The sequence below is a fragment of the Saccostrea cucullata genome, unplaced genomic scaffold, assembly GCF_032062105.1.
Source record: "Saccostrea cucullata isolate Sc308-1 unplaced genomic scaffold, CSIRO_AGI_Scuc_v1 ctg2186, whole genome shotgun sequence".
NCBI lineage: Eukaryota > Metazoa > Mollusca > Bivalvia > Ostreida > Ostreidae > Saccostrea > Saccostrea cuccullata.
The window spans coordinates 1,179-73,267 of NW_026933950.1; the positions used below are offsets into that span (position 1 = coordinate 1,179).

Genomic DNA, 72,089 nt, shown 5'->3' on the forward strand with positions numbered 1-72,089 from the left:
AATCTAACTTAATTGTATTTTAGATCAGTGAAATAATGAGAAAATAGAGATCAGTGAGAGTATAACTGTGTATAAAATATGCTGTAAAAATGAAAACAAAAAGAAAAATATTATAGTAAAAATGAATTTTAAAAAAGAATACGCGAAAACCAAAGAAAATGAATTCTTTGACACATTAAAAGAAAAAGAATTTCAAACCGAGTATTACGATGTTTATTTTACGTCATCAGTATCAGAAATTAGAATCAAAGTTTATAATTTATTTCAAGGATATAAACATTATTTTGTATTTTCATAAACGGCTTTTGTATCCCATAAACTCCTCCTCGACATTTTAAGTAAAGATCCAAAAGAGAAACCATTATCATTTGATGACAATTACCGGTCACTTTAGCCTAGTGGTAGAGCGTTCGCTTCGTGATCAGGAGGCCCGGGTTCGATTCTCGTTTGCGGCGCCGCGTCATACCTAAGATGTAAACATCGGTCGTGACTGTTCCTTTGCCAAGCGCTCGGCACTAGAAGTGAAAGTCACGGGTCTTTCGGATATGACCTTAAAAACGTAGGTCCCGTGTCACGGTAGGCGTTGGCACGATAAAGAACCCTCACTACTCAATTGTCCTGAGTGCCGAGTATAGGTCTAAATTTGAAGCCCTTCACCGGCAATCGGTGACGTCTCCATATGAGTGAAAAATTCTCGAGTGGGACGTTAAACAATAGACAATCAATCAATCAATCAAAAGAACAATTTGGTTAACGCATTTTTTTAGCTAAAAAAACCGACATTTTTCCGACATCCCCCCCATTTTATCAGAAGTGTAAAAATGAAAATTCTGAAACCTATCTGCACATCTACAGGAAACAAACAATATTTTTCCAAGAGATGACTATGCTACTGAGTAAAATGTAAGGGAGTCAAGGATATTTTTGTACAAAAACATCATGTTTTGACCCCATTTAACCCCAAGAATGATAATCAAAAATCCCAAAACGTGTTTGCCCATTTATAGGTACAGGGCACCAAACATCATCTACAAAAAGATGAGTAGGCTATTGTGCATAATGAAAGGGGTTCTGGGAACCAGAAATTTATTCTTTTGGTGACGAATATAATTTTTTCATCTTTATTCGATACGAATGATGTAAATGAAAATTCTAAAACCTTATTGTACATCTACAGGACACCATAAAATATAGTAGTACTCGTATCTTTCAAAACATGATTAGGCTTATTGGTAAATGAAAGAGGAGTTCTTTTAAACGGTTACCATATAGAAAACATCTTAATTACCCTCGTTTTGCAACCAGGTTAAAATTGAAAACTCCAAAATCTTATAAAGTCTGTGCATCTATAGGATATCATTTTTACATATTAAAAGATAAATTGGATTCCCCTGTAAGTAAAAGAAGGTTTTGAGGAATTAGAAAGTGTGACAGACGGTTAGACGGACAGATAAGGGAAAAATATATTCCCTTACTTTTTTCGCAAGGTTCTAGTATTATCAAATTATAGTTTTTAGGAACAATTAATGCTTAAAGAAAATCAGAAATTTATTTTTATATCTTACTTTGCACATTTTGCAGAATAGACCGATCCAATAAGAAAAACACATATAAAGTTAATGATTCTCATGTTCATAATGTCAATAAATTCGGCAAACTGAATTAATGATGTATTATGCGAAATATATATTGAAATAAAAATAAGGAAGGATATTTTTGGTCATTAAGGATATTGATTTCCGGTTATTTATATTTCTAAACAAATTAAAACAATATGGGGTGTTAAGAGCTTTGCGGACATAAAGTTGATTACATGCTCAATTCAAGTGGTGGGAAAACCTGCAATATAGTGTGATAATAGAAAAATCACATAATGCGGGACTACAGAGAACTGAGTGATACCAAAAGGTTGATTTTGATAGTTTTTTCATCTTTTTAAAGTTAAAAAAAATTAATCAGAGTTTACACCAGAAAACATTTAATCCCCTTGAGCCATTGTCCTTGATCTGTGCAATGATTTTATATACCGGTACATTAAATATTGCTGTTATTTATCATCACGTTCTACGTCACACACAGATTGGGGTTCTTTTGTGCCAGTTCACTCAGAAGTAGTTGCAAAGTAATAGCATATAATATCCGAATAATATATATGTATCAATATATGAAGTATGATGACTTACAAAAATCAAGCTTCATAATCTGCTTGGAATAAACAGATCTAGAACAAAACCGGACGTCTAAATTCATCAGCTGTGGAATCAGGTGCAATAAAGAATTTCTCGCTCTTCTTTGAACAGTCAAATCCGCCAAGACCTAGCTGGAAATTACTACAACTCCTGAATTCCTTTATAGTACTAAAGCGGGAGTAATTGAAAAGCAAGGCACAACAAATAGTATGTCTGATTGCTTGATTGATTACTTGTGTTTTAGGCCGAAATCGGCAGTATTTCAGCCATACTTCAGATGAAAATAATGTGATAGACGTCACGACTATTAAAAAGCAGCGTTTTTTGAGTATTTAAAAATATATTTCCGAATTCTTAGCAGAAATAAATTTTCATCTTGGTAATATTATTTCTTACAAGTATTCCAAAGCGATTTCAAATATTGTGCTCATTTGTTACCCATATGCTTAATGTTTAGACGTGAAAGAGCTCATAGAACATAATTCATCAAATTGAATGCTGGACAACTTGACCCCAAGACAGGTCGCCCCCAAGACAACTCGCCCTTATTCAGGACAAATCGCCCGAAAATAAGGACAACTCACCCCGACTCAAGACAAATCGCCCCCTGTTTAAGAAACCAGAAACATTAAATATTCTATACAGAGATTTGAATTCAAATTGTTTCTAGAAAATGAAAATAGACATCTGAAAATAAATTTTCTCATTCTATTGTAAACGAAACAGAAATACAATGTATTAATAATTTAAACACTATCACTAGTATTGTTGCTAATGGCACTTTTTATTTATATCTTCGCTAAATTCTTACATTTATTTACACTTTCATCACAAAACCTAAATAAATGTAATTTTCAGAGCTTGCATGCTAAAATTTTCCAACACATTGAAACTGCTTTGGAGCTTGGGTACGATACGCCAATTTTAAAAAACTTGATACATGTATTCGTAATTTCGGGCATGTACTTATTAAATTAGTTATCACTTTGAAGAATTTACATTTCAGTGTATCAAATATCTACATGTAACATGCCAGTCAACCAAAATAAGTTTGAGCCATACTTCGGATGAAAATAATGTGATAGACGTCACGACAATTAAAAAGCAGCGTTTTTGATTATTTTACTATATATTTCCGAATTCTTATTTTTCTTTGATTACCGGTATTCTTTATCAAGTATAGTTACTCCATTTTGAAAGAATGAAACAATGTACGATTTACTAAATGTCATAATTAGATAGCGTAATTAATTCGTTCAATTATGTAAATCGCACTTCACCTGAGTATACCCGATAAACCAGACCTATTCATAGCGGTCCGGATTTCTATCTTTATTAGTGTTTATATAAATTTCCAACTCAATATTGAACTTTGTAAATATATGGTGTTTAGTAGTTTCGTGGTAGTGCTAGTTATTTTTTGTTTCTCTTTTGTTCTCATGACTTTTCAACTTTTTTTTTCTTTGTCCTGAGGAAGGGACAGGGCGTCCCGAAAATTTTACAATTTTTATTGTTCGTGTCGTTGGTCATTTTTAGTGCTTTATATAAATTTCCATCCGTGACCTTGTATCTACTTAGTAGATCCGACAATTAGGATATACAGTGTTGTTGGTTTTGTTATTGCTTTATATATATATATATATATATATATATATATATATATATATATATATATATATATATATATATATATATATATATATATATATATATATATATATATATATATATATATATATATATATATATATATATATATATATATATATATATATATATATATTCCTTAAACTTGTTTTTTTAAACCAGTATAAAAACTTGTGGTTCATTATAAGTACATAAATGAAATCGAGAAAAAAAGTGTTTTTGCCTGGTTGATAATTTTTAAACGGGCATCCATTGATAAAATCACATAGGTCCTCGGTACAATTGCATTTTTGGCGACAATCTTCCCCAAAGTCAGGATAAATACAACTGTACAGGCACCCAGCTCCGGTATATCCATTAGGACATTCTTTAAAATATTGAATATTTAAACAATAATTGCTGAATGACTAATCAAGACATTAATTCTTTTTTTTATATTTTGCCAATTCACTTTACCTTACTTCGAATTCTCTATAGAATGATTCTCCTTTAATAGCACTGTGCATTGTGAATACTTGTCATTAGAAAATACATGTATGTTGTTTAAGTAACATGTGACAATCAAAAGATAACACAGTGACATTGTATGCGGAGAAATATTTTTCTTTTAAATTGGATAATAATAATAAATAGAAATACAGTGTACTTACTCTCACACTTGTTTGATTTTACATTTAACATATAACCAGAACAGCAATATTTTTCACCTTCTCTGCTACAAAAGAGTGCGTTTACTTATAAACAATGAATGTATTGCACGCTGAAAAAAACTATTATCTCATTAGAAAGAAAAATCTACTAACTTACATGTTATTGTATATCAGATCAGTGATATAATGATAAAATAGAGATTTTTTCGAGAATATAACCGTGTATAAATGCTTTTAAAAAGTTATGCCTTAAATATGAAAACAAAATGAAAAATACTTTAATTAAAAAAGAATTTAAAAAAATACATGAAAACCAAGGAAAAGGAATTTTTTTGACACGGGAAAAGGTCCAAAGAAAAGAACCCCAAACCGAGCAATACGATGTTATTTTACGTCATCATTATCAGAAATCAGAATCAAAGATTATAATTATCGTTTAGTAAAATGATATAAAAATTGCATGAATTTTATACACTGCGTATGTATCCCATTAACTCCACCTTGACAATTTTAAGTAAAGATCCAAAGAAATGAACCATTAACACTTATATAAATGGACATTTTACCAATAGTAGTAATTTTCAGCCAGAATTTTTAGCGAAAAAACATTTTTTTCGACACCCTATCCCTCCATTTTACCCCAAGTGATAAAAATAAAAATTCTATAAATGATTATATTTTACCCAATAGCATAGAGATCTCCAAATAATGAGTAGGTTATTGTGAAACATGAAATGGGTTCTCAGAACCAAGATACGTATTTATATTTTTTGGTGAAGAAAATTATTTTTATCACCTTCATTCAACCGCAAGGATGTAATTGTAGTAACTAGTGTAAATAATGTAAACAAATACTCGTATCTTCCAAAAGAAGCTCGGGCTTATGGTTAAAATGAACGAGGAGTTTTTTGAAAAAGGTTTCCAAATAGAAAACGTCTTCATTTTCCCCGCTTTGCAAACAGGTTAAAATTATAAAATCCAAATCTTATTGTTCACCTATAGCATACCAGTTTTTATATTCTAAAAGATAAATCGGATATTCCTTTAAGTTAAAGAGGATTTTGAGGATGAAGAAAGTGTGACAATCGGTCTGATGGACAGACGAGGTAAATTAATATATATCCACAGTTTCTTCATAAAGTTCTATGAAAATCAAAGAATAGTTTTTAGCAACAATTAATGCTTAAAGATAATTTGAAACGTATTTTTATGACTTACTTTGTACATTTAGTAGAATAGACTGATCCAATAAGAAATGTTAATATAAACTTAAGATTCTTATGTTCATACATTAAGTGTAAAAAAAGCGGCAAACTAAATCAATGATGTATTACTGGAAATAAAACTTGAAAACAAGGAAGGATAAACATTGTTGATTAAGGAAACGGATTTCCGAATATTTGTTTTTTTAAACAAATTAAAAAAATATGGAGTGTAAAGAGCTTTGCGACCATAAATTTAATGATTAATTCACGTGGTGGAAAAAACTCCATATAGTTTGATGAAAAAAAAAATCACATAATGCAGTATTACAAAGAACTGAGTAGCATTAACAGATAGATTTGGATAGTTGTTGTCATTTTTAGCTCACCTGAGCCGAAGGCTCAAGTGAGCTTTTCTGATCAAAATTTGTCCGTTGTCTGTCGTCGTCGTCGTTGTCGTCGTTGTTGTCGTCGTTGTTGTCGTTAACTTTTCACATTTTCATCTTCTTCTCAAGAACCACTGGGCCAATTTCAACCAAACTTGGCACAAAGTATCCTTGGATGAAGGGGATTCAAGTTTGTTCAAATGAAGGGCCACGCCCTTTTCCAAGGGGAGATAATCATGAATTTGTTAAAAATTAATGGCATTTTTAAAAAATCTTCTTCTCCAGAACCGCTGGGTCAGGAAAGATGAAACTCATGTGGAAGCATCCTCAGGGTAGAGTAGATTCAAGTTTGTTCAAATCATGACCCCGGGGCAAGGGTGGGGCCAANATNGCCNACCCAANTTTTACATANGAATATATAGGAAAAAACTTTAAAAATCTTCTTCTCCAGAACCACTGGGCTAGGAAAGATGAAACTCATGTGGATTCATCCTCAGGTAGTGTAGATTCAAGTTTGTTCAAATCATGACCCCCGGAGGTAGGGTGGGGCCACAATGGCTGATCAAAGTTTTACATAGAAATAAATAGGAAAAATCTTTAAAAATCTTCTTCTCCAGAACCATTGGGCTAGGAAAGATGAAACTCATGTGGAATCATCCTCAGGTAGTGTAGATTCAAATTTGTTCAAATCATGACCCCCGGGGCAAGGATGGGGCCAAAATGGCCGACCCAAGTTTTACACAGGAATATATAGAAAAAATCTTTAAAAATCTTCTCCTCCAGAACCACTCGGGCAGGAAAGATGAAACTCATGTGGAAGCATCCTCAGGAAGTGTAGATTCAAGTTTGTTCAAATCATGACTCCAGGGGCAAGGGTGGGGCCAAAATGGCCGACCCTAGTTTTACATAGGAATATATAGGAAAAATCTTTAAAAATCTTCTTCTCCAGAACCACTGGGCCAGGAAAGATGAAACTCATGTGGAATCATCCTTAGGTAGTGTAGATTCAAATTTATTCAAATCATGACCCCCGGGGCAAGGGTTGGGCCAAAATGGCCGACCCAAGTTTTACATAGGAATATATAGGAAATATCTTTAAAAATCCTTCTCAATTACCACTGGGCCAGGAAAGATGAAACTGATAGGGAAGCCATCCTCAGGTAGTGTAGACTCAAGTTTTTTTCAAATCAAGACCCCCGGCCCTGGGGATAGGGTGGGGCCAAAATGGCCGACCCAAGTTTTACATAGGGATATATAGGGAAACCTTTTAAAATCTTCTTTTCAAGTACTTCAAAGCTATGATTAGTGATACCCGGGGTATTTATATGGAATCATCCTCAGGTAGTGTAGATTCTAGTTTGTTCAAATGATGAACGCCTGGAAGGGGGGGGGGAGTAAATTCAAGCCCGATGTGCTCAGGTGAGCGCTGTGGCCCCTGGGCCTTTTGTTTAAAGTTTACAATAAGGAAAATTAGTGTCTTCACCAGTAAATTGAATTACCTTTAGAGACCCATCTGCTTAATGAAAACTTTTGAATGAACATAATATTACAAGTTTGGCTTTCCAGAAAGCCTGAAATGTCATCTCTTTGTCTTCATTAATGTCACAGTAAACAGTAAAGTGTAATTTTTTCTCAACTATTACAGATTTTTCTATTCTTCTGGGGAAGGGGAGTGACAGCTTACCTGAACAATTTTAGATTAGGAAAAAGGACAGTGATCAAAATCTTATGCTGTGGATGAGAAGGGAATATTTTGATTTTTTTTTTCGAAAAACAAATTCATTTTGTTAAGTACATGACTATACTCGAACAAAAAGTGTGGATAAGGGAGGGGCTGGCATTGAACAATTACAGCAATAAAAAGTTAAAAGAGCTGGTACACAGATTTGTAGATCTGATTTTCTAAAATTGTTTAAATAATATCATGATTTATACCCCGGTATGTTGCTATAACATTTTACACTGCATGAAATATACTAAAATAATGTTTCAAAGTCTCTTTTATCTGTAAATTATCAAAACTACAAACTTTGAGGCAAGTTTCATTGACATATATCCTAGCACTTTCACAAAGTAAGCTAAATCCATGATAGAGATAACTCTTTATGACAAAAGTGCCCATTATCCCTTTATAAATTTGTCAAATGGAAGAGTTTTTGTGCAATTTTGCCCAGTAACGCAGTATTTGTAAAATTTGTAAAAAAAAAAATCACAAGAATTACTCGGGTAAAATCTTAGCCTTCCTTTTGACATTACATATTGCATGTATTTCGCAGCTTCTTACTCTATGTACTCTGACAGCGGACAGAAGTGCTAACTTAATCAACTCCAAACCTTTCCAAAGATTTCACGTTAACTAAATTCCCATTCCTTAAAGTGATATGGTCGTCAAACCCCTTTGGTTTTAAAGGGGGAGATGAACTAAACTTACATCAAAAAGTTAACTATTCAAAATCGACTTTTAACAGCACTGGTGGATTTAGAGGGTGCCCAGACTCACAGTTTTTTTTGTCCAAAATATACATAATATTTAATTAAATAATTTTTTGTGTGGCTTTGGGCCCCTACCAAACGTTCACATGTAAGTAATAACATTTAAATGCTATCAGCTAAAATCAAGCATTTACAAATTATCAGAGAAATGTTCTCATTTGCCAACCCTGAACTTACGGCTGTCTTCGGAATATACAGTATTGTGCCATTAGTGGCCGTGCAGTGCGTTTATTTTTTGTGTTTTAGTAAACTTTATCTGCATACTAAACATATAACCTAGCTATTATGTATTATAATTTGGTCTTCATTTCAATAATATAGGAGGAGTGAATTAAAGATGTTTTTGACATTTATGCAATTAAAACTGCATAAAGAAAATGATTGCAAGTTCTTTAATCATGATAAATCCTTAAAAAGAATAGATAATACATGCAAGAAAATACTCATAATAATTCTTTGTGATCTTTCATTCAATGTCTGTAGTTTTTTTATAGACATTATTTAATGTATCCGCTTATAAGTTGTACTTTTGATTTCTCAATGCATTTGATTCTATAATCAGACTTGTATTACTTTTTTAAAAAATGACACCGCGTTATAGAATGACTAATGTACCAAAAAAGTGAAGTTTTCACCATCAATTCCTATTAGTCAGTAATGCGATTACTTATGTGAATGTTTTTATTTGATGTTGTTTTCTGTGAATTCTTGGATCCACGCCTCGGCTGCAGAGGATCTTTACACACGCGCTGACCTAGTTAGAAGATTCTATCGAGTTCTGGTCATCATTTAGGTAATAGCCAAGAAGACTTTACATATAAGAACATACAGTGTATATTTTGAAAAACCCCATTATTCAGGCGATTGTGTGTGTTGGTCTCTGTATGATTTCTTTGCAGCTTGTTTTCTTTATCAATAATAAGGCAGATCGCTCGTTGTTTACATCCCTATATTTAGAAAATCGCATCATCGCGTCAAACTGAGCAGTCGGTGATTTTCGGGTGGCCTCGCACTTTTTGAATGTAGCGTAGTGGAGTCAGCCGAGGATTGCAGACTGAAAAATAGCTGCTTACACTGGGACTTCACATCAGGAAATCAAACATAATGTGTCATCTCTCATGAGAGATGACAATAAGCATCGTACTGCCTTTCTAAATTTTCCTTATGTCTATTTTATGTACATGTTTGTATAGGTTCATGTATGTCTAAATGTTTTGTTTTGTTTTTCCTTTTTCTGTCAACTATATATTAGGCCTTTCTCTCGTAAGTTTGTACTCTTTATGCTCATTTGGGCACTGAATTAGTAATAAAACATATCTTATCTTATCTTATCTACTTTCGGTTTAGGCCTATTTGAAAGCCATGACTCTTCAATGTATATATACATATGTATCATATTGTGGTATGGGGCATCAGTATTTAGGCCTAATGGCAATTAATTAATGTACATGCATTTTTGAACTTATAATGTTTATAAGACAGATAGAGAAAAAAAATGCAAAGTGCATTAGTAGTAGTAGATATCACACTTCTAAGCTAGTTCTTCTAAAAGAAAACCAGTTTACAGGCTACTTGGAACTCATTGTGTAGATTCTCACTTGAGATATTGTAAAACATCGAGGATTCCCGAAGAATTAATGAAGGCTTACACTAGGACTTCACTTCCGGCATACAATCTTAATGTGTCATCTCCCGAGGGAGATGACAACAAGTCTAGCTTGTATCTCTATTCCAATTCAACAATTGCAAGTAATTTGGAGCGATATAAGCTCATCTGGCCTCCAGTTATAAGTAACTGTGGTTCTGCCAGTGAATTCACAACTTCAGGAAGCTTGAGTTTCGGAGAAACAAAGAAGAAAAAATTAATGATAGACGTTAAGGTTTGTAATTCTTCATTATGTGGAGTTAAAATAATGTATTTAATCCCCCTGAGCCATCGTCCTCGAACTGTGCAATGATTTTTATATGCATTATTATCACTTTTACTGTAAACCAACTTTTATTCGCGTGCGAGAAATATCCGCGAGTTCCGCGACCTTCTTTAACTCGCGAATATTAATAGCCGCGAACCATTCATTTTGCTAAGAATTTGTAGCGAATGTTTCCTCGGTCGTGGAAATTAATCGTCGCGGATTCATTTTAAACTGACGAATCGCGAATAAAAGATGACGCGAATAATAGTTGGTTTACAGTATATATCTACACCTTTTACATTGTGGAGGTTCTTATTTGCCAGTTCACTTGCATGTAGATGAAGTTGCAAAGTAATTTCAAATAATTCTCGAATAAAATATATGTAGCAATACCTGAAGTATGATGACTTACAAAAATCAAGCTTCATAATTCTCAGGAATAAAGAAATCCGGTGTAACGACGAAAAGTGACCCAGTAGAATATTGACCGGGGGTCATTTTTCTACGTAGAAATTTGACCCCCTGGTCAATATTCTACGTAGAAAAATGACCCACTTTTCTGTAGAAATAATGGCCTTGGGGTCGTTTTTCTCCGTGTGCATTGTAGAAAAATGACCCCGTAGAATAATGACCCCTTGTCATTTTTTTGATGCAAAAACATTCGTTTTGGTAGGAATATTTTTGTTAGGCGAATGTATACGGGTAATATCAAGCAGCCTTATGCTTTGAAGTGTTAATTTCTGAAAGCTTCTAAGCTTAAATAACGAAATCAAAGCTATACAATACCTTATATTAATAATACAAACCGTTTTATCCCCATTAAAGGAAAACAATATCTTTTAAAATGTTCTATTAGTCTATTACATGTAAAGCAAAGATACGTCGTGCATTCATAGAATCGTTTATTACATTTTCTACAGTAAGTTTCCATAGTTGTAAATTTTTAAAAAGGTCATTTTCTCGCTGGTGTTAGAAATTTTTCCATGATTAATTAATTATAAATCTCTTTGATTTTACCCTGAATAAATGATTTGCAAAACTCAAAATAAAGTTTTATTTTTGAAAAGTTTCAGGTTTTTGATCCGTACTTTTAAAACGGGTGCGAAAAAGGGCGCTAGCGTAGAAAATTAAATCTTATAATAATATTTGGTTTTCTATTAATGAAGTTTCAAACTTCTCATAAAAAATAGGGATGATTTAATTTGTCAAAATAAATATGAAATAAAATTGCTTCTGACCTATGATACAAAGGAAACTTAAATCTTATGATAATACTAGTATTTGGTTTTCTATTAATGAAGTTTCAAACTTCTCATAAAAATAGGGATGATTTAATTTGTAAAAATAAGTACGAAATTAAATTGACTCTGACCTATGACACACAGGAAAGAAAAAGTGGTTAGCTCAAGACCTGTAAAATGTTTTGTCGTTTGCGAGTGTCAACAAAACCTAAACAAAACGGGGGTTATAGCATAAAACATGGTTAACAAAAAAAAAAAGAAGTGCTCGTCTTCCCCGTTTACCCCCCAAAAAACAAATGTTGGATTATGGAAAAGTTGTTATTTACATATTATATATTACATATTATACTTATGCCCCCGTTTAAACGAAGTTTAAGGGGTATTTGGTTTTTCAACCTTCCGTCCGTCTGTCTGTTTGTCTATTTGTCTGCAAAAACTTGAACCTTGCCCATAACTTTAGATCGGGACTATGGCTTTCATATTTTATGTGTTTTTTGTGACAAGCCTTTTTTGTGTACAACCAATTTTGACCTTTTCACCTTGGAGTTTTACACACTTTTACACAAAAATTTAAAACTTTTACTTTGCATTAACTTTTGGACGGTATAGGCTAGGACTTTAGATATTGAAGTAATGGCATGATAGACTAAGAGTTCATTCGTATTTAGAAAGTTAGCGTCTTAAATCTCAGATTTTTGCCAGTTTTAGAGCTTTTTTTAAATATCATAAGAACGTTCTTTATGTGTATGGTATTCCACGCATATACAGGAAAAAGTATAGTGCCTTATAGTACCTTATATAAGGTAGTTAAAGAATGCATACAAATGTATATGAAAGTTTAAAGGTAAAAGCTAAGGGAATGGAATTCATATACATGTAGTTCAATAATTAATTACGTTGCTTTTTTTGCTTCTAGCCTATGTTTTTGGATTTGTAAATTTTTTTTCAAAGTTTATGGTTATCAGAAACTTATCATACCATTTTCGGAACAAAACCTTTGAATGATAACCCCCCCCCCCCCCCCAAAAGTCTTATCATAAATTTATGCTCCTCAATGAAGAAGGATATGAAGATCATGAACAGTATTTAATATCAAAGTCCATAAAACAATACAAAATGGGAGCAGACCAAACACACCTCCTAAACATCAGAGGTTGGATTAGGTGTCATGGAGGAGTGAGCATCACTTGCCGACCGGTCACATCCGCCGTGTGCTCCTTGTCATGATGGGGAAATAACGGAAAAATCTGTCGTTAATTCAGTACATAAATAATGGACTAACAATTAATACGAAAAGCGTCAGTCAGTATTTCACTCAATGAAAAATTGTATTTGCTGACAAGGTATTTGTATCGACCATAGAACTTACGAAATGATTACTTTAAACGAGACTGCTGATTGTTTCATCAACTTGCTTGTCAATAATTTACCTCGTTTTATAAATTGTTCATACGTAGAGCATGCTCTTGCGTATCGAATCAACTGAGATTTATAAACTCAGTATGCAGGTGATGAAGGTGTATATTGCTGCATAAGTAAGGGAAGTTGATGATAGAAAAGTTTAAAAGGTCATCAAGTTTATCATATAGCTTGGTTGGTAAATTACCATTAACCTTTTTTTCAAGTAAAATATCCAAATATGAAACAGATGTGTCAGACGCTGTAGTATCTTTCATCTCAAGCTAACCAGGATATATCGTATCGACGTAGGAATATAAATTGCCATCGTTAATTGACACTACGTCGTCGATATATCTAAATGTTGAGTTGAAGGCCACAGCAGGTGTTTTCTTCTTTTGACGTATAAGACTTTGCACAAATTCTGCTTCATATGAATACAAAAATAGGTCTGCTAAGAACAGAGCGCAGTTGGTACCCATGGGCATTCCAATAGATTGTGGGTAAACCTGGTCTCCAAAACCACATAGATATTGTCAATCAGAAACTCAAGCATCTTTTTGATGTCAACTTCAGAGGACTAGTGTGTGCAATCAGAATGTGTTTTACCAAAATAATTTTGCAAATGACCAATGACCAGGTAAGTAAATTTATGAGTTCCATTTTTATTGGAAAAGCAGCTGTCAATGATATGAAAAAGCCTGGACAATAATTTATTACGGGGTATGGTTGTGTATAAACTTGAAAAGTCGCAAGTTTTTAAGCTGTTGAAGTTGGAAAAATCTTGTGATTTCAAATTGTCCAAAAGTTCTTTAGAATTTTTTTTGTATCCACATCTGATTCACACTACTTGAATATATTGTTGTACAGTGCTCTTGAAGTTTTTCATTGGGATTCTGCAAGCCAAAAATAAATCCATACCAGATACATTGATTGTGATGCTACTATTAAGATATGCAATCAAATATATGTTGGAAAGGATTAGGGTACATAAAAAAAACCACTTACATTTGCAAGTATGAAAAAAAAATCAGGAGACACAGATATAAGGTTTTATGGTATAAAAAAGCAGGGGGTCAAATTTCTATGGGGGTCATTTTTCAACGTGTGTGGAGTCGTAGAATTAATGGTCTGGAATGTTTTTCTACAGTCGAAAAATGACCCTACTTGTCGTAGAATATTGACCTGGGGTCATTTTTCTACGTAGAAAAATGACCCCCTGGTCAATATACTACGGGGGTCACTTTTCGTCGTTACACCGGAACAAAAATGGACGTCTAAAGCCATCAGTTGTGGAATCAGGTGCAATAAAGAATTTATCGCTCTTCTTTGAACAGTCAAATCCGCCAAGACCTATAAGCTAGCTGGAAATTACTACACATCCTGAATTCCGTTATAGTACTATGGCAGGAGTATATGAAAAGCAAGGCACAGCAAATAGTATGACTGATTGCTTACTTGATTATTTTTCTTTTCCGAAATCGGCAATATTTCAGTCATACTTACATGTAGCAGAAAATAGTGTTAAAGACGCATCGAAACTTGCGAGAAAATAATTACAAGACAGCTTTTTGAGTATTTTTACAGTAAAGAACAAGGTACAAGGTACAGTTTCAGCATAAATTTAGCCCTGTATTTTTCTAAAATATGAAAGGGATCTTAGAAATTAAAATTCCTTCTTTCCGAATCATAGGAAATCCATGCAGTAAGAATACACAAATTATTTTTTCTCATATAACATTCTAAATGCTAACTTGTGCATTTTCCCGTTTTTTTCTTTAAAAATTACAGAAGACATCAATTTTCAATGGAATTTTCTTCCAGTCTGAGAAAACATACATCACGGACAAAGCTTTTAAGATGTGTGATTATTCGAAGTAGTTTACATAATATAAGGAAAAACTGTAGTTGACGACGGAGCCTCACATTATTTCCGGAAAATAAGCATAGAAATGAGTCATTCTGAGGCTTTTCTGCATCAAACTTAGAAATGTACTAAATTGAAGGCATCATATTTCCAGAATTGCCCTTCATCTTGCCATATTCTTAAATGATTTTTTCATATTCATCTACTCAACTCGTTTTTGGGGGGCATAATAAAGCCCAAACCGTACCTTCTTCTTACAGAATGCTTAACAGAAAAAGTTTTTCTCTTGGTAATATTATTTTTTAAAAGTATCAAAAGCCATTTCAAATACTAGTATTGTGTTCATTTGTTACTCATATGCTGAAATTTTATCCAAGACTTTTAGACGTGAAAGTAGCTCATAGAACACAATTCTTCAAAATAACATTTCAGTGTTTAAAATATTAAACATCGCAGTCAACCAAGATAAATTAGACATACCCTATCTCTACTGTTTTCCGAAACTATGTGAAAAATCCTTAAATATAGATACATAGCAGGATAAGCAATTGCCTTAAAAGCCCTATCTTAACCCCTTTAAATTGAACTTATGTGAAAATGAAACTTCTGACCTTCTGTTATGAAGAATATTACAGAGCGAAACCAAGTCAACTGAACGAGATTTTTGATTAATTAAAAGAAAAAAAAATAACAGCGGTATTGAAAGTGAAAAAAGTCATTTATTCAATAAAACGACGGAAAGCAACACATAGTTATGTCCGATTATTTCCTGCCGGTGGCCGTAGACCGGTGGTGATCGGTGGTTATCCGTGGTGTGAGCAATGCCCCAACATCGGTCCACATTGGCCTAGTACTCATCAAAGTATCAGTTACATTATCCAGCCATGGGTATACCGTGGGCAACCAATGCGTTTTTTGATAAAAATGGCGTGGTTGCGGAACGGACTTACAAAGGCCCGGAGATGTATTGCTAATCATAAAACGAGGGTAATCGGCCGATGTATGTGTATATTACATCGTTCATACATTGGTGAACATCGTGTCTACGTTGGTAGACTATGGAGCAATGTTTGGTTGAACATCGACCAATGAACGGTCGATGTCTGTTGCCCACCACTCAACCCCTCGATAACCTCAGATTCAAAGGAAACTTAACGATGCTGGGTCATACATCGGTCAATCCTTGAAAGATGTGTTAATGATGGGTTGCCGATGAGGAGCGAGTTGGGACATCGGTTGTGACATCGCCGATTTTTAACTACAAATTATTTTCTATCGATGACCCCAACCGATTCGCCAAATGGCCTAAGTCACCGTCCCATTACTTATATGTGTCCGGCCTGCAACCATGCAACTTTTATCAAAAAACGCATCGGTTTCTCATCGTTTCCCGTTATTTCCGACCATGACAAGGAGCACAAGGTGGTGTGACCGGTCGGCAGGGAATGCCAATTCATCAATTGCAACTGATCCCGTGTTTGCTCTGCTCCTATTTTGTATTGTTTTATAGACTTTTGTTCTTAAATACTGTTCGTTATCGCCCAATGTTTCATGTTTTAACAAATATTTGAATTCGTTAAAACAAATTATTCTAAAATTATCTGAAAACATTATTACATGTACTGATGATAAAAAAAATCTAACAAATTCAAACTTCGATCGTTTAACAAATTAAAAATTCCTTTATATCGAGGTTAAAAAAACGACAGGTCCTAATTGGCTCTTGTAATTGAATGGAAGGGCTTTACGATAACCTAGAAACCTAGTCATGTGTATCCCAATCTAGGTTTTAGACGGTCCTTAGTATGTTTGTAAACATGGCCTACATCAAAACATATGAAAGGTATGCATAAATTTACGCAGTAACTATAATAATGCATTGTCAAGCTGTTCGAATTTTACCTTTTGTTTTATATAATTTTATAAAAATGAAATCAAAGGTTACATATTTAAGGTTATGAATGATTAATCATACATATTTTATATTACTTTCATTTTTTAGATTAAAGTTTGTAATAAACATCAGGAAATGAAATGCCTACCTATTTTATAGCTAAGTTGTTACAGATACTCATTTTATATGTAAATGTAAGTATCGCTCATGACATAATTAACTACATTCAATCTAAGAACTAAATTTTCGTCGTGTTGACAAAAAGAAAAGCAAAGTATAACAAATAAAAAAAATTATACATTTTAAAATCATTTTTTTTTTTTTTTTTTTTTTTTAAATTTTTATCCATTTTGTTTTTCATTTGATATTTCTTTATTCACGTTTCACATACTAGTAACCCAAGAACTGAACCTTTTAATACATCGGAAAATTCTCGTCTTTACATTACTTTTTACATCGCTTTTATATGGAAGACCCGTAGTGCTTACCTAGATACACGTGCATTTTAACATCATACGTATAACCATTTGATTATACTTTGGATGTTAGTTGCAATTAATTTATCGTTCATAAACTTAGATCCAATACTGATGCAGACTCATTGACACTTATTTAAACTCGGAATTTCTGATGACATGTAAATATTGGTGAATATCAAAGGACAAGATAGGGTAAGACCTGTTTTTGGCCCCTGATTTTGGGTGTCTTTCAGATTGATGCAACAGTTTATCCATAGAGATATGTTGTCATCTCTGACACAAAATGAGCATTAGTCCTTAGTTTTGAAATACAAAGTGGTCACAGAGAAGGCAGAAAATAGGTCAATTTTTGAATTTTTCATTTTCATGCAAATCTTCATTGATTTTACAGCACATTTTGTTTCAGAAAACATAGAACACTGGCTTGTCTATCTACCAAATTTATATATTTAATCAACTAGTATCAGATGCAGTTAATGTGTAAAAACTCAGATAGGAAAGGTTGTGCTCTATGTTTTCTGAAGAGAAAAATGTCTCAAATGTGATGAAATTCTACGAGAATTGACAAAATTCGATACTACTTCTGAACCCTCTAGTGGCTTCTATGTAAGCTTTGAATCCGAATTACCAGTAGTGCTCGGTTTAAAGCAGGCATCATTTTAAGTTCTTAACTAGAAAGTATCACAACTTTACCAGTATTCTGATTTTTACGTCAAATAAGGGGCCAGATTTGGCCATTTCCCTACATGTAACGTGTACTTAACTATTAAGTATATTTATAATCCCTATATAATCTATACAAACGCCAACAGTTCATAACACTACACATTCACCGGATTTTAGACCGTATTCACCGGAGGGTCAGTGTGCTTGCAACGGCATTGTGAGGTCACAATTAAAACCTTAAACAATGTTGTAAACATTGGTGGCAACGGCTGCAGCCAGCTATATACATGTTGATTATGAACAGAAATTTAAAAATGTTAGATAAACCTATCGTGAGATTTTTTAATCATTTGGACGTCTTACACATAGTGAAACTTAGAAAGGAAAGCAAGAAGGTTAGAAAACTGTAATCTAGAGACATTCTTTTTTATTTCAACGACGGAAGTTTGCAAATGAAAATGGTGTCGTCATGCAGCCTTTAATGTCTTATTGATTCAAATCCGAACTACATCGGTCAATTTTCTGGTGAATAACAAACCATATCCAACACCAAAAGAATACGTAATTGTATAACATTCCCTATTTAAGGAATGCATGAAAATACTCGACACACTTGGCTGGAGTTAAAATAAAGTTCATAACATGGTCGTTTGAACTGGAGCCGTGAGGACCCTAGAAACCTTTGTTTTAGCTTGTCAAAAGATCTTTTTTCTGTGATTACAGCCCCCCCCCCCCCCCCCCCCCCCCGGATGAAAATAACGAACAGCGATCAATAAAAAAAATCTATAAGAAATACAAAACTACGGAGAGGGCATAAATAAAAACCTAATAGAAATTCCATAGATGGAAACAGGTGACAAGGAGGAGTAAGCATCCATTGTCCACTTGTCGCATCCGTTGTAGCTGTAAGCAAAATGTTGTGATCAGGTAGAAAAAAACATTCTTTAGTCAAATTTAGTATAAAAAGAAATGCATAACAGTCTGTATGAAAAGTCAGTCAAAGTACGACTTATTATACGTTTTATTTGTCAACAGATAATCATAACGACCATAGTATTCACGAAATACTTACTTTTAAAAAACACGGTTGTTGAAATCCTGTAATATCAACTTATCTATAAGTAGCTCGCCTCAGTTTAAAAATTGATCGTACGTAGAACAGCGTCTTGAGTATCGAAAAAGTAAAAAATAAACATCATACCCATGAATAACAGTATATTTCTACACAGATAAGGAAAATTGAACTTTGAAAAGATGAAATAATCTCATTTGTGATACACTTTAATTTTTAGCTGGCTTTTATTTTCTATAGCCATGAAGCATTCAAATATGAAAAAAAAATGTGGCAGACTCTGTGTTTTTTATTTCAAGTTTGCTCAGATATATTGATTCGACATAATTATATGAATTGAGGTAATATAGATTATTGTTAATTGATTTATGCATCTTCATTTTATCAAAATGTGGAGTTGAAGGCCACAGCAAACGTTTCTTTTTGTCATGAACATGTAAAAGTTTTTGTATAACTTGTATAATCTTGGTTTGTAATAAAAATAGATGCAGCAAATAAAGCAGAGTGCCGATCGGAATGCCAACAATTTATTGGAAGACATTGCCTCCAAAGAATACATATATACGTCGTTAATTAGGAACTCAGCTATGCGTTTATTATCACGTTTAGAGTACTTGTGTGTAGAATAGGAGTGGATTTTAACAAAGAATTTTGTTGCTGATCAATCAGACATTTCCTTCGCCAATTTTGATTGCAGAAACATTCAGTTGTAATTTAAAAAAAAGCCTAGTTTTAATATATTTTGTTAGGAATCGTTGTTCCAACAACCTGTTGGAAATTCAATTGGTACCAATTGCGCCACGTTATTAGCAGGCCTATTTTTTAATTCATATAAGCAGACATTTTTTTTTGTAATCATATACAATGTAAAACAGAATTTGTGCAAAATCTTATACGTGAAAAGAAGGAAACACCTGCTGTGGACTTTATATCGACATTTAGATACAGTAAATCGACGATATTTTCTAGATAAATTATAGTTAATACTGTAACCATTCTTATGTCGATACGATATATCCCGGTGAGCTTGAGATTAAAGATACAATAGAGTCTAATCATGACACATCAATTTTATATTTGAATATTTTAGTTAAAAAAGACGTTAATGGTAATCTAGCAAAAAACTCTTTATTAAACGTGATGAATTTATAACTCTTCAATCGTCAACTTCCCATGTACTTATGCATCAATATACCTCTCCCTACATCTCCTGAATACAGAATTAATATCTCAGCTGATTCGACAGACAAATGCATGCTCTATGTCAGTACGATTTCTAAAACGATGTAAATTATTGACAAACAAGTGGATGAAACAGAAATATCAGCAGACTCGTTTAAAGTCATCATTTCGTAAGTTATATGGTCAATACAATGACCTTGTCAGCAAATACAATTTGTCTTTGAGTCAAATACTGACTGACGTTTTTCATACTGATTGTTAGTCCATTATTTATACACTGAATTGACGATGGATTTTCCCGTTAATTCCCGGTCATAACAAGGAGCACAAGGTGGATATGACTGATCGGCAGGGGATGCTCCTTCCTCCCTTGCAACTGATCCCACCTCTGATGTTTTGGAGGTCCGTATTTGCTCTGCTCTTATTTTGTATTGTTTTATGGACTTTTGTTCTTGAATACTGTTCGTTATCGCCATCTATTTAATAGTATAAATAGTGGAAAATTTTATCCTTTTCTAAAGTTTAATCACACCACATGAGTCGCAACAAATAATTTATAACAAATGTCACAAAAAATAAGTCAGTTTCCTTTTAAAGTTTAGGTAACATTCAATCTGACGGAAGGTTCGACTACCGGTAATGCAAAGAAAGTCAATGCATCGGACATAAAAGTTGTCATTTGGTTCATTAAATATGGTCACGACAACTGTTTTTGTGGCAAATTTTATGTCCTGTTCACACTCCGAGTTTAATTCACAGTGAATTAATGCAAAGTAAACTATTGCGAATCAAACAAATACGAATTAAATTGCGCTCACACGACAGCTAATGCGAAGTTAACTAATGCGAATTAAAATTTTACTTCTACAGTCAGGCTTAAGTAAGGCTATTATGACGTCATTTGCAAATCATGTCACCTTATGCAGAAGCGAATGCATTTGACATAATGTCAAAGAGTCTGTACACACATATTAGTGATTAACACTATTTTCCTTTGATTTTCACTCAACAATAGTTGTACAACAGTAGTACTTAAAGCTGATCACCGACATGTGGCAATTGACTTAAATTTGTCATTAAGCATACCTCTAAATTTAATTATACCCCCCGCTTGAAAAGCGGGAGGGTATATAGTAATCGTTAATTCCGTCCGTCTGTACGTCTGTCCGTCCGTCCGTCTGTTACGCTTTGGGGTACCCATCTCTTATCCGCAACTCCTCTCATGCCACTGAATGAAATTTGATGCAACTTCCACAGAATCTTTATTACATATTGCATTGTGCACCTCCTATTTTACTTTTTGATCCGACACATATTTTGGGTTTCCCGGCCACAGGAAAACATGGACTTTTTCACCAGTTATAACCATATGGGAGGCGGGGGGTATCATTTAGTGAGCTCATCGCTCACAGCACCTCTAGTTCAAATTAGATTCGCTTAGCGTTCCGACGGAGCTAATATGAAGTTATTTAATGCGCAATAAATTACTAGTAATTCGAATTAAACTTTTTCGCATTAAACTCCCCGTGTGAACGCGGTCTAAATTTAATTCGCTGTAACTTGCGTTTAATTCGAATTAAACTCTCCGTGTGAACAAGGCATACGTACTTTTCTTTTTATTTTACCATTTATGTTATATTGGTTGATAAAGAAAGAATTCAGCATTTTCTATGTTCATGTAGAGTGTGAATATTTGTTTTGATTTTAAAACCTGTTTCAAGATATTTACAAGGATACAGTATTTCATTATAAGGCTACGCTGTGCTAGCACATTCTTTGATGTATATTCTTTTTAAACCCAAGAATAACTAGTGCTAATTGTAACGGGGACCGTTACAGATGTTCCCCAAACGCTCCCCAACTCATTTTTGGTGCCATATTCCATGTAAGCTTCATTAAATAAGACAAACTCTGTGCATTTTGACTTTAACAACGTTTTCTCAGAAGAATACCAATTATATTTAAATTTTAGCATTGCACCCGTGCGCATGTGAATGCATGTTTGTTATTATCATATCATCTTGTCTACACGATCTACATATTTTAATATACTATATTAAAGCATTCAGTCAAAAAGTATGAAAAATCACTCTTTAAAGTGTATTTTTCATTTCACTCGTTCCAAATGCACGCAAGTGCGTGCACGTGCATGATGACCATACCTTCTTGTAGGAGTCCCTTACATCTATCTATATTTTAAATCCCATCCTGTTTGGTTGAAAAACAAGGGAGTTATAGCCATTTCAAGTTTAAGCCAATCAGATTGCAGCACACGTGCATGCGCGTGATTTCCTGATTTTTTTCTATATCATATTGTAGGATATCCTTATGAATGACAATGTTTTAAATTTCAAAGCATTTCGTCAAAAAACAAAGTAGATATAGCCATTTAAAGTTTCAGCCAATCAGATTGCAGCACGCGGGCATGCGCATGCTTTGATGAAATTCTTATATATCATGCTGTAGATCTTCATAATGTAGGTCTATGTTCAAAATTTCAAAGAATTTCGTCAAGAAACAAGAAAGATATTGAGACTTTAGTTTCAGCCAATCAGAGCGAAGCACACGTGCATGCGCGTGCGATCTTGCTATTTTGACCATGTCATCTTGTGCATACTACTTATATATAATGATAAAATGAGTTTCAAAGTATTTTATCAATAATTTTAATAGTTACGTCTGTATCAATTATATTGGACATTTCTCGTGTTGCACGTGCGAGCTCTTGCAAGTACATGTGCATGCACATGCTTTCATGAAAAATCTTATATTACAGGCTGTAGATCTCCCTAATGTATGACTATGTTCAAAATTTCAAATGATTTTATCAAAAAACAAAAAAAATATTGAGACTTTAGTTTCAGCCAATCAGAGCGAAGCACACGTGCATGCGCGTGCGATCTTGCTACTTTGACCATGTCATCTTGTGCATACTACTAATATATCCTTACATTATAAGTTTCAAAACATTTCGTCACAAAATAGAAAAGTTACGGTTATATCCATTATATATTGGTCATTTTAAGTTTTGCACGTGCGCGCTCTTGCAAGCACGTGCGCGCAAAATGACCTTGATTCCGCAAATCTACATAACATGCCTACTTACCCTAAAAAGGTTTCACCTAAGTCGGATGTGTAGTTTACAAGATCACTCGCGGACAAAATTTTCCCAGGAAGAAAAATAATAATAAGAATAAGAATAATAATAACTAGTGCTAATTGTAACGGGAACCGTTACAGATGTTCCCCAAACGCTCCTCAACTCCCTTTTGGTGCCATATTCCCTGTAAGCCTAATTAAATAACACAACATCTGTGCATTTTTTACTTTAACAACGTTTTACCAAAAGGATACCAATTATATTCAAATTTTAACATTGCATGCGTGCCCATGTGAATGCGGTGCATAATGATCATATAATCTTGTCTACACTTTCTATATATTTAAATATACTTAATATTAAAGCATTTAGTCCAAAAGTATTAAAAAATCACTCATTCAAGTGTATTTTTAATTTCACTCATTCCAAATGCACGCACCTGCGTGCACGTGCATGATGACCATACCTTCTTGTTAGAGGCCCTTATATCTATCTATGTTCTAAATCCCATCCTGTTTGGTTGAAAACCAAGGGAATTATAGCCATTTCAAGTTTCAGCCAATCAGATTGCAGCACACGTGCATCCACGTGATTTCAAGATTTTTTTTCTAAATCATATTGTAGAATATCCTAATGCATGACTATGTTTTAAATTTCAAAGCATTTCATCAAAAATCAAAGGAGATATAGCCATTTAAAGTTTCAGCCAATCAGATTGCAGCACACGTGCATGCGCGTGATTTCTTGAATTTTTTTATATATCATATTGCAGGATGTCTTGATGCATAACTATGTTTTAAATTTCAAAGCATTTCATCAAAAATCAAAGGAGATATAGCCATTTAAAGTTTCAGCCAATCAGATTGCAGCACACGTGCATGCGCGTGATTTCTTGAATTTTTTTATATATCATATTGCAGGATGTCTTGATGCATGACTATGTTTTAAATTTCAAAGCATTTCGTCAAAAAACAAAGGAGATATAGCCATTTAAAGTTTCAGCCAATCAGATTGCAGCACACGTGCATGCGCGTTATTTCATGAAATTTTTTCCATATCATGTTGTAGGATACCCTAATTCATGACAATGTTAAAAATTTCAAAGCAATTCGTCGGAAAACATAAGAGATATTGAGATTTTTGTTTCAGCCAATCAGAGCAAGGCGCACGTGCATGCGCGTGAGTTCGTGCTAATTTGACAGTGTCATACTATTAACACTATTAATGTATCCTTATGTAATGAGTTTCAAAGCATTTCATCAAAAAATGTAAAAGTTATAGCTATATTAAGTATATCAGTCAATTCACTCATTTCACGCGCACGCACGTGCAGGCGTATGCGCGCAAAATGACCTTCGTTCCGCACAACTACACTACACACCTATTAACCCTAAAAAGGTTTTAGGTCAGTTGGGTGAACAGTTTCTGAGAACACTCGCGGACAAAAAAGTACCGGAGAACAAATAAGAAAAAAAAAATAATAATAATAATAATAAGAAACCGAGTAAAAACAATATGTTCCCAAACTCCGTTTGGGGAACATAATAAGAAACAGAGTAAAAACAATATGTTCCCCAACTTCGTTTGGGGAACATAATAACAAAATCTGATTATAGGTAATCTCGTTATGAAGTTGGTCTTTTAATCTTCTGAAGATAAAAGAACGAATCTTAAAGCACTGTGTTCCCAAGGCCTCTTGTAAATAATACCAAGCTATTATCATGATTATCACGGGTCAAAAATGTATCAAGCTCAATAAGTAAATACATGGGGGTTTTGGAAACAGTATAAATGTTTTTTTTTTGTGTGTTTATGTTTTTTTTCTCTTTTTTTTTTTTTTGCTAATAAGTATGGTTTTTAAAAATCTTGAACATTGCTTAATGTTAAGAAAGATAAAAAGTTACTCAGTTACTTAAACTTTCAATCCAGTCCCTGGTTATTTTTTTTTATTTATTTAATCATTTTTTTTAAATTTTGTGTTCTAGAAGTGTTATTAAATTTGATTAACCATACTCCTTTCATGTTTCCGAAATGAATGTACTTTTATAGTCAGATAATTAATCATTTTAAATCATATTTCAAAGGCTACCTCTGACTTTGACCTAGGGCTTGTATATTTAAGATTGGATAAATAATAAATATCCTGAAAAAATAGAAACTTTAATTTTCATTCGTAGTCTACAAATACGGACATCTGTGAAGTAATTGATTTGTTTCAAGTTGCTTTGATGTAATATATTTTTAAATGAATATTTTAACTGCACTTCTTCAGGATTTTTGGTGGACGTATATTACGTCCAAAATTTAAATTTTCTACATATTAAAGATGTATGAATGAATCATTTCTATGACAGTTTATTCCTCATTTTGAGTCCATGCCTTGTTTGGCCTCAGAAACAACAGTAAAGAAGATAAGCCGATGTCCCAGAAATCACTTGGAGTGGATGATAGAAGCGGAGAAAGTCAATTGTTCATCAATTCATCAAACATGTGTTGAATCACATGATTTCGTTTATCATTGTGTTTTGAACACAAAACTAACCGGATTTATCCGCGTTTGTGCTCCTGTTAAGCGAATTTATGGTATGTGAAATGCCACAATTTGTTTTCATAGGAATAGTTTTTTAAATACTTCATTTTCATGGAACACAACAAGATTTTGTCTTATTTTTATGCAGGGAAAATGTGTGCAGAGTATAATCTTGTTGGGAACATAATTCAGGAGAGTTTGGATGCAGGCTGTGGGACGGATAAAATTCCCTGCCCACCTGTGTATTCATCAACAGAAGCATATAAATGTAATGTCATATATCACTACAATCAGGTTAAATTAAGATTTTATTAAATTTCTGACATTGGAACTAGCGTATGTACATATACTGCTTAAATGATCAACAACAGACTGCTTTATCATTCGAGGAAGCTGATAAATATAAAACATAAATTAACGAAAGACATCACATACTTATCTACATAGAGCACAGCTTCGATGAATATGGAAACCTGCTGGAGGACCACTTAAGTAAAAGTTAGCCAATTTTCTTTATCATATACCCAACTGTGTATCACAAATTTCAATCACTTCGCGTCTCATTTGATCAGATGATCCGCGTCTGTCAACTCGACGTGATATGGCTATTCGGATCTAGTTATTGTTACATGTATGATAATATATAGTATTGTATTCATTTCTATTTTATCAATTATAGATCAAGAATGTTACTATTTTGTCACACAGAGCAAAAACATCACAAAAAATAATGCTACAGAAACTAACTCTCCAAAAACAGGCTCCCAAGAGGAAATCAAGTGAGTTTTTAATGATTTGAAAGATTCAATGTTTTGTATACATATACAGTACTTATGTAAAAATCTTATTGCCAAAACTAACCCAATCCTATCCCGAATATCATTTTTGTCAAATGTGCATCTACTCTACCTGAAGATAGTAAAAGTATCCAGATTTGGGTATAAAAATAAAATTTTATTGTAAACGGCCTCCATGGCTATATATGTAGCATTTCGGACTGACAATCTCGTAGTTGTGAGTTAGATCCCAGGCTTGGGTGATATCGGAGTGTCCTCCAAGAATGAAGCCGTGCACTATTTCGGCAAAGTTTGTGTCTGCTATATAAATCCTTTGAGCACTATTCGATAATAGATTGCACCTGACAGGGAGCATAATCATAACTGATAGAGCACTTTTTGCTGATAGTAATAATAACTATAACTATATATATATATATATATATATATATATATATATATATATATATATATATATATATATATATATATATATATATATAATAAAAAACTTTAAAACACTTTTCGAAATATTTCAGCCGTGTCACCGGCCTTCATCAGTCGTGTTTATTTAAATGCATAGCAACTCAACAGTATTATGACGTCACAATGAACATAGAAATTGAGAGGCAACGTCATGCACTAAAATTGCGCCAAAAACATCTGAAAATATTGTGAGAGCAAAAATTGTACTTGTGTATCAAAATTTTTATCATACAGAATAAAATACTAGAATACGGGGTATATTAAAAAGATGATTTTAAAGTATATATAAAAGTATATCTGTAAAAATAAGTATACAATGTCACACAAATGTTCATAAATCCAATTCAAAGACAGAAGTGTTCCCTTTTGTTAATACCAAATGGTATATAAGTGTTCAACTTTTTCTTCCAAAGATTTTCTCTATATTTGCGGTAAATGTCATTCTTATACAGTTTTTCAATGCCTATTATATTATAATCTTCTACTGTATGTACATATATTATTATGTCGAACTGTATGTACATATATTATTATATTACTGTATGTACATATATTATTATGTACATATATTATTATATTACTGTATGTACATATATTATTATGTCGAACATGGCACATGATTGTCACTATGTGTCAGTTGTCTTATCAAATTTAAATCTTTAGGATTAGTTTTGACAAGCAAACAAGAAATTTAATAAAATTCATGTACTTATATTTTAGAAAAAGCTTGAAGCTTTTCTTACTCCTGACTCTTGCCGTGGTCATTTTGAATGCAGGTTTATGGATTTTGCTAAGGATTAAGAAAACGATGCATTTGAAAAGAGGGTATAGAGGTGAGTTGGAAGTGACATTATACTTAATTGTAGGAGAAATTTAAAAAGCAACTGTTTTCCAAAAAATAAAATTCAATGATACTTTGTGCAGATCAATTTTAAAGGTAATAAAAGTAAAAACTTACATAAGCCGGTAGGTAGATAAAATAGGCTAATGGTAAAATATGAAATGAAAGAAAACATCATCTAGAATATTAAAAAGTTTCGGGTTTTAGAGGTATGAACTCTAATTAGAAAAAAAGTAAAACAGGTTTAAACATGTTTTAAACACGTTATTCGTGTGTTTATGATTACTTATCATACATCAAATACCTTTAAAAAGTCAGTATCAAACAAAGACCTTTGTTGTTGATAATTGTAAGGACAACTGCTTAATTTGTACATCATAGCAGTTGTACATGTAACCATATAGACTGAAATAAAATCCACTGATAAAAATAATTGAAACGAAAAGAAAACCTACCAAATTAATCATTTTATATGATTAAATAGCAAGTACCAACAACTATAAAGAAGAAATTCCAATGACTGCATGAACTATGATCGAATGTTTCGCTGTGGCTTCAGTTTGAAAGCTTGCATAAAAGTTTCTCCTCACCTCTGTTCTACATGGAATATGGTTGATCATGTTCAGTAAATGTGAATTGGAAGGATGATTATAAAATATATTGATATAACAGAAATTCGCACAGAATCATCTGCTACACCTTTAAGAGAATTTCTAAATCAGCGCAAGGCCTGTAGAGACAGATCGATCGTGTTGCATGTATCAAAACTGATTATATGGTCTGAACTGTAGTGCGAATCTTTATTTGAAGAGAATAGAAGATGGCAGATAACGAAGGTAGACAATCCTATGATATACTATATTTTCAGAGTTCATCATGAAATTTAAAAGCATCGTTTGTGTATTTTTTTTATTTACAAGGCCTAAAGTTGATGCCTATGCACTTGAAAAATATAGATGATCCTTGTCATAAAGTTCACCATCTAAAAATAAGGAGGGGGAGTATCTGCTATATTTAGACATATGTGATAATTGTTGCATGTGTATATGCAGAACAGAAATATATGCATGATATGTGGAAAATATTTATATGAAAACCAGTCGAACTTCCCTTTTTATACTATTAACAGCAACTGTAACCAACAACATGGAAGAAATTTGAATGAATACATATGCTATGAATGTTTTGTTGTGGATTCAGTTTGAAACCTTGTATAAAAGATACCTCCAATCTCAAGTTCCTCATTGAATATGGTTGACTATGAGAAAAGAATATAAATAGGGAAGATGGTTAAAAATGTATGCTGATATTCGAATTATACACACAGAAAAGTCAATATCTTGTACCGGTAATCTGCTACACACGTAAGAGGAATCTCTTAACAGCCAAAGGCCGGTACAGAAACTTTGAATTACAAGTATCAATACTGATTCCATAATTGATATAACCTGTAATCCTTCACTTATATGAACATTGACAGAATATTCCAGAGCGTTATTTACATTTGTAAATATTTATCATACTTCTATAAGGACAATTTCTTTATGAATGATTGAATGAATGTATTCAATTACAACAAAAGGAAAATTGAGACAGGGAAAAAGCTTTAAACAACATTAATGTCCTGCAATTAATGTATTGAAATGTTCTCCTGTACACGGATAGAATCAAGAATAGGTCTTAAATGGTTCGAAAACATCAGCTGAAAGAAATCAACGCAGTTCCGATAACCCTTAACTGGACCATGTCTTTGTTTGCTTTGTAATAAACAACAGATGCACGGCCAAAATGGGTAAAGGGATTCAAACTCTTGCATCTTGTTCATTATTATTCAAACAGGAAATAAAATAAAAATGAATACACATGAAGTACAAGAAATTATAAAATTTTATACGCGTTAGCTAGAAAATGAGTTACTTGAAGATCCGTCAAATCATTTGAATTGCAAAGAATCTGTTCCTTACGTGGAAAATAGATTTTTTCACCATGTAATAATATAAATACTCAAGATAGCGATATAGCTGAAAATTTACAACTCAACATGGAAATTGATCTAGAATAGTACGTAACATATTATGAGGGGAGATACATGTTGCAGAGACAAAGTCCTGATTAAATGTTTACGAATTTATATTCTGAAAGAGTTCATAATAGTATTCGTGAAATACAAAAACCTTGTTTGTACAGTGAACTATCTACAAGGCCTGAAATTTACGCATATGCACTTGGAAAATATCATGATGATAATAAAGAATGCCGATCACGATATTTTTCTTCACAAATTATAGATCCATCTTGATGCAAAGAAACATCAACATTGAATACTCCGTTTTTTACAACTCTGTTTTTGTTTCATGTTAATTCTGTCTTACATATAAGATCGGTCTCGAACTCAAAGCTGGACATCAAGAAAATGCTTTGGTAATTATTACACAAAGACAATGCCAAGCCAACTGGTCATTAAATACGTCTTGAGGGATCATTGAAAGGGAAAGACAACTTTTAACAACTCTAACACAGCAAACGAAAAAAAAAACCGAAAAGGGAAAGGCATCTTGTTAAAATTCTAATTTGCATAAGCAAACGGAGAAAGAATATTAAAAGGAAAAGACAACTTAATCACTTTTAATGGAGCTAGTATACAGAGAATGAAATTGAAATTAAAACGGAACTTGTAACAATTTGAAGGGGGCAGACAGATGCATTCGAAACTGATATTGTTTACAACGTGTATGATCAGATTTCAAACTAAACAACTAACTGGCAACAAATTGTAGCAAGCAAAACATTAAGACAAGGAGTGTGATCAGCGGGACAAAAAAGTCTCTATAATGATAAACGAGAAAACGCCTACACAAAATTTCAATCATACCTTTATGAATGCAAAATTCATCACAATTTATAAATTACTCAGTGAGGAGCATCTTTAATGTATTATTATTTGAATTAAAGGAGGGATTTTACTGTGGGATGTCTGTCTTTTTCGTCTTTACGTCGGGATAAAATTTTGCTTTTTTGGTCAAGACATAGCCAGAAATTGCTTTTTGGTGAAAATATGAGCTTGAGAAGGAATAATAGGAAGAAATATTTGAAAATTCATCGTATTCCATCTATTGAATAGTTCTATTGGAATTTTCAGAAAGTTATATTCCAAGAAAAATAAGATAGACATGCTGTTCACTTGAAAGAAGTACTGAGAGTTAAATTGGTAAAAAGGGAAAGTTTTTTGCAATCGATAGGCAAAGGTGATGCTTCAGAAATATTTATGTGCAGAAGAGAAGATTAATAAAGGGTGCATTGAAACGGCTACGTTTGCCACAGACAATACAGATTCACTATGGAAATAAATGAAAAAGTATCATTCCAATAAGACACTAGGATTGGGATGCTGAAGTTGCCCCTTTTTGACATGCGTTCGTAAAGGTACTATGCAAATACCGGATACCGGAACAAATTGGCACTGACAATCATAATTTGAGAGGACAGAATATTAAAATAGACATGAAAGACTGCTTGCAATAGACCAATGCCTTGACAACGTGATAGTTTACTCGCATCTCCAAACAGAGTAAAAAGAGCTTCAATGAAAGATATGGAGATAACGAACAGTATTCAATATCAAATTGCATAAAACAATACAAAATAGGAGCAGAGCAAACACGCACCTCAATTTCGGCTAATTGAAAAACCCCGAACTAACGAATTGGACGTTTTATTGTGCAATTTTTACATTGACATTCGTAAGAAAGATTGGAATGAATACCAACCGGGCTCCCTTCAGTCAGTGAAGTGCAGTATAGATAGGTATCTCAAAGATCATGACAGGGACTACAGTGTCAGGGAAAGGGAATTTTCCCTGTCAAGTAGAACATTAGATGCCAAAAAAATAAGCCTTGAGAAAAGCGGATAAAGGTCAGAAACCTAATGCATCACGAGCTGTGACAGTAAAAGAAGAAAACATGATGTGGGAGAAGGGACAGTTGGGGGACAAGTCTCCCAGAGTGCTACAATTTTCCCAATGGTATTTTTTTTACCGAATGGATTGGACCACGTAGTAGACACGAACACAGATAAGTATGTTTTGGTGACATTGAGCTTCATACTAACCCGGTGTCTGATGGAGAATATCTTGAATTCAGTGAAAGGCTTACAAAAACTAGAGATGGAACAGGTAAAGAAAATATGCATAAAGCAAAACCAAGACTCTATGCTACCACAACAGACAGAGATCCAGTTGACCTCTTTGTAGCTCGCCGTCCAAAGCAGGGCAATACACAAAATAGACCTTTTTATCTGACATGTATACCCGAGACCCAAATTGATCCAGGTGCTGAAAAGTGGTTTTATCCAAAAGCAATGGGAGAAAATTATCTTGGGAAACTGATGTCAATGGCTGCCAAGGAATGTGGTATAGAACACAAAACTAATCACAGCGTTCGAAAGACCTGTGTTAAGGCACTTAAGACAGCGAGAGTTGTATGGGACAAGATTAAGCACGTAACTGGCCACAAAAGTACTCACACACGGGAGTCATATGATGGTCTGTCTGATGATGAACAGATAATGATGTCTGATATTCTAACATCAAAGGTTGTAGTCAAGCCGTTTGCTGCAGGTGCAACCACCCAGGAGAAAGAAATTGTTGAACAAAATCCAATTAAAGATGTTATGGACAAGGATGACCCCCAATGCTCTCCATCTACTCTCAATAATCTTGGAAAAGGGACATTATTAAATTTGTTTGGAAGTGGGACTATTCTCAATAATTGCACCTTCAACATCAGTGTAAATATGGTCCAGGGAATTCAAAAATGAATTTATCATATAACTGTTACTTCTCCATCATTCATATGTAATATTTTCTTTGTTGCATAGATATGTGATATCTCAAATGGTACATGATTCAAGTGTTCAGATGTTTGTTTGATAGTTGATATCTGTGATATTTATCATTGTTTTCATGTTACATTTGTTGAATATGTTCGATTTCTTGTTATCTTGCAAATTGTTATTTGATAAAATTTAACAACTATATATGATGTAGTTTTTTGGGTTTTATTCTGGGTACTGGCAGCATGGGAAAGTTTTTCTTTTTACAAACGAAACTGAATTAATTGAAAATTTTTGTAAAGCCTTAAAAGTTTTTTGTTTTTTTAAATGGCTCAATTAGAAAATTGATGCAAAACAGGAAGATCAGAATGACAAAATATTGAACACTTGTTAAGTTAACACAGTTAAGAAATAAAATATCATTATTAGAGTCTCACTGGAGTAAGGGCGTTATAGTAGATTTGATCACGTCCTGACTTCATGTTATACCCAATGAAACTCTAAAAATGAAATTTTATTTCTTATATCTATATTAGACGTTTTTAGTCATGCTACAAAGAAATATAGGCACTATTTAGACTTTCCTTTGGAAATGCAACATAACGTATCTACGACGTCATGTGACGTCACAATTTGAATTTTCCAAATATCTCGTGCAGTTTGCTTTTCATACTCAAGAAAGTCTGATCATGTGACCAACTGCATGTCATTGAAAATTGAATTTTCAATTTTATTAGCATTGTTATATAAGGAAAGACATCAGCAAATGTAAATATATGCTGATATTGAACATTTGTACTGTAAAAACCAGAATTCAACAAATCTAGTTAAAATTGATTAATTTTATTTAAAACATTTATATCATATAATGAGAAAATGTTTTAGATTTATAATAAAGGAGTTATTGAACTTATATTGGTGAATATTGTCACTCGTTGGCTGTACAAATGGACTCTCAAGCTCGTGCATTTGTACAGCCAACTTGTGTCAATATTCACCAATATAAGTTCAATAACCCTATATTAGTACACTAAGAACAATACTTTGTTTAAATCTTTTGTTAAAAAAAAAGAAATTGAAAAAAGAGATGAATCAAGATTTTGAGTGTTTTTTTTATGTGTTTAGGAACATGAGTGGATGACCTCTTTTTGATACCGATTTCAGAGCAAACGTACATACATGTATCTTTTGAGATTCATTGTTCATTGACTCTGATTGTTTCATAAATTATTGTAGTAAGTTTCATTTAAATAATGGAAGAAATGTATTTAAGCTTTATTCTCAACTCGGACTTAAACTACACGAAAACAAATCCAAGGTCAAAAATTAAGTAGAACAGATTTCTGTACAGGCATGCAAAATTAGACAAGGTAATTGCAAGTGATTCTTTAAAACAAAAACATTCTCTAAATACCTAATGGTAATCATGTGCGGACAAAATCTGGTCTCGGTCGTTAAGATATCATCGCTTATAGGATATCGTGAAAATAAACATGAATTTTTATGCATATGTGCATATTTTTAGATTATTCTCAGCAGCCTCCGGAAACCCCCCCCCCCCTCCCGCCTTTTTCATAGTACCCCAATTTGATTGTAACTTCATTTGTTTTGCTTTGATTTGCTTTCATATATTTGTTCTTTGGTTTCAGACCACATCAAGAATGCTTTGATATATATTATTTAATCAATTAACCCACATAGTATGTAATCAATTTAAACATCACCTGTATTCATCATTCTGCTCCATTCTGTTTTGTTATTTTTGAGACTGAAATAAAAGTGATTACAATGAATTTTACCTTGATATGTTATATATTAGTGGAAAAGAGCAGCTTTTGCTTTTTGCTTTATAATATAATGTTTTTTGTTAACGCTACGATATCACAATTTTATAATCTAAACATATTTAGAAAATTTGATAACCCTTTATGAACTTCTATATAACTTTGATCAATATTACATTTTTCATCTATATTTATATTTTTTAAAAAGTTTTTTGTGTCTTTTATGTGAACACTCAATTTTATCTTTTATCTGATGTATTCAAGGCTATTAAGTAATCGGCGGGGTTCGCAGAGTGCGAATCCCATTTTTGCCATATTATAAAAAAACGAATTTTCATTGGAGTTTTTATTTTTTCTTTCTATAGTATGAAGTGTTTCACGTATTCATCTCTTCAAAAAATGTACTTAAAGTATATTTTTCAACTAAGAAATGAAATACTTTAAAGAAAGAAGCTATCACCCCACGAAAATAAGATATTTTACCGTATTCCAGATTTAATCTGTTTTTTTCCTATATCTCGTATATGAAATGAATATTAATACTGAGAAATACACAATTTTGTTCACCTCATATTTCTCACTTTGTATATACTTGTATTAATTGTGTTAATTTATGTTATGTTATCAATGTTCATGAATGTATGCCGACATGGTAATTGTCAATAAAGTGAATTGAATTGAATTGAATATCTTAACACAAAGGATTTCCACGTCTCTTATATCGGGTCATTATACATCCATTATACTGTTAATACGTTTCGCAAGATGAAATTTTTTTCTTTCATTCCTAGAGTATATTTTACAATAACTACTTGTACCTTTCCCAATTTGTATTGAGGAAGCTGATCATATAGGCAAGTAAGAGTTTTAAAATTGGCACTTGATTCTTTGATTCTGATTATAATTATAAGAAAGAATTAAATCCTTTAATGAGGTAGTTAGGAGCCTATTTATCCTTCATTTTGCCAATGATCAATCAATTTACACCTCGAATTTACCTTTGCATACATCTATGTTCTACAAAGAACAATTGGCTAAAGTTTAGCACGACTCGTAAGTCTCTAAATTAGCACTGGCAATAGTTACACCCGATTCTCCTATGAATTACATTAACTGCTAACAGGAACGAAAACATCGATTGCCTTTATTTCAATTTGATTGTACGTGTGTTGCAATAATTTGTGAAAACTTATTTTCTCCCGAATCATTCATTGTCATGTAGACTTAATTCTCAATACTACTGAATGTTCACAATGGCAAGAATAAAAGAAATTATTAATTTTAATTAAATTTGCTTTGATTGTTATTTCCCATCTCAGTTCAACAAATTTATAAATGATTCTCTTTCATAAATGTCATCAACTTTTCAATTTAGACTGTTAGGATGTAGACGTTCATTACATCAGCAAATCCTGGGTCTACAATGGAAGACAGAACTCATTGCAAAAACCATTAAGTACTATAATAATACATAGGATATAAACAAAGTAATTTATTTGTTATTAACTATGTTCAAGTTACCAAAAATAATATTTTTTTGGATAAATTTATTTATTTTTTTCTAAATACAAATATGTTTATCTCTCAGGGTTTTCAAGAGCCTGTTTTAAAATGTTTCTAGAATGTTAAATTAGTTCAATATAGCTCAAAGGTGATATACTGACTAAAATTAACGTAATGTTTTGTGTTTGTTATTGTGAATAAAAAATAAGATTCTCAGATTTTTTTCAAATTAAGAGTACAATAAAAATTTCGCATAATACAATATAGTATATATATCAAATAAGTAAGAAATTTATAAATTATAAATTTTGCACATAGGTTCTTTAAAGTACTTGTTTATGCACTGAGAATTAAGAACATACTATGGTTCCAGTTGGAAGCCTTAGAACCCTTGCTGTACAAGAAAAGTGGAAAATGCCCTTTGTTCGCCCAGGAACACACTTCATTTGTCTTATCTAAAACAACCAGCCATCCGGTATCGTTCGGACATCCTCCGTAATGTTTGTTGACGTAAAAATGTCTTTTGATATGGGCATCATGTCTACAAGAAGTTTAAAATGTTTTCAAACAATGACACATATGGACAAAATTAACGCACAGTATTAAAGATCAAAAGTCCATAAAACAATACAAAATAGGAGCAGAGCAAACACGGACCTCAAAAACATCAGAGGTGCGATTAGGTGTCATGGAAGAGTGAGCATCCTCTGCTGAACACCTACCGTGTGCTCCTGTCATGATCGAAAAATAATCGAAAAAGTCCGTCGTCCATTCAGTGTATGAATAATAGGCTTATAACTAATATGAAAACTGTCAGTCAGCATTTGACTCCATGATAAACAAACAACAAAGAAATAGTTTATGAATATTAATCTAATCATAAATAAAATTTGTCCATTATTCTTATAGCATTTAAAATAAACAAACTTTAAGTAACGAAAATTTGTAAACCCTTTCGATGAGAAGAAGTTAGTCTGCGAGCTGCTTTTTAGATCGGACCAGCTGCTGTGTAATAATCTGGATTTGCTGAACCAGTCATTTTTGTTGCTGCCACTTCCGTCGAATTCCAAAAAAGCAAGTGTTTTCCCATGTCCTCCAAAAAGTACCCGGACCTAATGTACATTATTCTGATTTGTCAAAATTAAGGTTAACTCTTGCACCTGATCTACAGATTTTTTGTATGTATCCATTAATTCAAAAATTTATTATCTACAGAAATACATGTAATTATATGTTTATTAAGATCTAATCATTTTTTTCACCTGAATGATAAAATCTTGTTGTCTTTCAATTTTCCTTAACCACAAAAAGTCCTGTTCATCCAATTTATTTTTGTGCTAGATTTATAAAACTGGTCATTTTTTTCAGTGTGTAGGGATTTTTTTAAAAAACTTTTTTTTTATATCAGCTTTGCCCAATAATCAAATTACATACTTTTGAACATTTTAAGAAAAAAGTTATTTTTTAAAAAAAAAAAACCAAATTAATTTTTCTTTATTGAGTTTGTTTAAGTAAATTATTTGAACAAATTATAAATTTAAATGTTAACCTTCATTCATACAACCGTTTTGTAATACCAGGCAGAATTGTCAAAAACTATTTTCTGTACTATGCACTGTGTGAAATGGAAACAAAATAAAAATAACCAACAGTGATAGATCTTATAAAATCTACAGTCAATGCAAAGAGGGCATCAAGCACGGACTTCTGGAAAATCCAGATGTGGTATCAGGAGCGTACGAGGGAGTAATTATTCCATATTTTCCATATGTCAAGTATAAGTTTACTTCCACACGCAGAATCTAGAACAAGTGCTATTGACATACTGCTATAGTAATGTGTGCCGCTTACAAATATTTGCATAAACAACAGCTTTCACTAATACTTTTAAATAAACTTATTAGAATATATAATAGAAATAAACCTTAACAATGTTTAGAGAATTCCAGTTATCAATAAGAGGACTTCGAAGATGCATTCCGCTGTACCTCCAGTTGTCAAGCTTAAACTCTCGGGGAATGCAGCCTCGTTCTGGTGTGCAGTGTGATGGGGATCTATTGTCCCATGCAGCATAGACATCATGTCCATTGCCTTTTAGAGCATGGAAAACCAGTGTCCAGCCTTAAATTGGAAAGTCAAGTGGTCACATGTTAGTTTTTTTGGAGAATTATGTTTTTACTGATTTAAAGATATATGTATACAATACCATGAGGATAATTCTCTTGATTAAGGGGCCCGACTTGGGTTTCGTTTGCTCAATACTTCGCGCATCATACTAAATATGAGCATATTCACTATTTTAATGAAATTTTTTTCTCTCGTTATTTATAGAATTGAATACAATTAGGAAATCAGTTGTTGAAAAAAATCAATTAGAATTTCATATAACTGATTTTTATAACAATTTTTCAATTGATAGGTAGATTGACGTCAAAGAAGCGTGTTCTTGACTTTATTATAAACTGTAGCTCTTAAAGGTGGGGTTGTTAAAATTTTATAAATGAAATAGTATTTTGAGATTCTTTTAATAATTTTTTAAATATTTTTTTATGAATCCTTCGTATATGTCATATTTTTGTTATAGTCCTTAAAACAAGGAAATTTAATTTATTTTGATAATTTGAGATGCCCCCTCTAGATGCAAGATGATGGAATTTTGTGTTTCTTAGATATGTTATAAAATATAGTTTTGCCTATCATATATAATAATTCGAACAAAAGTCTATTGGAGTTTTTATATAAATGGCTTGCAAAGGTACCTGCGTATCAAAATTGGATAGAAAGCTTATTTTGTTTAGTTGAATAAATTAACAAATATATAAATGATAACTACTGTAACAGTGATATTTTTTTTTTACAGATTCCGAAATTTGATCAGTACTTGATAATGCTGTTATACCACGTGTTGCCTTTGTTTGCACTCATGACTCATTTATACAGACTTATAAGCCTAAGACTGAAATGCTGATATGTTTCAATGATTTATTGTTATTTTGCTTTATATATTTTTAATCTTATTATTACATGTATTTTAAAAACTGAAGAGTTAAAAGATGCCTATGGAAAAAATACACTACATGCCGTACGGAAAATGTTACCCTTTTTTCTTTTGAAAGTCAAGCCCGGTTTTACTTTTATGATAGCAATGTAATGAACAAAATTGTAATCTAGAAAACAAAGCTTACCGTCTTCAACATTGTGTCCAAGACAAGAAAGGAAGGCCAAGGACAGATAAAGTGGCATCCATAAAATCACCATTATGATTTAAACTAAATTTAATAAAATTCCAACAACACTAACTTATATCAACAGTTTATATAAAAGTGTGAAATGAGAGAGAAGGAATAAATTATAATTTTGGTAAGTCAATTTCATAAAAGAAGAAAAATAGCAAATTTATTATTTTCATTTTCTAATGTTAAATTTTACCCTTTCTATCCTAGCGTGTATACGACCTGGAAAAAATTATGATTTCTATTTATATGAAATTCATATCTAGTGATCAATAACACCTGCTATGTAACAAAGATGAAATCGATTTCAGTAAAACAATTCAAAATTTTACAATGAAAGATTATATCTATTTCTTCTGCATGTAGAGCGTAATTAGTGACACGTTTTATTGTACTCACAGATATAAATCAACAGAGACAAAAATGATCTCGAAAAAAAGTCTCAGGTATTTTTACGTTACCTTTGTTACAAGTTCAATACAGCGATTTCAATTCAACTTTTTTTTTACAAATCGAAATAAATTTTAATAGAGTTAATGTGCATAGACTTTACGCGATTTTCTTTTTCACTACATTTAAAATATTCTTTCCTTACTCCATGCTATATATAGTTATATTTACTAGAACGCGCTACATATCTTCGTTTGGAATATTTAATGTAGTTTAGGAATCCAGTAGAGTTATGTTAATCCAAATTCAAATTGTTTATTGGTTGTATTGAAAATAAATTTCTACATTTTGAGCAGCAGTTTGCAAATTAAACGATCTTTGTGTAGAGTTCGTAAAAACAACCTATATATATACACTTAAATACTGGGCCATTTTACTGGCATGTTTAATTAGAACCATTTATCACGTCATTGCTTTTATACTAAATTTAACAATAAATATCTCGATAATGAAGGTTTGAATATATAGACAAACTCTGTAGATGGATCCATTTAAAAGGATATAATTCAAACTGCGGGCACTATTTTAAACTCATAATCAATGCTTTAAACAAAACAAAAATATATAAGATAAATAACAATAAAATCCGCCTAGTATGATACTGTTTAATTGACATATTTGGATTCATAGTCCAAGCACATATCTTTATTTAGAATAGCCAGAAATGACACAGATATACAATCTCCGTATATTTCACACTCCCTGGACAATGATCACCAAACAAAATGCTCCCAGGTGTAAACTGACAGGTTTCTTTATTGCTACATAACTCCGATACTGTATCAGTGACGTTCCTCTGACAACCATAAACCCTCCTTCCACCGCATATGTTCCCTTTTGGTTGTCCGAAGATAGCCGAACGTACGACAATTCTTTCCCGGCAACTTATTGTGGTCGGTCTGTTGTTGCATACTACGATCTTATGTTCAGTCACTTGTTCTTAGAAAATGAAAAACAATATTTTGGTAGACATTTTATATCAACAATAATATATATTTTATTTTAAAAAATCACCAATAACGTACGGAAGCCCGTTGAAGCTAGTTCAGAGACAGAAATATTTTTTATTGCGTTTAAACGCAGTAATTACTGCGTTTAATCGCAAAACTGTGCGTTGAATCGCAATAGTTCTTGCGTTTAACCGCAATAATTATTGCGTTTAAACGCAAAACACTTTGTGTTTAATCGCAAAAGATTGCGATCAAACGCAATAATATTGCGATTAAACGGAATAATTATTGCGTTTAAACGCAATAATATTTTTGCGTTTAAACGCAATAATTATTGCGATTAAATGCAAAGCTTTGCGATTAAACACAATAAGAAATATTTATTTTATATATATCGCCTCGACGGGCTTCCGTAATAACGCTATATTTTACATATTAGTTTTGGATCGTTTAACTTCGTGTTAATTATAAGAATTTATAAGCTAATGATTAAAAAAAATGTTGTCTGTTTATATATCTAAGAAATAAACTCAAACTCATGCTGAAAAAATTACAAGATGGAAAAGCATTTCAAAGATGTAGATTTTTTTCACAACAGATGACAACTAAGTAATCTATATGAAAAAAAATATAATAATGCTCCTAGAAAGTAGCCTAGGAAATTTTACCTGTTGAAAGAGAAACAATTGTGGCAGCAAGGCAAATATCCAACAGCAAAGTAAATCTCATGATGCAGATAGCTCTCTCACTGTTTTAATTCCAACGAAGTAAAGTGTCTGTACGCTGTAGGTTTTTGTTTCACATCAGAATTATTCAATCTTACTTCAGGCTAATAATAAATATAAACACATCCATTTGAAACATACTGTCTGCAGTCTGCATTTACGGATTTTAAACATAAATTAACGCGTAACATCTGTTGTGCATTTTAAAATTGCCTTATTTCATGTTGTTAATAATCATGGGAGAAGTTAAATATGCATAATTCCATGTAGACTTTAGCGTTGAATAATTTTACGTAAGTCTAACCTTTTACCTCACTAACTCAATTTTTTCTGCTTTAACTGTTTAAAAACAATAATTTATTGATATACTAGTATTGGTATTTTTATTAATATTTAGATAAGTATTTTTCAAATGAAAGGTATGTACAAATTTATGTTCTATTAAAGTTTCAAGGATTTCTTCCTTACTTCTTTCTTCTTATATTAAATGAATGATATATAGAAGCCTACGGAAGCCCATTTAGGACCTATCAAAAATATTTTTGAATTCGTTATAACGATTTTTTAGAATTCGTTATAACGAATTAAATTTGTTTTAACAGATTTATTGAATTCGTTATAACGAATTTAATTTGTTATAACAGCTTTAGAAATTTGTAATAACGAATTTAATTTGTTATATCAGATTCATTGAATTCGTTATAACGAATTTAATCTGTTATTACAGATTTGTTGAATTCGTTATAACGAATTTAATCTGTTATTACAGATTTGTTGAATTCGTTATTACGAATTTAATCTGTTATTACAGATTTGTTGAATTCGTTATTACGAATTTAATCTGTTATTACAGATTTGTTTAATTCGTTATAACCAAATTCCTTGAATTGGTTATAACGAATTCAACAAATCTGTAATAACAGATTAAATTCGTTATAACGAATTCAATAAATCTGTAATAACAGATTAAATTCGTTATAACGAATTCAATGATTCTGTAATAACAAATCAAATTCGTTATAACGAATTCTAAAAGGCTGTAATAACAAATTAAATTCGTTATAACGAATGCAATAAATCTGTTATAACAAATTAAATTCGTTATAACGAATTCCAAAAATCGTTATAACGAATTCAAAAATATTTTTGATAGGTCCTAAGTGGGCTTCCGTAGGCTTCCGTACAAGCCCACTTACATGTAGGACCTATCAAAAAATATTTTTGAATTCGATATAAAAATTGTTGAATTTGTTAAAACGAATTTAATTCGAAATAACAATTTTTTTTTTGGAATTTGTCATAACGATTTACAGAAGCCCATTTAGGACCTATCAAGAATTTGGTTATAACGAATTCAACAAATTTGTAATAACAGATTAAATTCGTTATAACGAATTCAGTGAATCTGTAATAACAAATTAAATTCGTTATAACGAATTCAATGAATCTGTTATAACAAATTAAATTCGTTATAACGAATTCCATTACTCTGTTATAACAAATTAGATTCGTTATAACAAATTCTAAAAATCGTTATAACGAATTTAAAAATATTTTTGATAGGTTCTAAATGGGCTTCCGTACGAATTAAATCTGCCATAAAAGATATCTTATATTCGTTATAACGAATTCAAAAAAATAATTTAACGAATTTTTTGTTATTACGATTTTTAGAATTCGTTATAACAAATTAAATTTGTTATAACAATTTTGTTGAATTCGTTATAACAAATTCACAAAGTCTTTTCTATAGACCACAATAGTTGAAGTTGATTTAATGACTTTAATTCGTTATAACAATTTTTATAATTTGTTTAAACGAATTTAATTCGTTATTACAAATTTTAGAATTCGTTTGAACAAGTTCAATCTGTTATAACAATTTTTTTTAATTCGTTATAACGAATTTAAGAAATTTGTTATAACAAATTGAATTCGTTATAACAAATTCGACAATTCGTTATATCGAATTCAAAAATATTTTCTGATAGGTCCTAACTGGGCTTCCGTAAAGATAAACTGGAGGACCACCCATCCTCTGATTTTGTATGTACATGTAACTTTATGGTGAGGTCATGTTACACGTATATTCATAAATCTTTTTTAAATCAAAGGCTTATCAAGTGGTATTAAACAATCCAACACAAACACGAATCACATATATACAATAATAAAAATCAATTTATTAATTAACGCTATATATATGGTGTATCTGAGATTTGAAAAATAGTACGATAGTGAGTGAAGATCAACACAAAATAGGTTATATACATGAACATTTAAATAAAAAATTTCAATGATTTTCTACTTCCAATAAAATCACGTTTATTCAAATTGACTAAAAAGGCTTCTGCTCAGAAAGAGTGGAGTCGTGAAATTAATCGGTTATTGTTTTAAATATCTAATATACGAGTAGTTGAAACGCAATCAATTTTAATCGCGCAATTTTTTGGTCCTATTTTTTTTTTTATAAAACAAAAACCAAATAAAAACACTTTTTAAAATTTTTATAGTTAGTCTGAAAATTTCAACAATATGTCATATATGACTTTATTAGTCAATTAAACAATTTAAAGCTAGTTTAAATGATTGTGTGTTCAACAGACTATGTCCTCGTTGCAAGAAGAGGATTTTTGCTATTAACTTATGTTTATTCATGGTTAAGAAGAAAGAAAAAAACATTTTACTATAATACATACTTGCATAAATTTAAAATTTGTCATTTCAGATTATCTAGATTTCGTAAATCTTGTATACATATAAATTTGACTCAAACGTGTTTTATTGATTAATCTCTTCTTTAAATGCTTTAAAATGTTTTTGGGCATTAGTTGCATTCATGAATGCATATTATCTTTGATCAGGTATTTTAAATTCAATTGATTCAAATAAATTACACGTTAACTTCAATCCTTTTGATTTATTCAATATATGTTCAAAACATAACAATTACTTATGAACTTTGATTTTTTTTTATCTATCGAGAATATCTGTAATTTTTCAAAATAGCAGTGAGGCAAAATGCTGCAATGCACAATAAATACTTTTATTTACATTGCTTTCCAAAAAAAAACCTAAATAAATGTTTAACAACTCAATTACTTGACCTAGATAAATCTATATGCAATTCCACTGCATAGAGGAAGCATTTAAAAGTTTACAAATAAGACGTTAAGGCATGCATGTGCCTGTCGACCTATGTCAAATGAGCCAGGTATTTAAATTCTATTCAAAGCTGTACTTCAGAATATTCTTAACTTATAATTGAACACCCAGTTAAATTATGTAAGGCTATGTGCAAGAATGGCAGACAATAAAATGCAGGATTTTTTGAGCTGCCATTTTTGTAATATGAAAGTCCAGTTTTTCTGCAAACCGTGTGGAAAAAGACTGTGTAAAGAATGCTTATTGCAACATTTTGAGCGAAGTGAAGTTGATCATGTCATTGTTTTGTACAACAAAAGATTCAAAATTGTGGAAAAATCAATCCATGACCCAGAAGTAACGGATATTATTCCAAGTGGACTAGATAATATGATATGTGTGAGATACAGTGAGAAGCAGAACATTTATGTAGCAGAAAAGGATGCCCAACGTCTGAAACTTTTTGACACAGAAGGACATCTCCTTGATATATACAAACCAAAAAACATGGTGAGGTTTTTCACTCCGACTAAAGATGGCTTTTTATACACAGCTTCAGAAGGTATAAGGAAAGTAAATGATGTTGGAGACACACTTCTACTACCTCTGGAAGGCAGCCTCAGGGGCATCATATTTGTCGAACCAGAGACGGTATTCGTCTGCAATACTTCACCTCCCAGAATATTCAAGTGTAATATAAAGGGAGAGAAACTTCTTGAAATCGGAAACATCAATGGTGGACATATTTTTCAATATCCCGACAATATTGCTATAAATGGCAATGGAGATATTTGCGTGACCAATCCGGCGTTTTTACGTCTTGAAAAAGGAACCTCATCCGTGGTGGTTGTGAATAGTGAGGGCGATTTCCGTTTTTCATACGATGCGTATAAAGATGAATTATTCCATCCAGTGGATATATGCTGTAATTCTAATTGTGATATGATTATTGCTGACGATGCAAACCACAAACTTCACGTCGTCAACAAAGATGGGCGTCTTCTAAGGTTCTTGACGTATGAGGGAATTCAAAGCCCTTGTAGCGTCACCACTGACAGTGAAGACAGACTCTATGTATCACAAATGGACGATCCGTCTCTAAGAATAATTCATTATTTTTATTAATTGTAAAATATCAGAACTAGTAAGGTATCTTGAAGATTCGTGTACTGTGTTACATATTCTAATTTGTAGAAAAATCTTTTTGAATTGGATTATAATCAAAACGATGTACATTGCTGATACTTTTTGTATTGTAAACAATTCAAATAAAAAAGTCCTGATTGACGCGATAAACCTTTTAAAAAAGTTAATAACTGATAAAAACAAAAATGAAAACAAAAACAAAAAAAACCCTATATGTTTTTCCGTCAAATAATTTGTAAAATAATATAGACTAAGTCCCACATTGGGAACAGAATCAGTATTTTGCATCTTCTTACCAAAATCAAAATATTATTTGCTCTGAGTTCATCGAACTTTTAAGCTTGAATATTGTTCACTTTTCCATTTTTTCTATATGATAAGTGGGATACTACCGAAGGATAATCCGTTCTGTAGCGTCTCTAAACTTGTGAAAATCATCTACTTCTCGGGCTCATTTGATAGAGGTCGACAGGCACATTTATGCCTTAACTTCTTATCTGTAAACTTTTAAATGCTTCCTCTATGCAATGTAATTGCACATAGCTGTATTTAGGTCACGTTATTGAGTTATCTACTTCTAATAATCCTATATAGATCTTATCATTAATGACTTTTACCATTTACATGTAAAGCGTAATAAGCACTTTTTCATCTGTAGGCAAATTTTACGGACGCCCGTTGAGGCTAGTTCAGAGAGAGAAATATTTTTTATTGCATTAAATCGCAATAATTATTGCGTTTAATCGCAAAACTTTGCGTTTAATCGCAATAATTATTGCGTTTAAACGCAAAACAGTATGCGTTTAATCGCAAAAGATTGCGATCAAACGCAATCTTTTGCGATTAAACGAAATAATATTCCGATTAAACGCAATAATCATTGCGTTTAAACGCAATAATATTTTTGCGTTTAATCGCAATAATTTTTGCGTTTAAACGCAATAATATTGTGATTAAACGCAATAATTTTTTGCGTTTAATCGCATTATTTTTTGCGTTTAATCGCAAAAATTATTGCGTTTAATCGCAATAATTTAAATGCAATACTCTCTGCATTTTATCGCAATAATTCTTCCTTTTAAGGATTTATTTTGAATTTAAACACAATAATTCAGTGCTGTAGTTTGAAATCAAACATCGGCTAGCCGAAAATTATCATGAATACTACGGTTTGATTCTTTAAAGGAGAACCGTTTGGTTCTGTGTCTTGTTGCTAAATGTTGCAGTTTGTGAGATTTTAAGTTTAACAATGGCATCCTAAGTAAACAACCAAAGTTTCCTAAACCTATTAGAATCCAACACTTTTAACGCATTAATAAATTCCGTAGGTATCACATCAAATTAAGAATGTTTCAGTTGTATTAATAGCCATATCAATTTGGTGGTACACATCGATCAATCTGTTTTCATTTGATTTATTTTTGATTTCATATGATTCCATCTCCGAAATTCTCGTGTTCTCGTGTTTACTGTATGTGAACAAAGGAAAGGTTGTGAATATACATATACACAATATATACATGTACATATACATAAGTCTAAACATTTCATCAGTCCTTTCCTTAAGCTCTTTATAAAGGTACATGGTGTAAACTATGTGACCGCAACGTGGAGTGATAGTTTTTCCATCATTATTTCTTCTCTAGTCTTTTATTTCGAAATTCCTTTAAAATTGTTTGCATAGTTTTGCATGCTAAAGCTTTGTTTCTTTCTAAGGTTGTCTTTGTTTTTACAGACCGACACTTCTTTCTCCTCTTTAAATCCATACCATAATTTAACCATTCAGAAAATGCTTGTTCAGAAGAATCTGATTCTATTAAGCTTAACAATACACAATTCTCCTCATAGATTAATGTACAAAAATATCAGCGTGGATCCATTGCACTCTTCAAAGATCAATAGAAATGCTTGCTTATAAATACAAAGATTATTACGTTTAAATGCAAGAAAAATTTTGCGTTTAATCGCAATAATTATTGCGATAAAACGCAAAATTATTGCGATTAAACGCAAAAATTATTGCGATTAAACGCAATAATTATTGCGATTAAACGCAAAAATAGTATTGCGTTTAAACGCAATAATTATTGCGTTTAATCGCAATATTATTGCGTTTAATCGCAAAAGATTGCGTTTAATCGCAAAAGATTGCGATTAAACGCAAAGTGTTTTGCGTTTAAACGCAATGATTATTGCGTTTAATCGCAAAGTTTTGCGTTTAAACGCAAAAGTTATTGCGATTAAACGCAAAAATTTTTGCGTTTAAACGCAATAAAAAATATTTCTTTCCCTGGACTGGCCTCAACGGGCTTCCGTAGCCTTCAGATTGTTTTCAAGATAAAGATAAGCCTAGCTATTGAAAGTCAACATAAAGAATAACATTATTTAAAAAAAAAAAAAACAAAAAAAAAACAAGTAACTTAGAGATGGATTAAAATAAATTAAAAATTAAATATAAATCAAATGAACCTGAGTTCTGGTTCATTTTTTTTTAATTGATATTTTAATGAGATAATTATAAATTGTTAGTTTATTGTATTTCCTTCATGGCACCTGATACATGTACCATCTCTGATGCTTTAGAGGTCCGTGTTAGGTCTGTGCCTGATTTGTATTATTAAATGGACAACCTGTGAGCTAGAATACTGCTTGTTTTCTCCACTTAGTTCATCTGTGTATACGAGTGATTATTAAACAAGGCAGACTACTGACAGAAAAGTTGATGATATTTTGATTTTAATGACCTATATACAGTAAACAGTTTGTAATCTCTACAGTCGTTATAGTTGTTATGATTACTTTTAAGCATACTAGTATATTACTTATCATTTGCTCGCATTTGTGGATTATACAAACCAATTGCTATGCGTTTATTTTTAAGATACTGAATTTGATTTCGGTATATTCCGTCTACATGTTGAAGCTGAACACAACTCGTAAATAGGCATACGCCATTTTCGATAGCATTATCTACGATACATCAATACCAGGGTATACTCGTCGCATTCGTTATACCTGACTGCTTTATTGTCACGGGTATCGGCGTGGAATAGCGACCCGTGTTCGTGCTGGCTTACATTATCTTTATGTTCTAAATTCACCAGTTCAAACGAACATAAATTATTTATAAATAAAACTCAAAAACACTTTATATAGAATGAGCTCGCATGCGCGAGTGCAACAGACTTTAATGAAGTGTATACAGTATACAAAGCACAGTCTTTAGCTTAACTTCTGAAATCCAAATCATTCTACAAAAGAAAAAGAAACAAATAAAGCGACAGTCAACATTAAAACGAACATTTTAACGTGTACAGTATATCGATCGTACTGGAAAGGGTGGGTGGGGTGGGGGATAAGTCTGTTGCAATGTAGCAGCGAACTTCGAATAACTTAAAACACCCGAAAATCTACCTTATACGTGTCTGAATCATGCGTAGCACGGATTCAACCTATTCACCCGTAAACAAATAAACAACCAATCGATCTCCTTTATCGATGGACTTAATCTGCATACAAAACAAACACACTTGTTTTACCATAACTTTTATAAATATATTTATGTTCTAAATTCACCAGTTCAAACGAACATAAATTATTTATAAATAAAACTCAAAAACACTTTATATAGAATGAGCTCGCATGCGCGAGTGCAACAGACTTCGACGATAAAGAAAGCATTGACATAAAATTATCGAAACGTGTATGACCCCATCCCTAGATATCAAGACTTCAAGGTAATCCAATTATTACGTTTTTCAAACCAGGCCTTGAATAATTAAAAATTATCATAAAAATGTCGCAGAATTCTCAAAGTGATGCGTATTTACCCACATTGATCATTCTTCAAACTTCATAAAGAAAAGTTAATATTATTTAGGAGAATAAAAATATAACTTTTCAGGAATGCAAATGAATTCACCTATAACATGCATTTTCCAAACGAAAGTTTTTCGACAATTATATCTATGTTAAAAATTATAGGTTTCCAAGCATATGAAGAAAACTCCACAGATTTTTATACTGAGTTCTGTGTTACTTTAATTTCTTCTATGTATACTGCACAATTATTATTATGCATAAATACTGTAGTTTATAAAGCGTTTGCTATGAATGCTAAACTTCATAAATCAATTATAAATTTATATCAAACTTAAAAATTGGTATTTAAGGCTAAATCGAGGACATTTGTATAAAAATGTTCAAAGAACTTTCAATTACATTAAGATTCATAAACACTCAGTCTGCTCACTGGTATGAAATGTTGCTTGAACCTAAATGATTTTCCAAAAAAGAAATGTATTTATAAGTAAAATACATGCAATTAGACAAAAAAGACACTTGCAAATCTATAAAGGAATATTAGACATTTATGTCATTCAGAGTTATCTCTCCTATCAGAGTATTAATGAACCTTAAGTTGCATGAAATTCAATTTGTTATATATAAAGATTTCAATTTCAAGCTTCCTTTGGAGACTTTCATGACTTTTTGAATAAATCATTAAATAAAAGAGTTATCCTTCCCGGCTGAAGAGTTTTCTTTTCCTTTTTACCATGACGTCTTCAGATGAACTCAAAAAGCCTTCTACGTTGATTTTTTTTTTTTTTAGCAAATCATACATATCAGCATTTGCAGTTCAGATAGCAACCCCATTAAAACACTATGAAGAATAAAATTACTTATATAAACTTAAAAGTTTGAGTGCTTACAGAATTTCTCTGTTTCTTGTACAAGATTGTGACTTCCAGATACACAAGAATAACTTTTACAATACAAAATAAATTTAAATCAATCATAAATTATACTCATCTGATCAAACTCAATTATTAACCTTTTCTAAACATCTCTTGGTTATTAGCAATAGGACAAAAGAACTGAACTACACCTACCAGAATGTAAACATTATTCCTCTTTGATTTTGACTAGAGGTGATTTGTCCGAACCTTGATTTTAAACACAGCTTTGGAAGTCTTCAGACAAATCCTTCAATGAAAGTTTTGCAAAACATCTGGTCCGTGTGTCCTGACTAAAGATACCTGAAAAAACTTTGCTCCAAAAATTTCAAAATCAGATTGTGATATCAAACTGCTTTATTATTCCCAAATCATTTTCTAAACGCTTAGAATCCAATCCAATAGAGTCTGTGATTATAAGAAGCACAGTTACAATTTGGTCTCCTTTACAGAATAAACAAGACAATGCTATATTAGTATTTAAGCTATTAAAATATAAATACGCAAGTTTAGTAGTTTCGCTTTGTCAATTGAAATTTCAAATATGTCTGCAAATACATCTCAAACAAATTGCACTTTTGTATATCTTTTGAAGTTTGTGTACTTGCATTTATCGATAAAACGAGTTTCCTGCTTCAATGAGATACTATAATTTTACACATCTTCAAAAGACAAGAGGGCAACTATATTTAAGGTCATGTCAACTTCGGAAATACTTACAAATCCAACAAAGAAAATTGTCTGCATAACCATACATCTCAGAATTTTCCAGTTTCATCAAGATACTTACAGGTCTTTTGAAGGTCTTTTGCTAAATATATACTAGTCATTCTACATTCCAAAAATGTTAACTTCTTCGAAAATTTTAAAAATTTCAAAAATAATTTTATGATCAATGTACATGATGAACCATTCAAGCATTCCAGCTTCATCTAAGCTACTTACAGAATTTGAAAGGGTCTTGCCTGCATCATACTACATCTGAAACCATGCCAGATTCTTCAAGCTACTATAACTGAATTTTAAGTGGTTTTGTCTGCATCAAACCCTCTCAAACATGCCAGTTTCTTCAAGCTACTAACTGAATTTTATATGGTCGTTTCTTTGTAAAACTACATCTCAAACCATGCCAGCTTCTTCGAACTACTTACTGAATTCTCTATGGTCTTGTCTGTATCAATCTACATCTCAAACCATGCAAGCTTCAAGCTAATTACAGAACTTGAAAAGGGCCTTGTCTGCATCATACTACATCTCAGACCATTCCAGCTTCTTCAAGCTACTTACAGAACTTGAAAAGGGCCTCGTCTGCATCATACTACATCTCAGACCATGCGAGCTTCATCAAGTTACTTACGGAACTTGAAAAGGGCCTCGTCTGCATCATACTACATCTCAGACCATGCCATCTTCATCAAGCTACTTACGGAACATGAAAAGGGGCCTCGTCTGCATCATACTACATCTCAGACCATGCCAGCTTCTTCAAGCTTCTTACAGAACTTGAAAATGGCCTTGTCTGCATTATACTACATGCCAGACCCTGCCAGCTTCTTCAAGCTACTTACAGGACTTGAAAAGGGCCTCGTCTGCATCATATTACATCTCAGACTATGCCAGCTTCTTCAAGCTTGGAAAGGGTCTTGCCTGCATCATACTACATGCCAGACCATGCCAGCTTCATCAAGCTACTTACAGAACTTCCAAAGGGCCTTGTCTGCATCATACTACATGCCAGACCATGCCAGCTTTATCAAGCTACTTACAGAACTTCAAAAGGGCCTTGTCTGCATCATACTACTTCTCATACCATGCCAGCTTCTTCAAGCTACTTTCAGAACTTCAAAAGGGGCCTTGTCTGCATCATACTACATGCCAGACCATGCCAGCTTCTTCAAGCTACTTACAGAACTTTAAAAGGGCCTTGTCTGCAATACATCAATACATGTGGCAATAGGTCTTGCGAATATCATCATGATATCAACTCTTGAGTCGTATTTTCTTCATAACAGATAGAAAACACTAAATTAGGACATGCAAAATGCATAATGAAGGCTATTATAAACACTGTCTTAAATTGATACTCTATAATATTTATCAGCATCGGAATACATTATGTACAAAGTATGGAGCATCAATAATATGCATTTATCTTATGTTCTTCATTTCTACGTATTTTAAAATACATTGTACAACGTCCAGAATTAGGAGCATAAAAACCACTGTGGCTAAACAAAGGTTTTATTGAATAAACATTTTTACTTAAATAAAACGATGTTTCATCATTTTTCGAGTTTATATCAGGAACATCAGGAACTATATATTCCATTACATGTACACTGTACATTATTTCCAATTTTATTTCATTTTTTTTTTACAAAGCTAAATTCAAGCTGAAAAACGGACATTAATCTGTGTCCAAATGCTTACCAGATTCTCTGTTCCGCGCGTGCTTCTATATGCTGTAAGAGTCGTAGCCGTAGCTTACATAGTCCTATGGTCTATGAGGCTTAGTAACAATTAAAGAAACAAAACTGGCAGAAGATTAGACGTTGACAAACGTTTTAATCACTCAAGCTTTCAGGAATTACGATTAACAGAATGAAATTTTGTTGCCTTAATGTGAAAGACACAGGGTGCTTATATGGTCCTTTACCCTATCGTAAATAATATAAACAGTGTTTAAAATTCAAATGTTATTTTTATACTTTCGTTCTTTCTTTGAGGAAGTCGCAAATAAGAAATTACCAGTTTGTAGCTGCACCTTCAAATGTGCCAATTTTCACCCACATGGAGTCCAAACGTGTCAGAGATGCCCGGAACCTCGGCTCTGTTTGTTTGTGCATAATCAGCAACTGTTTCTACATGAAACTAGGCGCTCGTCTAGTATAGACTGATTTCTATCTCCGATCTAAGCGAACATAAGTCTGTTGCAATGTAGCAGCGAACTTCGAATAACTTAAAACACCCGAAAATCTACCTTATACGTGTCTGAATCATGCGTAGCACGGATTCAACCTATTCACCCGTAAACAAATAAACAACCAATCGATCTCCTTTATCGATGGACTTAATCTGCATACAAAACAAACACACGTGTTTTACCATAACTTTTATAAATATATTTGTTTATATTTTATTGCAGTTATGTTTATTTTGTTGTTTGTATACTGCACTGACTTATACTACTATAATTGTAAACTTATTTGGTATCTTATTTTCCTGCATTAGACGAAGTATTACGTTATTATTGTCACTACCGAGTTCTGTATAGCATACGTCCGTCTTCACCGGTGTCGACTGATTACACTTAACAGTGACTAAGTTCTGCCCTATTTATAGGGGTCTGCAGAGTAGCGAGACTCGGGAACAAAAATGGCGGACAGATTCTTTTTACGAATCGTGTTCAGCTTTAACAGAAGTATTTACATTATATATGTATTTCCGGTTAGATCTGAGGTGAATAATGTTAAAGCTCTGTACATTAACTATCATTTATTCAGCAAGCTAACTTGATTGTGCAGAGGGGACTTGTACGAGCTAACACTATATCAAAAGTCTATTTTATTTACATGGGTTTCTTAAAAACTTTCCTAACATTCGAATTTTAATCATTAAATGTACGGAAATATTAAAAAGGAAATACAGAAATATTTATTTAAAGGGGGAAAATATTTATCTATTAGAAACATTCATATTTGTATTAGTCATGAGGTTTTGATACATATTTTGAAATTATACACGGACAAAAATGAGAATGCTTTCTTTCAAAATATTTCCGTAACCTATGAAAACTCGATATATTTTACAAGCTACACGCAAGATATATGCTTCATGACATAGATTAAACAGTCAAATACTCAATTTACTTGTATAAGGTATTCGTTAAAGTTGCATGGCACATGAATGTATATAGCACATTCCCTTTGAAGAATGCATCAAAATTGAAAAGTATATGCAAGATTAATATGACTAAAAATATTTGAATGTTTTCTTTTTCTTCTAGATAGTCGCCCACTTGTCGCAGTGGTTAGAGAGTCTGCTCTAGAGTCGCGAAGTAAGAAGTTGATCCTTACGTCGCGCGTTCGAATCCCACTGTGAGACGTGGAGACCGGTCCTTCAAATGAGACCGTATAACCGAGGTCTTGTGTCGCAGTAGGTACTGGCACGAAAAAGAACCCTCACTGCTCAATGGTCGTAAGAGCCGAGTACAGGACAATAATATATATTATTGACTGGGTTCGAGGGCAAACAGTTTGGTTCGTGGGTCTGACAAAAGGCATTTGTCCACAAGCACAGTCAAAAAATGTTTTCTCATACCTTTAATTCTATTTTTTGACATACATGTATCTTTGACTGTTTTCTATGATGTAACACCAGGTCCGTCACTGTTGAACACCAACGAATGCAAATGAGATTAAGCTCCATTCATTATGTGACGTTAGCGGTCAAACATCTCACTCAGCGGTCAAACATCGATGTTTTCATGCCCGCTCAGTAAAACATTAGATATGTGAGACCTATTTTTGCATATATATTTATAGAAAAATATTTTAAAGGTATAACAGTTGCAGTTCTCCACCACCAAGTGGTGGCGTCATGTGAGTGAAAAAGTTCGTTAATCAACATACAATTAATCAACCAATCAATCCTTGTAGAAATATCATACGTCGGTAATGTGACAGATACTTTTTTCTTTCCGTGATCAATTTGAAATGATGTGATAATTGTGTACTTTGAACAGTTTTAAAGTTATATCAAAGATGCATCAACAGTATATGCTGATCGAAATTTATTTCAATTTTTGACCCACATTACCAAAGGGGTTTAAACTTAATTGAAAAAACGCCATTTGAAGTGTTAAAATAGATTTTAAGTATAATTATCTGGCTTCTCCAAAAGAAGAAAGTTAGAGTTTCAAGTATTATTTCCACGTGTGCAATGTGAAATCCGATACCTCATTGAATCAATCTTGAAAATAAGAGAAATAATTCAAAGCCCCCCCCCCAAAAAAAAAAAAACAAACAAACAAACAAACAAACAAAATAAGCATTTATGTGCACACGAATTTGCTTATCAATACTTCAAAGGTATGACACTAAATTTTATTTACATATACACCTTACTGTGCACCCACCAAACTTCCCAGAATTAGCCCAATGTGGATTTTTTTTTCTTGTTCCAAAAACCAAAAAATTCTATTCTTGTTACAGGTCCCGACAGGGTTTTTCTCTCAGCCTTTTGAAGCTGATGCCACAATTCTTGATGCAAATCAATGTTGGGAAGTTAAAAAAAGTTTGTGAAATTAAGAGCAGAAAGTCATTACACTGTACTTCTTACGAAATGTTAAAATTGCAAGATTTTATCATGCTAATGCCTTGCTTATCCAAGTTCTGTGCAATATTGAGTTAAGCTTCACATTTCGATAGATTTATAATCTTCATTAAAAAAGATGTACTTCAGATTCAATGTAGTTTTATAATAATGCTAAATGATAGAAGTTTAATTTTTTGTAAAATAATAATTTCTATGTGGTTTTGGAGACCAGGTCTTCCAACAATCTATTCAAATTCCCTTGGGTACCAATTGCGCCCCATTATTAAAAGACAGTTTTCGTATTCATATGAAACAAAAATCAAAAGCTTATAAATACGCGAAAAAAAGCTCTCTGTTGTTGTTGCCTGAACGTTTTCAGATCATTTCTCTCTAAAACAGTTCTCTCCTTGGTTGTTTTTCTGTGATATAATTTCACAGAGGTCATTTCCGTCTTCTGCTTAGGCTATTTCACGGCAATCTGCTTGTATTCTTAAATTCTTTTCGACTAAACTGATGAAACATGAACGCGAGAAAGTCTGCTTCGGTTATACATAGGGACAAAATACAGAAGTAACCCAACCAAATCAAAATTCTATATTGTTATCGAACCCTTGTCATATTGAATTCTTCCACATATCCACTATGAAATAGTTGATCGATTTAAAAAAAAATGGATTAGTATATATTTTGGGTCTATTTTTGTTGCTCTAAGAAACGGAAAATCTGATATATTATATATATATAAGACTAATTTTCACATCATTTAATGACAAATTGGAAGTCAACACGCAGCTTCCAAATATTATTTAAGGTTGTGCTTTATATATTGTTGCATTTGAAAAAAAAATTATAATATTATATGAGTTTCTGAAACATAAAAATTCTTCTTTTAATCTGCTACACATTTATAACAAAAGAACAGCAAAGCCCTCTTTTCTTGACGTTGTTTTTGACGATACAATATTGTTTAACCGCGCTCCGGGGTAACAAACATGCTGCTTTAAAAATTGGCTAACATTTCGGACTATTTTAAACTTTGCTAATAATTATTTACACGGCTGACTTTCAATACTCATCGAGTCTATTATAGTTTATTAATTAGTAATCTGACGGACAAAACAATGTATTCTACATAGATGCAAATAATGTTCTAAAGGTTTCGATTTTCATGTTGAACGTTTTTGAATATCTGTTTTTAATTTATTATCAATACATAAAACATATAAATATCATTGCTTCTTGGAGAATTTTCCGTTTTATTCTCATTATTCTCGGAATCTACATGTAACTTCGATGACATATCCATGTAGGCAGGCCTAACATATTCGGATTGCTCCGTAATGGGCTCATATATAATTGGTTAAAACTGTAAACTCAAGTATATCTTCGAAATTACCGTCAATAACACGGTACAGTGATGAAACTAGTTATTTTAATCAGTTATTGGTGGTTTTATAGAATAGCGCCTATACAGCAATTGTCTCTGATGACGTCATAAAAAAGAGCGATAACTCTATCGCCCATGTCTATAAATAACGATATTTGAACAGGTATTTTGAGTCTATATCTGGATTTTTTTTTAAACAAACACAACCATAAACTTTCATTTAATGCTTTTAATGAATTATAAACATTATTTTTAAGATCTATTTTTACCGTACTTGACCTTTAATCAAATGGAATAAAACTTCACAATGCGAGAAAATAAATGTTTTTATTTATGAACATGTATTGATTTATAATCTTGTAATAATAATATGACGATGAGGATCATTCTCAGATTTTTCAAATAAATCAAGTAAGATACAGGTATCATACTGTTCCTTATTTAGGTTCGGGCAAACATTTATGTGGGAAAAAAAAATACCAGAAGACGCTGCTATCGTTCTAACATTGTTGAGTCAAAACACAGGCTATTATACTTTCGTGGATTGATACTCAAAGAAACACATATTGGCTTGGAACACTAAGAAAAAACTTATAAGATTTCTAAGTTCGTCAAACCATTAAACGTGTCGATCTTTATGGTGATTAACGCATTATATCCTATTGATCTAAAACAAAAAGAAGGGTTAGGGTCAAGAGCAAGTTTTTTAAATGCAAAATAAATGTTCATTTACACAAATAATCACTTGAAAAATATTATTACCTTCACAATGCAATGCGTGAAATTAACACGGTATAAACAGGGTTGGTGCAGTTAACGTTTTATAAACTGCCTCAATGTGTGCATGGAATATTATACATTTATTGCATGATAGTGAGGGAAATATGAAGACTTATTCAGTCAAGAAAAATATGATATTTCTTGGCTGAATAAGTCTTCATGTTTCCCGAACATTCATGCAATGAATTGTTTATTATACCGAAACAAGCAAAATCTTTGAAATAAACATAAACTTTCGAATTCGGCACCGCTCTCAAATTCACTTTCATTTTTTACGTTAAGGTCAAGATCTAGTAAATGGGAGATGCCTACAGATTTTTCAAATTTAAGAAATTAATTCCTTTAACTCTTTACAACTTGCTGATCTGTGACGCAACATGCACTTAATGTTCGCGTCATAGAAATATGACGTTACCATTTCCCCGCAAGCACTTTATAGCAACGTACAAGTTTCTCTAAATTTTAGCGTAAATAATATCATGACGTAGTATTTTAATATGAAAATAACTTTTCTCATTTTATGATGTTTAAGCAAGTATAAAAAAAAGAAGGAATTTAGCAATAAAATGAAGATTAAATGAACTTTTTAAAGTGCGTGAAAATGCGTGATTGCGGGGAAACGGTATATGCGTGATTTTGCGTTAGAAATAGGAAATGGTATATGCGTCAAAATGCGTGACCGCGGGGAAGGGGGTTAATGATGCTTTATAACATTAGCTTAGTCAAAATAGGTGTTTCGGGGCATAATTTGTAGAAAAACAAGATGAAAAACCATATTTTATACTGTCATTTTCAATGAAAAATTAAGAAAACCAGTATTGAAAATGGGAGTTTTTTTCCATATGAGACAAAGAAAATGTATCAAGATTGCCTACAGTTTTTCAGAAGACGGTAATTTGTATGTTCTTAGTCTCTACTTTAAAATAATGTCAAATTTAATTTAGGTATCGGGACTACTTTTCATGTGATTTCAAATGTAATTCCATGAAAAAAGTTTATTTTCTACATAATTCTATTAGAGCCGTAAAATACGGGAAAAAGAATGTTGAAAGTGATTATGACGTCATAATGGATTTATCACTGAAACGTTTTTCTAAAGTCATTTACTAGATCTTGACCTTAAGTTACTATAAAACCCTTTGGTCAACACATTATCATCAGTTTTGTGACGTAAACCAGGCTATTGTGACGTCTAATTTTCTCGAGAGTTTTCGTTCAACGAACGAGAACTAAATTGCGTGAAAATACACTAGATGTTCCGAAGAGGTGGAATATGCAGCCTTAGTACATAAGTCCTCGAACCGCTTCATGCTTCACCGGATATCGTAACGCAGTGGAGTAGGCTGTGACGTCATAGATAGTGGAATATGATGAAAAGCTTGCCGACGGCCGGGAAATATTATACATTTATTGCATGATAGTGAGGGAAATATGAAGACTTATTCAGCCGAGAAAATCATATTCCCCGAGGGCTTCGCCCGCGGGGAATATGATATTTCTTGGCTGAATAAGTCTTCATGTTTCCCGAACATTCATGCAATGAATTGTTTATTATACCGAAACAATCAAAACCTTTGAAATAAACGTAAACTTTCAAATTCGGCACCTCTCTCAAATTCATTTACCTTTTTACGTAAAGTTACTATAAAACCCTTTGTTCAACACATTATCATAAGTTTTGTGACGTAAACCAGGCTATTGTGACGTCTACTTCTTTCGGAAGTTTTCGTTCAACGAACGAGAACTATATTGCGGGAAAATACATTAGGTGTTCCGAAGAGGTGGAATATGAGGAAAAGCGTGCCGACGGCCGGGAAATATGAAGTTTTACGGCCCGATCACGTGATAACTTAGAACCAATCAGATAATGCGTTGTTTAGAATATTTATAATGAGGTATAATAATAAATTTTACGGCCCGATCACGTAATAACTTAGAACCAATCAGATAACGCGTTGTTTAGAATATTTATAATGAGGGATAATATTATAATTTGGAGAATTTATATCCCCAAAATATTTTTAATAACGAACGTAAAGTCTCTTTCATTTTGTAAAATCATTAATTAAAATCCGTGAAATGTATAACAGATTTAAGAGGATTGATATTTCAGAAATATGTTTATTAGTTTTTTTATGATAACAATTAATAGAAAATCAAAACGGTATGTCAAAGAGACAGGGAACCAACCGCAAAAGATTTTTTTAACCTTAAACCATGAATTTTTGTCGGCACATGCCAAGGTCATTCAAAATATGAGTTATTAAGCTCTTTTTTAAAGCACTTTTGCATTTCATCATATGCTATTTATCGTTGCATCTTTAAAAATATCCTTTAAGGACAGATGATACAAACAAAAAATGGATGTCTGGATTCGTATATATTATATTTTCTTTTTACCTTATTTCATTGCAAATGATGCAAATAATAAATTTCTAGAAGATAAAAAAATTGTAAACCTTCTTTGATGTTAAAAATTCTACCCATCTGAAACCATCGTTATTATTTTATACATTATTTTTTCACTTCAGATTCCATTTTTGTGCAACTTTGAAAAAAAAAATTAAAAACTACGATATGAAACAATTCACGTTAGTTATTAAAACATGATCCAAGTTGTTATTTTCAAAATTTTTGACAAAAGTTTTTTGTATCGTCTGTCCTTAAAGATTATTCCAAAGATTTCTTTCGTGTCTACTAACGTTGATCCCTTGAAGAAGTTATTGCCCATTGTGCAAAAAATCTTTTTATCGGACTCGTCGCAAACCGTAAGTTAAACCATAGAAACATAAAACATTCATCGATATGTCTTAAGGGTCTGCAGACTCAACTTCGATCTATCCAGTGCGAATGGACCTGTTGACCCCAGATTTCGACTCAAACTATCAGAAAATTTTCACATTTACCAAGCATAGATCAATACAAAATGTGTAGAGCAATCCAAATATCGGTTAATTTTCGTGAATGTCCAATACAAGCATATTGTATATTTATGCCTGGTTTACTGACATAGATCGAAGGTTTTTTTAGAGGGGGAAAGCCAATTAGAAGTTCCGATGTAGAGACTTCAACCCTACATCGAGAACAATTAGTCTGCTAGTGATTGTTTTGAGTTACTAATGTTAAATCAATTGCAAGTTTGCAAGAAAAACAAAGTTGCATGTTTATTTCTTTTTGAAAGTAGGACAATGTATGCGGAATAAAGAAATAATTAATCTTTAAACTCGTAAAACTTTTTTAAATCATCTATGATTAGAATGAAACAGATATCCGGGCGAGAGACGTTGCTAAGCATATCCCCATGCACTTGATGCATGTCGAGAAAACACGTCGAACGCTGTAAATTTATCCATACCTGCAATACCGGGTATAATCATGCTCGAGTACGTGCATATGCCGAGCGATTTACATCCAAAATTCTGTTTATTGAAATATGTATTACGAAAAGTAAATGATACACTTGTGAACTTCATAAAAACTAAAGAGTAAGCACACTGTCACTGTATCTCATACAGCATAAAATTGATACATTAGTTTGGATAGGAAATGTCAAAAATGAAAAGAAAAATGATATTTGTGCGAAAGGTGGTACAAATTACCGAAGTATTCTGATTGCTCTTTATGTAGTGTAACTATAAACTTGCTAGTTCTATAAAACATGTACACATTCTGTGAATGTATAGCATTGTAGGAATTATTTGTAATATTCTAACCGATTATTTTCTACATTATCTCAAAAATAAAAGAAAATAATTTGGTCCCACCCTGCCAACAGACATGTGCACATTTTGAGCAATGTGGATTTTTTGATTGCATTCACGGATCAGAAGCCTTTCCAGATTGCCTGGCAATCTAAATTTTGTACTTATATGATATTATTTTTTGTATTTGGTGACAATTTGTAAACTAGGGAAGGACAACTCGATATGATACCTGTCCTCCATTAAGATAATTATTTATTTACTTTTTTAAGACTGAATACTCTCTCTCTCTCTCTCTCTCTCTCTCTCTCTCTCTCTCTCCGCAATTCATATTTGTAATGAGAAATTATTTAGAAATTATTTAAAGTGAATCTGATTTTTTTATGAAATGATAGATAAATGTAAATGGTTTGAAAGGCAAGCATTGGATCTACAAGAAAACGTTTCACTTATCATTAACTGATATTTCAAAATCCTTGAAGTCAAATTGGCAAAGAACAAAAACAATGTGTTGAAATAGATAGATAATATTTTTTTAAAACTTCAGTGGTTTATTTTATATTTTTCTTTTTACGTGCAAGACCATGTATCATAAAAAGAGTTTATGCCGCCTAAATCAAAATCTTAATTACAGGTATAAGTCAAAATATTCCTTTTCCATGATTTAAATCAAATTAGAGATATTCTTTAAACCTAATTAAATTACTTACAAATCACATGTTTCGTTCGGGAGAGAAGAAGGTACTTCTGTTTACGACTTAAAATCGCAGTTAGCGTTTTGTCCAGAGCAAGAGGTCGCCATTGTACAGCTGCACGGACTACAGGCTTCAATCATAGATTCAAATGAAAAAGCATAGAAAACCAACGCCCACAGTGTCGAATTCATCTTTCAAACAGGTATGCTATGTGTACGACTTATGTCAAATTCTGCTGTACTAACACTAACACTTTCGAACATTCGTCACTCACGGATGTTTTTCATCCTGTAGATGTACAATGTACCTGAATACGGGTACATGTATGCTATATACTTTATACGGATTTTGCTTTATTTACATCATTTGTCCTGTCCTTAACGGATGATATTAATACTTGTAGTTCTATGATCACTATTTTCAATCTAATGATTTACAAAAACCAAATAAGTATTTTATCTGTTTACTTAGTAACTATTATTATAAAATATATAAGTATAGTGCTAACTAAATAAATATTCTCTACCTAAAGTCAAGGTTATGCAATGACCGTTTTACGTGACGGCCCCGCCACAGTTAAATTCTCTAGTGCTACTCTTTAAAAAATCAACGCCACATTTCAGCCACAGTTAAAATATTAGAACCACAGTAAGATGACTGTCATGAGTAAGAGAAATAAGTTTTCTAAAGCTTAATCGTTACTTTACTCTAATAACACATCACTGTTTGGCTTTAACAATCAATTATCTTCCAGGACCTCGCTGGACATATGAATGAATATTAAAAGAGACAAGCCATTTTTCCCACTTAATTTCAAATAAAATTTTAAATATCAGTTGATTCATGCTTTAAATATTCTACAGCTAATCAGGTTTCTGAATTTCATTGACACTGCTTTTCAAAATATCGTTAATGTATCCTTACTAATTACGTATTTCTGTGATGTTGAAAAATTAACAAATATTTTATTACTCTTTTCATTAATTCAAAAGTATATGAATATCTCCGTATTCATGACAGCAGATTCATATATAAAAGCTAGATGTAAGCGTGCTTGTGTGACCTACAAGAAATTCCTTTATCCTTCAAAGAACACTGCGGGTGCATAATATTTTTTTTTTGTAAACATTATTTTTGTTTTTGAGATTAGGGTTATATACATAAAAGTTTTTATGACTGGTACTATGATTTTAGGATCTAAAAGATAATATCTATTTCTTTATAAGTATGAATGTGTTTGGAAAGGTCGAGGGGCGTTACTGTTTGCATTGAAACATATGGAGATCAGGAGAATATTCAAGATCAAAAGTCCATAAAACAAAATAAATAAGACCATAGCAAACACGGACCTCAAAAAGATCAGAAGTGGATAAAAAAAAACGTGGAGGGTTGAACATACCCTGGCGACCGGTCACATCCGTCGTGTGCTCCTTGTCAAGATTGTCAAGATCAAAATAACGGGAAAATCGTCATCAATTCAGTGTATAAATAATGGACTAAGAATTAGTATAATCGTAAGTCTGCATTTTACTTCATAATTTGTATTTCCTGACAATTTCACATGTCATGCATAATTTGCATCGACCATAGAACTTACGAAATATTGACTTCAAACGAGAATGCTGATATTCTTGTTCCATCAATTTGATTGTCAATAATTTACTTCGTTGTAGAAATTGCTCATACGTGGAGCATGCTCTCTAGTATCAAACAATTAATATATTCGTCCAAGTGTTTGTCCCTGTTTAATTTTGGTTAAAAATTACTTTTGTCTCGGACTAAGGATTCACCATTGAGAGTATTTAGAATTCTGAAAGAAGGAATATTCTTTTTGATTAACAGAATCTATGTAATGGTCGTTACTTTGATATGATTTTATCCAATTTGCTGTGTGAAGGTTCGGGGATAAAAACACAACTCGTTGGATAACAATTATATACAACAACAAATTATGGGAAATCCAAGGCATTTGATTTGTTTTTTTACAACCAAGAACATCTGCATTTTTTTTTCTCAACATAGCAGAGAGCGAAATGATGCAAATAACAAAAATACTTTTATTTACCAGGTATTCCAAGAATTTTTTGGAATTCTCATTGGTACCAATTGCGTTCCGTTATTAGCAGACCTATTTTTATATTTATATGAAGCAGAATTAGTGCAAAATCGTATGCGTGAAAAGAAGAAAACACTTGCTGTGGCCTTCAACTCGACATTTAGATATATCGACGACATATTGTCAATTAACAATGGTCATTTCCATTCCTACGTTGATACGATATATTCTGGTGAGCTTGAGATAAAGGATACCACAGATTCTGACAAAGCTCTTTAAGAGTCATTCTCTGTAAGAATCAAAGAATTTAGAAAAAAGTTGGAAATGGTACATCACAGATTTTGCTGATTTTTTGCATGCAATGTAGAAATACCATGTATAGAACATTTTTGGGGATAATTTTTTATTTTGAGCCCCGGTTGCCATAGTAACCAAAACCACGATTTTGAAGCCAAAAAAACAGAGCAACCTACTGAAAGTATACAATCTTCATCATAAATTTCTATTTTCTTTATTTTATTTAGAGATTTAATTGTTGCCTACTCTGATAGAATATTTGTTGGAGTAACTACTACAACTGATGAAATTATTCAGTAGTTGGTCATAAAAGAGTTGTCTTTCAGTAAAAAGTGTGAATTTTTCAAATTTTAACAAATTTGAAAAAATGCCATTTTTTGTCATTTTCTAAGCGTAGAAGCAAGAAAACGCGGGCAATCCATAACAAACAACTACCATCACTAAAAAGGTCATTCCTTACTTAACAAAATATAAAATTTCTAGAGTGGTAATATTTCTTAAAATAAAATAAAACGAAAATGAAAACGGTTGCTATGGAGATTTTGGATTAATTTGAAGATTCAACATTTAGCTCCTTTTTGTACATTATAGCTTTAAAAAAATCAAAAGTAAAACAAATCACACTACTAAACCTCATAATTTTAAAATAAAATGATAAAAATGTAAGTTCCTAAATTAAACAAAAATACTGTGTTACTATAGCAACCAAAAAGTCAGGAAAAATCACTGTAGCTATTGAAGTTTTCATTATGCAGAATCTGTGGCCTCAGTGCGTTATTTAATTTCTTCAATAAATAGATAACACTTTTTTTATATTTGTTAATTCACTTATGTACATTTAAAAAAGAATAATGAATAAAAATTCAAGCTCTAAAATCACATTGCTATGGTAATCAAACAGTTTTTTAACACTTCCTTATAACGGTTGCTATCACAATTTTTGTGATACTGACAAGTATACAACTGATATCATAAAAGCTTCATTCATGATTTTTTCTCTTTTTCAATAAAATAAATTGAATCTAATTGTATTTCACTTAATATCAAAATACATGTAGTAATTAATAATTTAATTTTTAAAAAAATGGTTGTTATGGCAGCCAATAGTTCAGGAAAAACCTTATCATTGATATGTTTAATATACAAAATCTACTGCTTTATTGCCTGATTATATTTCTTCCTCAATGAAATAAATTCCACAAACCATGTAAACCTTGTCATTTCACTTATACATGAAAATAGACATTCATAATTAAAATAAACAGTTGCTATGGTAACCAAATAATTCAGGAATAATCCTAATAATTATTGATGTACCAGTATACAAAACTCATAGAACTGCCACCAGTGTTTGATTATACTTTTAATTTATTTAGCGGGACAAAAAACAGATGAACTCAAACTTAAACTGATCACATTTATCTGAATTACTGCAGCAGGATTTGTTTCCATGGAAACAATAAATACCTACATAAAATCATGACCGATCTTTTGGAAGCAACTTGCTTTATTGATTGAAACATATTTACATATGTTTTAACCTGTACATGCACGTCTTTGTTTAAGTAGGACAAGCACGTAGTCAAGAGTGCCCCCTCCCTCCTCGATTCAACTTGTTTTTGATGTTATTCAAATGATATTTTGCAGTTCCTATTATTATTATACCACCGCTACGAAGGAGAGGGTGGTATACTGATTTACCTTTGTGTGTCAGTCCGTTTGTCTGTCTGTCTGCCTGTGTGTGTATGTAGCAAATGTTTGGTTGCAGTTTTCTCAGGAACTCAGCTTTTCATTGAAGATGCTTGAAATTTTAGCACAGTGTTTGCTAAGGCATGCCATATGCATGGTGGGTAACACTTGAGGTTAAATCTGATGTCAACTTCCTGTTTATCCGCGTGTCAGACACTGTCTGTCTGTGCCATACATAAACAAGCATTCGGAGAGTATTGCATAATCAATACATGTCCCCTACCGGTTTCCCCTTTTTGAAACTGAGTTTTTCTTCAGGATGTCATTTAATAATTTGCAAAAGTTATGTCCAAGGTAAAACTGCTTGATTTTGAGGTTGTGGATACCTTAAACCTAATAAAATAATCCACATTAAGAAAAAAATCAACTCATTTTTCCAACGTCTTTTTCTTGCTTCATATTTATGTCGACCATCGGAAGTTAGCGCAGCATGAACCCGATCTCAATTAAACGAATGTGAAAAATTCAAAATGCCATTATTCTGTCAAAAACCAATGAAGTGATGCGAAATTCAAACTTAATCTGTAACTCATCAAGATACACACACAAACCAAAATTCAGCTCAATATCTGCAAGCGTTTAGGAAAAAAGTGCGGAAAACCAAGTGGGACACACTGGCAGGCAGACGGGGACAGACAGACGGACGGACAGATAGACAGATGCAGGGGAAACCTATAGTCCCCTCCGATTTCACCGGTAGGGGACTAAAAAAATCGTTGAAGTTTTCCCAGGAGAGATAAGTGTCTTTCATACACATTAAGAATGACACTCAAAATTCAGAATGTATTTTAAAGATTTTGTGATTTTATTCTTCCTCATAAAGGTACAGGGTTAAAATATGTATTAAGGAACGTACAGTTATGCAGATGGAAAGCATATAATTACAAACCACCATGCTCTTATTAGGTCCAAAACACTGTCTGTGGGGGCTATTCCCATGGGAGTGAACTCCCTATAATCCTTTGAAATTCAATCAACAGAGAACCTCATTTTGACTCAAAGTGAGAAAAATATAATTATCTTAAATACTTTTCTGGGGGGTGTTAAAGTGAGGGGGACAGGCAATAAAATGATACCAGATCCTCCTCCAATATGTTAAAAAAAAGGGGGCTTGATTTATTTGTATTAATATTTTTTTCAAGTTAAATAACTTTTTTTCTATCTAAAACTACTCAGTATTTGGAAAGCTTCAAAAATATTTTCCAGAACATAAAGTCTGTAATAAATGGAATACTGAGATGTCTTCATAAAATATGACAAAATCAAATATAATATTTTTCTTTATCAGCTATAATTTAGGCATATAAATCCCTGTTATATATGATTTCAACAATGACCATTTTTACAAATCCCCGATTTCTGCATGTACGTGAATGGTTCTCCTCTCCGCTGAAAATTGCCATATTCCCTAAAAACCTCTTTGTTTTCCTTCATTATACATTGTTTCAGTAAAGTGTACACATTGTATTATAAATTTGGCTTAAATTCAACTGTGACAGTGTTTGCTATGACAAAAAATCTAAATAATTAAAAAATTTATTTTTTTCTTTAATGCAATAAAATAATCTGATATTAATTTAATTTTTGCAATAATTTCAAATTCGAATGAAAAGGCATTCACCCTCGATCCCCATTAAAAAAAAATTGCATCAACAAATACCAGCCCTGCACAAATTGAAATCTAAAAGAAAATTGCAGATTTGTCCCGTGTTCAGTTTTAGCGATGGGATTTCATAAGCTCAACTTGTAAAATAAAAAAAAATTAATTACGAGTAATTAAAAAAAAGATAAATTAATGAAATTAATTCTTTAAAAAATTGATGAAATACCTTGCATGGCAATAACCCCCCCCCCCTCCCATCTCATTTTTTTTCAAGCACACAATTAAAAAGCTGTTAGGAGGTATTTAGCTTTTGTCATATACAGAATTGCTTTAGTTTAATTTGGTTTTTAATATAACATATATGATTTTTATTGAGGCCAAGATAAAATTAAAGTTTGTTTGGAATTGCCTCCCGCCTCATTGAAATGCCCCCTCCTGAAAAAATTTTATTGACCAAAAGTAGGAAGATATTTTTTTTTTTATTTAATCATTTTTTTGGTGGGGGGGGGGGGGGGGGGGCATTACATGTATCACATACACCATACAAAACACTGAAATATTGTGTCAGATCTATGTAAATTAGGTTTTTTTTAGTTGATTGTAGATACTTTTTTTAAAAGTCAGAAAATGTAGTGACTGTTTACTGATCGAGATTATTATCAAAAATTTAAAATTTACCTTCAGTTAAAAAAAATATTTCCCTCCCTCCTGTGTCTGAAACCCATTAGGCAGGAATTCCAAACAAACATTTTTTTTAAGGATGGCCTGACAGATGGTTTATTAATAATTTTCATAAACATCTGATTTTAATCAGATTGATAATATGCCTATACTATAAATTAGTTATATATTAATTAGAATCATGTCATTATTTATGCTTTGGGTGTTTTAAAGTTATTTTTATAATACATATTCATGCCCTTTTATTAAATAAATAAACTCATACAAAATATGTGCAACTTTCAATGTATGTGATAAATATTTCATTGGTATACTTTCCTAGTGCTTCTTATTGCAATGTATATTTCTTCATCACAACCTTATTATCCCACCCTTAGCGCTGAAGTCCATTTGATACTTACTTTGTTTTTAAACACGTTTTTCAACGATGCAGCTCTTGTTGTCACATAGGCAGGAATTTCATAGGATGCAATCCATTAAGTTTATCACATCTATACATAAACATGTATATTTCTCAGACACAGTAAAGCCTGAACAATCATTTAACTATGGGTAATGTTAAATACTTCACAGGTTGGATTAAAACCCCTGAAAATATCCAAAGCACACAGTATTTACCCCTCAAAGTCGCTTTCTGCTGTGTACTTTCACTTTCATTTTCATCGATTAAAGCAAAAGATTTCCGAAAAGGGAAATAACATTTGACAAAAATGTGTGTAAATTTAGAGATTTTTACAAACTTTACAATCAATTTATTTTCTTAAAGTAAATATTACCTCTCCAGTTTTTTCATATGTCCTTCATAATTGTATAAAGTGAAATTCAGAGCATCAGAATATTCCACCAGTGCCTGCGTTTTTTGTGTACATTGTAATGTTCAACCCCCCTTTTTTAAGGCAATTTTTTCTGTTATTTGGCATTTTACGGCAGGTCCAAAAAAATTTTTTCAAGTTTTTTGTGTAGAAAATACAAATTACAAATTATTTCAAAGGAAAATATAATAATAATCACCTTTATTTAATTAAATGTACATTAATGGGAAGAAATATCCTTTTAGGTATTTACCACCTATGTGCAAAAACAGGTAACCTGGTTGCCATGGAAACAAGACCAATTGATCACTTTTAATAATATTTTTGTAAATAGGGCTTATAATGTAATTATTTCACCAAGTTTCAGCAAAATCCGTGATTTTCAATTTCCAGCCCATTTTGATGCTTACAGAGAATGACTCTTAATACTTGAATATTTAACTTGATAAAGACGTTAATGGTAATCTAACAACCCAGCTATGTGATGACTTTAACTGTTCTTTCGTCAATTTCCATTACTAAAGCAGCAATATACCTTCATCACCTGCATACGGAGTGTATATACCTCAGTTGATTCGACACGCAAGAGCATGCATGCTCTACGTATGAACAATTTCTAAAACGAGGTTACCGTAAATTATTGACAAGCAAGTTGATGAAACAAGAATATAAACAGTCTCGTTTAAAGTCATCATTTCCTAAGTTCTATGGTCGACACAATGACCTTGTCAGCAAAAGCAGCTTATCATTGAGTCAAATACTGACTGACTTTTTTTTTCACACTAATTGTTAGACCATTATTAGTACACTGAATTGACGACAGATTTTTCCGTAATTTCCTGATCATGACTAGGAGCACACGGCGGGGTTGACCGGTAAGCAGGGGATGCTCACTTCTCCATGGAATCTGATCCTACCTCTGATATTTCGGAGGTGTGTGTTTGCTCTGCTCCTATTTTGTATTGTTTTATGGACTTTGGGATTGAATGATTTTCGGTATATCAAAATCCTTTTTCATACACGTACATGTATATAAGCGAATACTTTTATTTTCTTTGTACTTAACTCTAACTTTCTATATGACATAAATGAACAAATATTTATCTGAACTCCCAACGTTTGCCTATTATTTTCCTATTGATCTTTTGTATAATAAGGTTTCTTTATTATGCCTCGTGATAAATCTATCTACTGATTCACAATAATTGAATAATGTGAACTTTCACAAAAAATGAATGCTTGCTTACCTATATCAAGTATAACACTCCTGTGATCCGTAAATGTCCCAAGGGATATTTTACCCATGTCTAACTGAATTTGTCCTAGTGGTTATGGAGAGGAATTGAAAAGTGTAAAAAAAAAAAAAATCAGACAAACGCTCTTCAAAAAAAGGGTTCATTTTAGCTTTGACTAACTTGAGATAAATGTTTTTCCTAAGCTTTGTGATTATGTGTATATATTTCTTACATTATATATAATTTATGGAATGTATTTGATTGGTTGATTTAAGTACAGTTCAGGAATTTTTGGGTTTGAAAATAGAAAAGGGGTAACAAAATAACCTAATAACAGGATAAGTATTTAAAAGACAATTATTCTAACCATCTCGGATCGAGTTTCTGTGAAAATATTGCTATAATTCGATTTGTATCGCGTCACACATAGGTTTTCATATTCCCACCACAGGTTTGCAACTTTCAACATACATGTAATAACAATAAGTTAAGATGGAGTGCTATGTATAGAATATATACATAATTTACTGCATCTTTATGAAAGACTTTTATATTGGTTCAATCAGGTATAGACATTCATCACGCTAAATATTAGATATATCTGTTTTAACTTAAATACAAAATATTCAACCCTCAAAAAATGCAAGCTACTGAATAAAAGCTATTTTTGTAATGATTACAATATTCAAGCTCAAACTCCCATAAAACGATATAGAATAACAGCAGAGCACACATGGTCCTCTAAAACATCAGAGGTGGTATCAGGTCCCATGGAGGAGTGCTTATCTGAGTCACCTGATCCCACCTTTTATGTTTCGGAAGTCCGTGTTTGCTCTACACCTATTTTGTATTGTTTTATGGACTCTGAGATTGAATACTGTTCGTTATCTCCATTTCCTTCTCAAATCCGCCGTGTGTTCATTGTTATGATTTGGATATAATGGAAAAATCCGCCGTCAATTCAGTGTGAAAATAATGGGCTTACAATTAATATGAGAAACATCAATTATCAGTTGACTCAATGATAAATTGTATTTTCTGACAAAGTTTTTGTATCGACCATATGCTTTTTTCTGTGTTTCATCAACTTCTTTGTCAATAATTTATTCCGTTTTAGAAATTGTACATACACAGAGCATGTCCAAGATTGTGTATTGAATCAACTCGGAATGCATGTGACGAAGTTATATTGCTGCATGATTAAGGGAAGTTGACGATTGAAAGGTTTACCCTATTATAGTCGGTTGTTTTTCCCAAAACGAGA

At 32.2% G+C, this 72,089-nt stretch overlaps 2 protein-coding genes and 1 long non-coding RNA gene across 3 annotated transcripts; 2 read left to right on the forward strand and 1 right to left on the reverse strand.

Moving 5' to 3' along the window:
- Positions 1 to 16,783: 16,783 nt before the first annotated feature.
- On the forward strand, positions 16,784 to 29,326 carry LOC134239684 (uncharacterized). The gene is made up of 7 exons (XM_062721847.1): positions 16,784 to 16,829; positions 16,989 to 17,074; positions 25,734 to 25,962; positions 26,058 to 26,177; positions 26,589 to 26,688; positions 27,892 to 28,004; positions 28,497 to 29,326. Exons 2-7 carry the CDS (start codon positions 17,021 to 17,023, stop codon positions 28,538 to 28,540), a joined length of 660 nt encoding a protein of 219 aa, XP_062577831.1. The 5' UTR covers positions 16,784 to 16,829; positions 16,989 to 17,020; the 3' UTR covers positions 28,541 to 29,326.
- Positions 29,327 to 40,402: 11,076 nt separating this feature from the next.
- Positions 40,403 to 41,582, reverse strand: LOC134239685 (uncharacterized). The gene is made up of 2 exons (XR_009986267.1): positions 41,431 to 41,582; positions 40,403 to 40,751 (listed from the first exon to the last, which is right to left on the reverse strand). It is a non-coding gene; the product is annotated as an uncharacterized LOC134239685 (long non-coding RNA).
- Positions 41,583 to 44,790: 3,208 nt separating this feature from the next.
- LOC134239682 (uncharacterized) lies at positions 44,791 to 45,756 on the forward strand. The gene has a single exon (XM_062721844.1). The coding sequence runs from the start codon at positions 44,791 to 44,793 to the stop codon at positions 45,754 to 45,756; it is 966 nt and encodes a 321-aa protein (XP_062577828.1).
- The last annotated feature ends 26,333 nt before the right edge of the window (positions 45,757 to 72,089 follow it).

What these genes read in the sequence shown, in the direction of transcription:
- LOC134239682 (XM_062721844.1), top strand. Translation starts at nt 44,791, where the DNA reads ATGGCAGACAATAAAATGCAGGATTTTTTGAGCTGCCATTTTTGTAAT.
- LOC134239684 (XM_062721847.1), top strand. Translation starts at nt 17,021, where the DNA reads ATGCCTACCTATTTTATAGCTAAGTTGTTACAGATACTCATTTTATAT. An exon ending in TACTCATTTTATATGTAAAT is followed by an intron (nt 17,075 to 25,733) that starts GTAAGTATCGCT and finishes TTTCTATGACAG; the next exon opens with TTTATTCCTCATTTTGAGTC. An exon ending in TTTGAAAAGAGGGTATAGAG is followed by an intron (nt 28,005 to 28,496) that starts GTGAGTTGGAAG and finishes ATGATTAAATAG; the next exon opens with CAAGTACCAACAACTATAAA.